At 35.0% G+C, this 67596-nt stretch overlaps 5 protein-coding genes and 1 non-coding gene across 6 annotated transcripts; 5 read left to right on the forward strand and 1 right to left on the reverse strand.

Moving 5' to 3' along the window:
• The first annotated feature begins 25835 nt into the window (after positions 1-25835).
• Positions 25836-26450, forward strand: LOC108995934 (transcriptional regulator SUPERMAN-like). The gene has a single exon (XM_018971610.1). It carries the CDS (start codon positions 25836-25838, stop codon positions 26448-26450), a length of 615 nt encoding a protein of 204 aa, XP_018827155.1.
• Positions 26451-39952: 13502 nt separating this feature from the next.
• Positions 39953-41042, forward strand: LOC108995950 (zinc finger protein JAGGED-like). Its single transcript, XM_018971627.2, has 2 exons — positions 39953-40014; positions 40174-41042. Exon 2 carries the CDS (start codon positions 40194-40196, stop codon positions 40740-40742), a length of 549 nt encoding a protein of 182 aa, XP_018827172.1. The 5' UTR covers positions 39953-40014; positions 40174-40193; the 3' UTR covers positions 40743-41042.
• A 3788-nt stretch (positions 41043-44830) lies between these two features.
• TRNAG-GCC lies at positions 44831-44901 on the forward strand. Its single transcript has one exon. It is a non-coding gene; the product is annotated as a tRNA-Gly (tRNA).
• A 5167-nt stretch (positions 44902-50068) lies between these two features.
• Positions 50069-55330, reverse strand: LOC108996060 (bet1-like SNARE 1-1). The gene is made up of 6 exons (XM_018971811.2): positions 55165-55330; positions 54813-54897; positions 51227-51377; positions 50649-50705; positions 50481-50540; positions 50069-50358 (listed from the first exon to the last, which is right to left on the reverse strand). Exons 2-6 carry the CDS (start codon positions 54824-54826, stop codon positions 50269-50271), a joined length of 372 nt encoding a protein of 123 aa, XP_018827356.1. The 5' UTR covers positions 54827-54897; positions 55165-55330; the 3' UTR covers positions 50069-50268.
• Positions 55331-56736: 1406 nt separating this feature from the next.
• Positions 56737-59784, forward strand: LOC108996054 (deoxyhypusine hydroxylase). Its single transcript, XM_018971805.2, has 7 exons — positions 56737-57062; positions 57458-57591; positions 57688-57911; positions 58001-58139; positions 58724-58850; positions 59155-59273; positions 59347-59784. Exons 1-7 carry the CDS (start codon positions 56879-56881, stop codon positions 59374-59376), a joined length of 957 nt encoding a protein of 318 aa, XP_018827350.1. The 5' UTR covers positions 56737-56878; the 3' UTR covers positions 59377-59784.
• A 2704-nt stretch (positions 59785-62488) lies between these two features.
• On the forward strand, positions 62489-63916 carry LOC108995946 (LOB domain-containing protein 16-like). The gene is made up of 2 exons (XM_018971623.2): positions 62489-62957; positions 63418-63916. Exons 1-2 carry the CDS (start codon positions 62664-62666, stop codon positions 63727-63729), a joined length of 606 nt encoding a protein of 201 aa, XP_018827168.1. The 5' UTR covers positions 62489-62663; the 3' UTR covers positions 63730-63916.
• Positions 63917-67596: the final 3680 nt, after the last annotated feature.

The raw sequence follows: 67596 nt of genomic DNA on the forward strand, positions 1-67596 counted from the left end.
TTGCTTCTCAAGATCCAATCATCACATAGATGGTTACCTGGTTGGGGTTGTAAGGCCCCAATCAAGTTACTCTATGTCACTTTAACTCACATTCTAATAATATATTTATAGACTCAAAATTCTCAATATCATATAAAACTTGTTATTTCAAACCAACAACCTCAATATAATAAACCTCCCAAAATACTAAGTTATTAGAACACGACAAAATTACTTAATAGAATTCGCCAATACTCATAGAAACATTTTATACTTAATCCACTATACTTAAATCATCTCACTCATGCTCCATAATCTTGATGCTCAGTTAAAATATTCAAATTATCTGAAAAATATTGTGGAGATAAGGGTGACTTATAAACAACTCAGTAAGCAGATAACATATACTAGTATGTAAACATGGATATTTATAGAGTTCAGAATGCAGAATAAAACATTTACTTTCAAAATGACGAATCAAAACATGTTACAAAATATCAGAGCGAATCTTTTAGAAAACACTCTTATTCCAAAAACAAAAATTCTTTGGCAGATGAAAATTTGTAACATCATCTTTATATCATATTAGAGCATCACATTGAAACAGATACCAGACTTAACCCTCGTAGTAGGGTTATAAACCACCATTATTCTAATGGTGAGATCGTATACCATGTTTAACCCCCATGGTAGGGTTATGAACCATCATTATACCCATGACGGGGTCGTATGCCACTATTATACCCATGGCGAGGCCGAATACCACTATTATACCCTTGGCAGGGCCGTATACCTTGTTCAACCCCTGTGGTAGGGTTATAAATCACAATTATACTCGTGACAAGGCCGTATACCACTATTATACTTGTGACAGGGCCTTAACGAAAACATAACAGAGGCAACATCAGAACCAGATTATAATCAGATACAAAATCTTAAATTCATGCCAAAATCTTCAGATGCTACATCATATCAAAACAGAGTACTGAATAGATTCAGATTATTTCACATATTCAAAAACAGAGTCAGAACATCTTCACATCACATACACAAATTTTAATAAATTTCATATTTGCTCTTTTTGCATAGTTCAAAAACATAATACTAAAAATTTTACTCATGTCTACAACAGATATGACAAAAATACTTTTATCTTTCATACAGATTTCATGAGTAATGCAAAACAAATAACTGATATTGTTTCAAATTTCTTTTCAAAACATATCATGCACATTTTCATAAAATCAACTTTAGTTCTTTTTATTTTATGCAAAATCTAGTATAGAAATCTCGCTTACCAAGATTTTCAACTTATCTAAATTTTCTCACAACGACGTTAAGGGAATATGAATTATCACCTATAAAATAGTCATCACGTGCCTTCCGTACATTTTTCATTGAACACATACTACATAATTAATATCTGAGACATTAAAAGATCTATATTTCTCTAATGTCTAACATTCTTGAAACCCTAAATATCACCACTTTCCAACTAATAAATTAAACTCTAAATTTTTTCTGTAAAATAAAAATATATGGCTACATGTTTATTCAATAAAAATTAAGCTCGTGTAATATGCGTCTCCACTTAATATTCATTTAACCCAATTCCCACTCAATCACAAGTCTATCTAAGTAAGCCCAAGTTAAGATACATGTCCAATTTTTAAAAATCAAATCCAGCCCGAGTCAGTTGTAAATCATGCTACACCATTAAGAGCAATAATGTAAAAACATTTAAAAGGGATGTCGAGGGATTTGCATATAATCACATGACCAAAGTGTTTGATGGCATTTTTTTGTAAATAACTTTAAAGGCATGGTATGCTTTACATAAAATGTAAAAGTCACTTTTAGATTGTAAAGGGCAAATATTCACTAGAGAGACCCCAAGGGTAATGCTACAAAGACTCACTAAGAGGGAGAGGCAGCGAGCAGTGAAGTGGTGGCTGGTTGGGGTTGACAGTGGAGTACGACGACAGTGCGCTATGAGGGAGAGAGAATCACGTAGAAAGAGAGAGAATGGAGAGAGAGAGAGAGAGAGAGAGAGAGAGCTCATCGAGAGGTAGAGAGGGGGTGTTATCCAGCTTGTTAGTGCACAAACTACAATACGAACGGTGGGTGTCACACGGTGGTCGTGGCGACTAAGTGGCTGGTGGTGGCTGAGATCAAGATAGAGGAGGAGAGAGAGAGAGAAAGAGAGACAGAGAGAGAAAGACAACTACGAGAGAAAGAATGTGGAGAGAGAGAAAGAATTACATATGGTGGAGTATGGTGGCGCGGGGAGTAGCACAATTGATCTATGGGGGTTGGCCATTGTAGAACTAGCAACGGGTAGTTGTTGTTTCCAGTGAGAAATGGTGGCTGAAATTGAGGGACGTGGGGTCTTGTTTTCCCCTTGGCAGTGCTATGTTTTAGTGTGGTGAAATAGGGGTTGTTGTGGTGGTTTATAGAGGGTGGTAGTAAGGGTGCACAATAGTGATTAGGTGGTGCGACTAGGTGGCCCATGGCCGAGCTGTGGCGTTGATTTTATGTGAAGGAAAGGGCTCACATCGTGGAGGTTCTACTTGTGGAGAACGTCGAAGGGCATCATCGCAATGCATAAGCTCGCCTTCTTGACGGCTTTTGTTCCATGCAACAAGTTTGAGGAGAGGAGCTACGGGTGGTTACTCAGATTTTGTTAATGGTGGCAGGGTGGTAATGAGGCCTAGAGGTTGTTGGTGGGCTGTGGTTCAAGTCACTAGTGGTTGTGTGGATTTTTCATGCACTGAGGTGGTGACCGTGAGGAGGTGCAATGGCTCTTCTAGGGCGGTTTAATCGTGAGCTGAGGTGAGATGGTTTCTTTGGGTTTGGCTATGTTGCAGCTGGTGGTTTCTGTGAAGTTAAGGAGGTTTGGCATGGGAGGTTGTTGCGGCTTGTAGTTGGGTTGGCGTGAGTGCGACGTGGGCTTTGATTCTTTTTTATTCTTTAAACATGGAGGAAGGGTGCGGCAGTTCATCTATAAGGTCTACAGAGAGTGGATATGTAACTTTGTGTATTAAGTGTGTGTATAAATATGTAAAACTTGAAACCCTAGAGGAGAAAAGGGAAGGGAGAAACGTGCATGCCATGGAGACATACATGGGCGTGGAGTTTGAAATTAGTTCTCACGGCTTGGGTTTTGGACGTATGTGGTTTGGACCTTCCTATGAGTTATGTCCCTCGACTCAACCTTTAAAAAGAATTTAGCTTGTGCTATAAAATTTTAGGGCTAATTTCCATTGGATCCATTAAAATTTTTATCCTAATTATTAAGCACAAATAAAAATTCATATACCATCAAAATACTTTTTTGGGCCCAAAGATTACTCCAAAATTACTCGTTAAATTTCAAATGAGTTTTTCATACATATTAACCTAAAAGAAAATTTTTATATTACTTGAAATTAGCTTAGCTAGTCTTGATGTTGGGTCTGGGTGTTACAGGGGTAATGATACCCTTATAGGCTTATACCTCATTTACTATTGCTTTACTACTCAATTATTATTTTCCTTTTTGCTCTTTAAATTTCAATTAAAAATGTCAGAATATGACCTTTTTGTATAATCTGAAAAAAAATAAATTCAATCAATTAATGTAATCATGTAATTTAATTAAAAATAATTTAATTATATAAAAATTGACATATTTTTGCTATTTGAGTCGATTTTGATAAAATTAAATTTATTTTTAATTAAAGTATATGATTACGTTAGTTGATTGAATTTATTTTTTTTTTAAATTTATATAAAAAGGTTATATTTTAAAATTTTTAATCTAGATTTAAGTAGTAAAAAGATAAAAAAAAATTAAATAATAAAATAATAGTAAAAAAAGTGTAAGTTATCATTACCATTATGGTGATTGGGCAATCACTAACTGAGCATGCAACCTGATATTACAACATGACAAGAAATTACACACGTGTTTTTCGTCCAACTCAAAAGTGATTTGATACTTCGAATGATTAGCCAAGTAGCGTATGTGAAGCTCAAATAAAAAAAAAAAAATAGCGTATGATCAAGTATCACAATGTCATCATATGGTCCATTTTATTTTCTAGAGCTTTAGCAAGGTGCCTAAATAATTAAGGTGTAATATCACATATAGTTATAGAGTTTATAAATATCGCATAATTATTTTGAAAATAGTATAATTTATTATTAAAAGATTAAAATTTTTCAATATTTACTCAATTTTTTTAAAAAAATAACATAACATTTATGCACACTATAACTAAAAATATCATTTGTCATGATCAAGAGCGTAATCCAAAACTCCAAGCATCGATTTTCCAAAAAATAAAAAAGGTAAAGAGAAATTCAGGCGCATCGGCTAGTGGAAACTGGGAAATGGGAAGCCAAATTTGACCGATGGGCTTTCTTACAAGAAAACCCGCCTTTAGACCAAATTTGCCGATGGGCTTTCTTACAAGAAAACCCGCCTTTAGACCAAATTTGACCGATGGGCTTTCTTACAAGAAGGCCCACTAAAGATTTTGGGCCTCACCTCACATAACCCTTCTACAGAGAATTAAGGCTCGAATGGGTAAGATAAAAGGCTGGTTGAAAATGGGGTTTTCAAACCAATTCTGCGGTTTTTAAAATTCAATCATGTGGTTGCGGCCCTAATCGAGTAAGTCGAAGCTAATAGTAGTTGCTCTACTCAAGCTCCATTTTAGAAACCAATCTCAACCTTGAAACCGAACTCCAGTTGAGGTTTCTAGTATCTACTTCTAGGCTATCCGAGCTCGACTCAAATAGAACATGATCTTTATCTCTAAATTAGACTCAGAGGATTGACCTAAAATTGAGCATATTTCCAATCGATTCGTGTGTCATCTTTCACAATATTCTAATTTTAGCAAATAAAAAACTAAACTGAAATATATATATATATATATATATATATATATATATATATATATATATATATATATGCGCGTGCACGCGCAGTACAACCATCTACTGTTCCCTTGATAACGTTTAGAGTACTAACAGTATATTTGGATATGAAGATATCAAGGATATATTTGAGAATTTTGAAAACGGCCTTTTTTAGATGCACTCTTTATTAGGTTTTGGGGAGGGAAAGAGAAAATCTTGAATAATTTTCTTTTAAATTAAGAAGTTGTTTAAATATAATTTTTGAAGTGTACTTCTCTATTAAAATTTATAAAAGTTGTATTGATGTTTATATATATTTGGGTAGTGATTGGGTTAAAAGTAGAAATAAAAACTTTTTTTAACTTAATTTAAAGATGTTTTGTTTGAGCTCCATAAAATTTTGAGAAATTTTCTCTAACTGAATGAGGACCACTTTTAATTTTGATAAAAAAATTTAATTTTAATTTTTCTGTCAAGATTATTTTTATAATTAATTTTGTCAACTTTTAATTTTGGTTTTATGTTATTTATGAGTTTCATTTTTTTGTATTTTAAATTAATATGGGATTTAAGAACAACAAACTAGTACTGTTTGTTGAATTTTTTTTTTTCAAAAGTATTTTTTAAGTCCGTTAAATTAATTTATAACTTTTGGTTTTACGTTTTTTCTGTTTCCCTATTTTTCATTAGTTTTCCTTCTTAACGTACCCCTTTTTAATTTAATATGGTTATTAATAATTATGTACCTATTCTTGATAATTTTTCAGGTGTATTTATTATTATTATTTTCTTTCTGGGGAAAATAGGGTACATTGTAATTGCTTGGTACGTAGTTTCACTACAAGAAAAATGGATATTTGTAGCCATTTGTTTGCGACGAAATTTATGACCAAAACATACACATTTTAACTGTAAATAATTATATCGTTAGAATTAACTAGCTGCAAATAAGTAGTTTTCTTATAGTGTTTGGGGCCGGGGTACGTTGTGAAAGTTGAAAACTTCGGGAAGGAAATGCAAAATTGCATGACAATTTGAGCGCATAATTTGTGTATTTCTCTCCATATATATATATATATATATATATAATATGCTCAGTATATACTACTGTAGTATTTTTTGTAGAACCTCATGTGAAAAACAAAGAACAAAAACAACTCACGACTTAAACACTATATATCCACATGCATAAGAAATAATAACTAGGATTTTGAATATGTTGAATTGAACTGATCAATGTTGGTGGAGCCGCATGCACGCATGGGGAGTACTACTAGATGAGGTGGCCATGGCTCCTTGAGAACTTTATAATTTAATTTCAATATAGTTATAAAAATGTTTTTCCCCTCAAACAAAAACTCCTGAAATTGATCCTCAAAAATATGAAAACTCTAATTGATCTAGTTTTTAATATTAAAGAAAACTCAACTCTTTATTTTAAATCCAAAAGAATCTAAACAAGAATACACATGATCACACTAATTTAAAGAACTTAAAAATCAATATATCCCTGATTATTTTTAATATTTGAAGACATAAGTTTTAGAAAACCCAAAGTTTTTAATTACCTGAAAATATGAATTTCCATATGTGTGCATATATAGCTTTTTATTATTTTTTAAACTCAGAATTACTCTTCCATTTTTAATGTTAAGACGTATCTTTTTTAGTCCTTAATGCTTATACTCTTATATTATATCTCCTCCTAAATCTCTTCAATTAATAACTACAAAACTAATGGAAGAATCTAGACCTCCTCAACACCAAAATAAAAAGATCGAACACTTTGAAGAGTCCCCAAATTATTAATTAAAAAAAAAAAAAAGACGACTTCCCGAAAGTATGATCAGCAGCAGTACCTCCTACAAAGCCGAAGGCCGAACCAATGAATCGGCAGACATCCCTCGTGGGCTAGGTGGAAGAGATGAGATGAGAGTAAAAGGATTGGCCATAGAAAAAGTAATATTCCAATTCAATAACAAGAAGCATTTTAAAGCAAAGAAGTAAAACCGCCACCAACAATTAAAGGTGATCAAATAGAATTAATAATGCCTTTTTGGCGACGAGAGATTCAAGGATTTAAGAAACAATACAGCCCACCGAAAGTTGATGGTGTGCATGTCCGCCGAAAGTGTAAAAGATTATGGGATTGATGATGAGCATGCGCACCGAAAGTATAAGAGAATATATGGGTTTCATAACAATACGAATTAACTCTTCTATAAGATGGATTGACGATGAGCTAGCATGTCCGCCGAAAGTTAAATAATATTCGATCGCCATGTGAACTTCGAATCAAAAGTAATCCGCGAATGCAATGTTCATGTTGACAAAAGAACCCCTTTGCTCATGCCTCGCCAAGACCAGTGAAGATGCATGGATGCGCGCGCGCGCGCACATATACATGTATTTTTATGTCGTACGATAGGCAATGAAAACCATGTCCTGACCGCGGTCCAAGATAAATAAAGCGAACATATTTACAATCCATGGATTCTTTTATGCACATCTTTCTCTCCTCATAATGCAGCGTGTGGTACATGTAGTACTCGAAATTAGATAATTTCCTTTGTAGAAATGGCCCACGAATGCGAAGGGCTGTCTTCCGTCTTTTGGACCACAAAAGCAGGGGAAAAAACAAAGAGTGCCCATACATAACATGGAGGCTAGCTAGCTAGCTAGCTTTAACCGGGAATCCACGGAACAATGCAAATTTTGTCAATATATAATAACCGACAGCTTTAAATTTGCAAATCATAATCATAAGAAAACCCGGAGCTTTAAAAAAACTGATCAAATACATCTCACATCTCGATTATCTACGTACGTACGTTGAAGGATAAGCATATATAATAAAGAATGAAACTAAAAAGAAATCATATCCAAAACATCAGAATCGTAATAATCAAGATATTTTTCTTTTTTATAGTAAAATATATGAGAAATTAAAAAAATAAAAAGTTGATGCAAAATCTCAACAAATATAAGTAGTACTGATGATCAGTGCGGCTAGTGGTTGTAAGAGTTGACAAATTACTCACTCGAAAGGATTTTTAATTAACTTTATCAATGAGTTTTCCGAACTGGCCAGTCATGTCAATTAACTCTATTAACTTTATCATGGAGGGAGAGATATTCCAAGAAAATTAATATAGCCTGTCATGTCAATGGCCGATTTATTTCTTATATTCAATATATATATATATATATATATTAATTTTGTTACCATTACTCAATTGATTAAATGATTTGAATTATTAATTTTTGGATAAAAATTAAAATAGAAGATGATAAAAGTTTATCGATATATATGTTCATATAACTTATATATAAGATCATTCTACCGATACGTGCGGACTAACATTTATATATATAGTTGTAAAGCACTACATAAATTAAAGAATCACATAGATCGCGCAAACACTATATATAAAATAAAATAAGCTGGAATAAAGCCACAATCGAATAATCGAACAAAATAATGTGAAATCTAATCAGCTTTACGTATGAGCTTCCCCAATGGCAAGGCTCCAGCGACAAAGAAGTGAAAAAATTGTCCAACAAATTAATTTTAATGCCAAAATCAATCCGATTGCCTGCAGCCAGCTGCTGTATTATCTCATGTTTAATTAACATCATACTTTATTAAGAGCGCTAGCACAGCAAAAGGTTTTCCACTTTTTGTTCATTTCTTGCGTAAAGCATGGCTATAAAATGGAAGTTCATCATCTCATCATGAATTCCACAGCTGCACAAGTTGGCCATCGTCTACTACATGCTAATTCACGTGGGCAGACACAAAAATCATGCTTAATCCGCTTATGCCCACTAGCTAGCATGAATGCTTGTCCTTGCGGTCTGCAGAATAAATACCCGTCGTAGGTCCTCACAAGTGGCTGCATGGCTCGTCCGCTACGCTCACTGATCGAATAAGCTGGCATATATGTATATTTGTAATACCTTGCGTTCCTTCTGCCGCCCTTGTCATCAAAATATCATTTCTGATCCATCGATCTGCACCAATTCCGGCCACATGCTCATATATATATATCTACCTCTAGCTTCAACAACCAACCAAAGAACCATACTCGTGCGCATGCGTCCGTAGGAATTAGGGTCCTCCTCTAAACCCAGAACCAGTCATGAACGCTAGCTACCTCCTGCATATTATATATGCTTCCCTCTGTGCACAATCTAGCTAGCTAGTGAATTCAGGGAAAGCAGGGAAACGGAACAGAACAGGGCAGTACCCTTGGGGGGCGATGGCCCCAGGGACGTCAGTCCTCGTTGTCTTCATCTAGTGAGTTCCCCTAGTGTTGCCCCGGCCCAACGGCCATGGCCATGGGTGGCTATATATAGGGTACTGTGGCTCGATCACATAACAGAGATATTAATACATGCACTATTTACACTATCGGTTATCAATATCCTCGATCCTTCAGTCCCAAAGTACTTATCGGGTCATTCCGTTAGGGATGAAACGGTTCCAATCTCACAATTTTTAATTGGGATGGGATGGACTGATGATCTGATATTATTTATAATGTTTTTATGAAAATGTCCGAGCTATACTTGGACAGTACTTCAAAATAATTGGTCAATAATATATTTATATATATATATATATATAATTTGAGTCAGCATTATAAGATTATAAAGAGTAAGAAGTTTTTCCTCTCTAAATTAATCTCAGTAACACCACCATTAACAGTACATGTACCTTTTTTTTTTTTTTTTCAATTTTCCTTTCAAAACAGGAATTAGTAGGCCGTATATACATAATTACACAGCTAGCACGAGAGAACTATCGTTGTCTAATGAATTAGCTATTAACTTTTTAATAAAAAAGTTAGAAATTAATAAATAATGACACTAATTTACCATATTGAAATAAAAATAAAATAGGAATATAGTATATCAAAATATAATATTTTGGTTGAGGCTTGGATTTATCTCTACGTGCGCTTAATTTGCAACTAAATTAATTATACATTCTCCTTTTTCTTTTACGTACCTGAAAGAAATGATCGATATTCCTAAACAATACAAGACTTACGTCCGGCCAAATTAAGTTTGATAAAACACCAAATTATATATACATATATGAATTAAAGCCACTCACCACTTGAACTTATTAGCTAGGAAAATACAAGCTAGGCCAGCTTGCGCGCGCGCGCAGTAAAGACACCTTCACTCATATATCAGCTCCCAGATCAGTACTATATAATATTAATCATTAATAACGTCGTCGCAAATTGATCATTCGATGTAGCAATTAGTAATAAAGTCCTTGATCGATCTAATGTATTTTTTATTATTATTTTTTTTTATAAATTAAGCCTTTGTTGTGTTATTAGGATGTCTTAATTACACATTGTGATGCCTGGGTTTGGCTTTTCTTGATTATAATATTGTAGCTCCCAAGTGTCTTGTTGTAACCACGATTTTCCTGTCATAAGTGAGGATTTAAAAAAAAAAAAAAAAAAGATCTATTGTATGTTCCTCCATTAATGTGGAAACAGGAGCTGTTGCAATATATCGATCTATTTGATATCAAAATTTAGTTGCATTAATTGAGTTCCTCATGAATATCTCATGATCTCGTGCGCAAAAAATGTATTAGTTCAACAAAACAACTATCGTCATGTATTAGTTCAAAAAATGAATTATATTTTCATAGGCAAAACAGATTGATGATCATTATACATATGATGTTCATTTACCCAGTAGACAGTAGTACTGTCAGCTTCGAATATTGAAGATTATGCAATTTTTTTCCCTTTGATCACGTACAGCATATACCAGTTGAACTATCTTGTGTATATATAAAAATGTGACGAATAGATCGGTTTTAAATTGCTCAAAACGGTACTGAAGTTTAAATGTCCGTTTGAAAACATAATTGTTTTTAGATATTCTTACATTATTTTACTATTGTTTACTAATTACTATTTCACTATAATTTATAAACTATTTCATTACTATTCACAAATATTCTGTGATACTTTTAGTATCAAATGTGCTATTCTTTACATATAGTATTGGTTCGACACCAAACAAGAAGATTCTAATTAAGTCAATATTTTTTTAAAATAATAAATAATAATAATAATAATAATGAAGTCAATATATTCTAATAAGAAATAGAGAAACAAACAACTAAAATCAACAAGAAAAGATAGGCAATTCTGATCAACTGGTCAAATATCTACTTTTTCTCCTTCGAAGTAAAAACTAGGTGTGAATTTTCATATATATTAAACAAAAAGCCGATCGAGCTGTTGTTGATTTCATATCGATGAATATATATTTATGCAAGAAACAGGACACATGAGTTGTAGATCAGGACCGATTAACATAACGGTAGCAGGGTTGCGTTCCTGATCTTTTCGATCTATGTCCTTATCCAATTCCATCTCGATTCCAATTTTTTGCGCTTTATTGTGTATCCCAAATTAGCTCCTGTATCAATACCATTATATATATATATATATATATATATATATATATATATATAATGGAATCGAATTATATATATAAATTTGTTACTGGGCATATTTTTACGTTTCCAATTTTTACGTTTATATATATGTAAACGTAAAAATAGGACTTTAATCAATGGGCATATATAAAAAAAAAATTGCAGTTGGATTGGACAGCCATGGTTTTGAGTGTTGATCACCGGCGGTCTAAAAAAGAGGGCAAAACTATATGACAATCTAGCATTTTCTTTTGCAGTTTAACCTTTTAATAAGGAAATAGAATAAGAGTATTAATATAGGATAATGCTACAGCTCTCGCTGTGGGTCCTGTTAGAGCTTTAACATGTATTTTCATATTTTTTTTTTTAAGTTATTTTTTATATAGATTTTTTGAATATTTTTAAATATTTTTAAAAAATAAAATAAATTTAGAACATCATTAAAAACACTTCCTTAATTAGAAAAAAAATTATTAAAAAATATTTTCTTAATCACGAAACAAAATAAAAAATACGTTTTTAATTTTTTTTTAATTTACTTCGTGATTAATAAAGTAATTTTTAATAATATTGTGATTTTTTTTTTATTTTTTCAAAATATTTAAAATTTTTAAAAAAATCTATATTAAAAAAGAACTAAAAAAAACACATAATAAAATACATGTTAGAGCCCAATGAGAGCTTAAGGAGGAGCTCTAACATTATTCATTAATATATGTACTTTCTATATATGTCCTTTTAAGTTATATGGCTCATTTTGTCTAATTGACTGTGATGACACGTGGCTTATTAAAAAAGGAAAAAGGCAAACATAAAAGATAGAGAAAATTTAGGATTTTAGCTTTCATGATCTTTTGTATTTTCAAGTACCATTTTATAAACATCTACAGCTACAAAACCTTATCATGGAAGGGGATGCACTTAGTGTGGTCCAGACATTAACAAAGAGACAAGGGACTGGAGCACAATAGGGCTGATTCTTCAAGACATCAAAGCAGAACTAAGAAACTCTCCAACTTCTTTTCAACATGTCTCTAGATTATCTATTTGTATTGCCCATAGCTTAGCAAAGGATACTGTAAAACTGTCTAAGGAGAGCAGTTCTTTGGAAGGAGTCCCTCGTTCTATCCAACACTTGTTATAGTAAAGAGGAACAAGATTGATTATTCAAAAAAAAAAAGTACCATTTTATAATTTTGAATGTACATTTTATAATTTCTTAACAAATCACGTGGCACCATTAATGTGGTGCCACATCAATAAAGCAAAATGAGCAGTAAATTAGGGAGTATAATAGCATTACTCATCAAATAAATAAGATAAATTTGGAGTACATAAGTTTTATAATTTATATAATCGGGAAAGATACTAATGTAATCCCCAGCATATGACATATCGTAGTGCACTAGTATATACGTCATTTAATATATAGGATTGCAATAAATATGATAAATTAGGAGTTCATTAATGTAAAATGCATGGGAGCAACACCTATAATCAAGTTCTTTTTGTCGTCAATATTTATGTGTACGACAACAAAATTTATTTATAGACACAGGTGATTGTATATTATATGAAAAGGTACTTCATATGCAATGCAAATGAAAATACGTACGGTTTATATATGGAAAAAGACTTGTAACAAAATTCACAATTTGATGATATGAATTCATATGATACATTAAATTATGATAAAAGTAATTAATTTACAATCTAAATATCATATCAAACCATACACATGATCACCTTATCAAGTTACTTTTCTAAAATTTCATAGGCACCTGGCCAAAGAGGGCAACTATGCGTTGGTCTCTCAAAGCCAACTAAAGAGGTGAAACGTAACTCAAGAATATCACTAGCCATGATTATTACCGTCTTACCATATATCAATGGCATAAAGAGTCGTTTGACGAGCATATTTTCGTTTACCGAGATTCTATCATAGCATACTTAGTATTATCCAAACTTGAATGCAAGAATTCCTGAAGTTCATCTTTCAAATACAAATACAAATCTTGGATTTCCTTTTCAGGAGATGGAAGAAGATTCGTTCGCATACCCATTTCAACGTTAAGCAAAAGTGTATATACATCTATATATATATATGCATATATATACATGCACACACATACACACATACATATAAACATAAAAATGACAGCAGACGGAAGAAGATTCGTTCGCATACCCATGTTGATCATGCAATGATGTGAGGGCCAATTTATATATTCATGTTAAAACAAAATTGGAACAAATTAGCACCAGCAGTTTTTCTGATCCTATAAATAGACTTTACTTCGACCGTCTACAGCGTGAAGTTTGCAAAAATGCTTCAAGTAGACGGAGTCACGATAGTCGTTCTTGCACTCCTCATGCCCACCATCATGCACGCATATGACTCCCCATTTCTGCCGGCTAAGCTGGGCTTCCTTATCCCCGCTTCGAGAACCAGTACTAGTATTCACGGCGCCGCTGTGGTTCACAATTACAATAACATTGCTGGCGCTCCTTCGCGACGCTTGCTCAAAAAGGCTCCTGTACCTGATCCCTCTGCTCCAAACCGGGATAAGCTGATCCCTGCCGGCCATCCGCGACGCTTTCTGATGAAGGGTTCCGTAGCTCCCTCGGCTCCCAACCCGAGCATGCCCGGTCGTCCGCGACATTTGCTGATCATGGTGGCTCCCGCAACAACCTCTGCACCCAACCCGGGCGCACAAATCCATGGTGATCATCCTCGACCATGGCTGAAGGAGGCTCCTGCACCTCCTTCGCCTCCCAACCTGCGCACACACGTCGACCCCTGCTTCAACCACCAGTACTACTCAAGGTGCCCCGTGCATGGGTGACAAGGAGCCTCCTCAATGAAGAAGGCTCTTGTTCCTCCATCTGCATGCACTCAATCCGTGCTCCTAGTTATACCCTCTTCTGTACTCGGTGAAATCGTCGAACCTAGAGTACTAATGGTTTGATGTGAATAAAGCATCTGCAGCTACCGGTTATTAGCACTACTGGTTATAACTAGTAGTTGAATGAAGAGATCAAGGACATGCAGGTCCTATTCTCAGGAAAATGTTGAGCTGTGCGTACGTATAAATTATTAGACCACTTGTGGATGCTCAAGGTTATTTACTTATCTAGCTATACTTTCTGTCTTTTTACTTGATTAAGTTGAGGCTTAGGTGCTCAAAGAACTGGGGTTTAATTTGTGGCTTCGTCTTGTTTGATCCAAAAGGCAAAAAGAACCGAAAACTAGAAGATCACAAATTCACAATATTGGATTAGATCTTCTCCATAGACAAGCACGGAAGCATGAAATGTTTCAACTCCGACATGATCTGTTTGTAGTTGGCAAACTACGTTTTTGGAGAAAGCAGTTGCGCAAGAACAAGAATTGCATCTGCTTTATCACATATACATGTTACGCCAGGCTCTCTAATCATTTTAGTTCTTACGCATTTTCCGCTGATTCACAATCTATTCTTATAACTTGACAAACCAAAATCACTTCTCAAACAAATCCTAATCATTAATCTAATATTTAATTCAGATTCAGTACTGCATGTAAAGCACAAAGATCCCAACCTCAAAATCTGAACACATTTATCTATCACGAACGGTATCAATCAAATCTAGTCAGTGATGGTCGGCAACCAATTATGGAAAGGGCAATGATATCCTTACATTTTTTTTATTATTATTTTATTACTAAACATTTTTTTTCTTTAAATTTGGATTGAAAATATCAAAAAATGATATTCTTGTATAATTTTAAAAAAATAAACTCAATCAATGAATACAATCATGTAATTTAACTAAAAATAAATTTAATTTTATAAAAATTGACTCAAAAATTGAATCTAAATTAGTTGGTTAATTAAATTTATTTCTTTTAAATTATGCAAGATTATGTTATGAAATTTTTAATCCAGATTTAAATATAAAAAATAGTAGAAAAATAATAAAAAAATTGTAAGAATAGGATTTTTCCGTTGCATGCATCGGAATATGTCCCTATATATATAATATCGTACTTTGTTAGCCTGCAAGACTAAGGACGAGCGGTGCATGCATCGGAATATGTCCGTATATATATAATATCCGCACTAGTAATCAACTGAACAGTTTGACTTGCATTTTTAGCCAAAACAAACAAAACCCAGTAATCAAACAGGCAACAGATCAAAAAAATATATCCCTTACTCAACAAAACTATATATATATATATAAATATAAATATATATATATAAATACTATACGGCCAACAAGCTAAATAATATTCCTAGGAAGATTATCTGTTACGCAATCTAACAAAGAAGCAGCAATTCATAATGGCCAAAATACATATTCCATGGCATATTATAGACTGATCATATTGAATAGGATATGTAAAATAGATATTAAAACAGCTACAAAAATTAATACCTTTAGGAGAGTCTGGCCGGAGAGATTTGAATCGCGCGGATGTACAATATGAATGACGTTGAACTTCCTTAAAAGTATTGATTTAATTCCCTTTTTTAGATACGATTAAGAAAAGCATGGATTCTTTCTACTTAATTTTTCCGGTTATATTGCAATATTTAAGCCCATTAAAAAACAAATAAAGCTACTAATGCTTTCAGGTTCTTTTGCCTGTTTAATTTGTCTGACTCAAAAGTTCAGACAAAATAATATTGATAGCGGCCTCTCTGAGCATGCGATCGAGAAGCAGTACTACACGTTCTTTTAATAAGGGAATATATATATATATATATGACAATAATTTCTTAATTTAGACTTTAAAAAAATGATATACTTATGATCAGATAATTTACGAACCTTTGCCATTTTTATAAATAAAACTTAATTCTAACCTAATTCATAGAAAAACTGTCTTTTCAAAGAGTGATTGCAAGAATATATATTGATTGTTAAAACTTATTTTGGTTTGTGATTAGTAGAGTTTGCATGTGCATGTATATCCCTTCATGAGCATGCTTTAGAGATCCTGCATGCTTTTCATGATTAGAAATCGGAAAAAATCTTTGTCCACATCAGCTAGCCGATGAAAGTGGTTTCCCTCGCTCAAAATTAAAGGCTCGAAGCCCCACCATTAAGAATGGTTGGAAACTGCACGTCAAAGTATCTTATAAATTGAAGGAGGACCGTACAATTCTTTGTGGTTGGCTCCTCGAACCGGGGGAAGGTTTTGTAGATTAATTAACATATTCTTTTCTTCACACCGGCCAGATCACCACTTTACCTTTTCTTTTTTCCACTTATATATTCTAAGGGTACACGTATGGATCGAAACATGAAGAATATAATTATTAACAAATATTCATATCCTTGGAATGGTAAAAACTACAAGTCTTTCTTATCGATCGACTATATATATATATATAATATATATATATATATATATAATATATATATATATATATATATCATGATGATCCATGCACTTTCAGTGATCTAGATTTAGTACACACCCCAATTAGTACATCGAGCGTACGTAGTACTTGTAGCCATTTCTTGCCCGAAAATTTGGTAAACATGTGATCAATGATATAAGAAAACCTGCATGCATTCTGAATTTAGAAATTTTAATACCATGCATGCACTCTTGGGAGTTTAAGTTGATTTATTTATTCCAGCTTGTACCTAGCTATCTGGACTTAATTATTAACAAATTAATTAGAGTCATGTACACGTATATACGTTGTTGAGATCATGGGGATAACTTTGATGTCGCGCGCGTGTGCTAGCTAGCTATGATCACGGTACGTATTCTTTGTCCGGCCCTTTGTTACACGTACGTTAGAATCAACTAGCTAGCTAGTAGTACTACTACTGCATGTCGTACGGGTGCATGATTTCATGATAAATACAGAAACATTGTAGCATTAACTACTACTCTAAATTCTAATAAAATCTCTTTCTTGTTGGGGTAGTCAAAATTAGATCACTTAGCACTTTAACTTTAAGTATAACGTCATTATAATCACCCCGCAGCCAATATCAATTAACATATATATCAACCATATGAACTGTTTCATTGAATTGCACGTGACAGTTTCCAATAATATATATACCTATATATAGGTATCTAGAGTACCCAGTTTTAAGAACCAATTCTACCATAAAATGATAAGTGCCAACAAACACTATAAGCAAATTGTTTATTTGCGACCAATTATTTTCAACAAATGATTATTTTCAGTTAAAATGAATTTGTTTTCGTCGCAAATAGTCTTTTTCGTCACAACAAAATAGTCACAAATATCCATTTTTCTTGTAGTGAAAGCCAGGCATGCATGATGCATGTGATGTACCTGCGAATAGACCTGCTGCTAAGGATCGAACAAAATTAACATAACGGCCACAGACCAATGTAATTAATTAATGGCCAACTAAATGCATACAAAATTCTCGCCTTTAAATAGTAGTGTATATATTTTGCTTTTGCTCTGGAGGACATATGTAAGTAAAATTAAGATACATCAAAAGTGAGGAGATTAGTAAATTAATTAAGTCGGTGCGGTCTGATTAAGTTCATGACACTTGGTGCAAAATGCTTTCTCTCGTATTGTTTGAAGGGCGGGTATAGTACTCTAAATTAATTCTATAACTTGACATAATGAAATTAAAATATAATAGAAGTTGAGATGCAAAAGAGAAGAAAGACAACGAGGATGGGGAAACTTTAAAGACTATGTATTTATATTATTCTCAATGAATTGAATAAAGCATAGACCCCATGTATCTATAACAAAATTACAAAATCACAAGATAAGATAAATTTCAAGATAATACGAAATTCACACATCTTGATGATCAAGAAGATATCTTGTGTTGGTTGAAAAGAAGATGGAAAAGAGAGAAGGGGGAGATCTAGAGAGACTAATTTGAAGGCTACATCTTTCATGTTATTTTGATCACTTGTTATTGAATATATAACACATGTCCATATTTATAGAAGAATGAGGCTAAAGTGATTTATGTTCTGCTTGGCTATTTGTAGAATGCAAAAACCTGCGACGGGGTAAACATTATTTTGAGTGCAATCACTTTGCATACAAAGTGATTTATGCTCTACCTAACTATGCGCAGAATGCACAACCTATCTACAAGGGTAAACATGGCCTTTGTTTTGAGTGCAATCACTTTGGTGACAAAATGATTCATGTTCTGCTCGGCTATCTACAGAATGCAAAATAAGGAGCAAACATGGCCTCTGCTTTTGTTTTTTATGTTGTTTTAGTTATGCTTGTGCCTAAGGTATAATTTTGTATATATTATTGTTGTATTGAAATGCTTTTCAAAATACCACTCATATTTTTTAGAACTTTTTGTTTCTGCATTTTGTAACTGGCTTATTTTTACATACTAGTATAAGTTTGTTGCTTTCTAAGTCGGTGGACTCATCCTTTATCCACCATTTATTTTTCAAATACTTGAAAGTTGTGATAGTTGGAAGATGACACATGACAAGATTATAGGAGACATGTGAGATAAGTGTCAGGTGGTGTAAGTGGATTAATCTGATTTAAGAGAGATTTTGCCAGTGTCAGTTTATTCTTTTTGGAAGAATTTTTGTTACATTTGATTTTGGAGCATTTTTTTATCTAAGTTCTATATTTTGTGGATTTCAGGTTAAATGGTTTCACTCTTGGTACGGAGCGTAATAAATTATATATGGTTGTGATTGGTGTGAATAAAGAAGTCGTGTAGGGGTGGAAGCAAACCGATGTACAAGATTGATAATGAAAAGGAGGGTAACAATCCATTATGTGCATAGGAATCCTTTGGAGGACATGTAGTGAACGGGAAAAAAAAAACACCAAATAACATATTGAATATGAGACGAATGAAAAAAATATCACACCAAATAATACCAGGAAATCGATTGCTCTGATTATATAAAACATATATGCATACATGGAGCAATAAGCGTGAGGAAGCGGCAACAGTCAAGTGTAATAGAACCAACATAGCAACTGTGGTGGACTGTCAAGAAAACAACAAGGTAAAACAATAGCTACTACAAAAAGGTGTGACATGGACAATAGCAACTAGAGGCACCAGGATGGTGTCCGCTCTAATACCATGTTGAAAATAAAAATATAATTAAAAAGACGGAGAAGAGAGTAGGGAGAGAGAGACTTTGAAGGTTACATCTTTGTTATTGTAAAGTGTTATTGAATATAAAACACATGTCCCTATTTATAAGTGAATGAGGCCAAAGAAGTAACAGAAATACAATAAATCAACGATACTAATTGATTTATACAATAAATTAAATATGGTACGTTGAGAATAAGTGATACTGCCATACATATGCTAGAATGTTATGAATATATTCTATTATAAATATGATGATATTTTAACATTATTTTTTCTTTTGGTTCAAGAGAATTAATCCAATGTACGAACGTAGCCAATCTTCAACTGATTATGAAGATTTTATTTGATGATGAAAATCAGGTTCTTCAGAAACAGAGTTGAAATGTGAGCTCAACTAAACAACGGTGGGTCAACGATGATTGTATTGGCTAGCGAAGAATGTGACTAGCGTACTTTAGAGATGATGACAGCTAGCTGGTGGTTGGATACATAAGAAAAATAATAAAATTCATATTCCTTATAGCATGGCCCATATATTTTAATTTTATATGAGCATCAATAAGATCAGTAATATTAAACAAATTATAAAAAAACGTTATGCACAAAGAATGAGGGGTTGTATATAGCAAGGTAAGGCTAGCTCCCTTGGTGGGAACTGGAAGTTTTAGAAGGTTAGGTTCATGTATAGATCAGGGTTTGGGCACACAGATCCACTACAACATTTACTGGTTTTATCCAAGAATGCTTTTGATAGCAAAATGCTTGGTATTCGTGAGAAATATTTTTTTCCCATCAACTCGTGTCGTGGGAAGTTCATGGAATAAAATTGGTGTGTAAAGTTATATTTTTCCACGATAGCTTCAACTCGTGGGAAAAAACTTGTTTTCCCCACGAGAACATCTGAGGGTAAAAGCTTAAATACTCGAGGCAAATCGTCCGACAATTTTGGTAAATCTTAGGCTGCACTTTTTGCCACGACTAGTAGTCGTAGGTATTGATGACTTCCCATGAATACTGCCTGTATGAAAAACTGATGTTCTTTCCTATAGAAAAACATATTTCCATAAGTCCATCTCGAGGGTAAAAGCCTTTTTTCACAAAATTTTGTTATAAGAAAAAATTTCGATTTGAAACTTTCCCCACAAACTATTTCCATCACTATTTGAGCCATCTCATTTTTTCCTCCATGCTCCAATGAAGCCACTGTACAATACTAAATAACTTCAAATCATGCATATCATACATATACATATAAAAGAATGGACCATTCGAAATATGTTCAGTAATTACTTTGATGAATTTCATAAATAATTTGTGGCAATATGTCTTAAGTTATCCATATACAAGGCAATACATCATGTTCAGAAGTGGGAAGTACGATAGGGAAGCCGACATGCATACTCAAGTATTTTTCATAACATATATTAATATATGTTATGAAAAATACACTGCAACCTACTACGACATATATTGCCTGTAACTAAGTTATATACAAATTCACAGCACTAGACACAATTTTAAAGAATTCTATGCTGCTGAGACAAGTTCCAATTCATCTCCCAAAAGTCTGAAACCACATAGCCTCTTCATCCACACATGTTAGGGGCTGAGGGGTGTCTGGGAAAACAAAATTCATACATTAATTAGCTTGTAAGAACCAGTTTCTATAGTACTAGGACACACACACTTCATTCAATAGTATAGATACCCATAATAAATATGCCCAAATATATTGAATTGCATTCATACACCTTATACTTACTAGCATCCTCATGCAAAGAGGCCCCAACATATACATAAGTATACTAAACTGACCACACAAATTTTTAAGTGATATTGGAGAGTGATTATAAATCTGGAGTACATCGTTGAACTAGATGATGAAAACTAATGCAACATTCTGAATCTGGCTGCAAAATAGGTTTAAATTATATATATATATATATATATATATATTTATATGATGAACTTTTCTAGTAAAGCATCTATATTGTGTAAAATATAGAATATGACACGAACAAAAAAAATATGACACCAAATAATACCAGGAAATCGATGGCTCTGATTGTGTAAAACATGTATGCATACATGGAGCAGTAAGCATGAGGAAATAGCAACTGTCAAGTGTAATTGGACCAACGTAGCAACTGTGGTGGACTTTCAAGAAAACAACAAGGTAATACAATGTCTACTACAAAAAGGTGTGACATGGACAATAGCAACTAGAGGCACCAAGATGGTGTCCGCTCTAGCTAATACCATGTTGAAAATAAAAATATAATAGAAAAGACAGATAAGAGAGCAGAGATAGAGAGACTTTGAAGGTTTCTTTGTTATTGTAAAGTGTTAATGAATATAAAACACATGTCCCTATTTATAGGTGAATGAGGCTAAAGAAGTAACGGAAATACAATAAATCAATGATACTAATTGGTTTATACAATAAATTAAATATGGTATGTAGAGAATAAATGATATTGTCATACATATACTAGAATATTATGAATATATTCTATTATAAATATGATAATATTTTAACATTGTTTTTTTTTTTTTTTTTTTTGGTTCAGGAGAATTAATCCAGTGTACATACATAGCCAATCTTCAACTGATTATGAAGATTTTATTCGAAGATGAAAATCAGGTTCTTCAGAAATAAAGTTGAAATGTGAGCTCGACTAAACAACGATGGGTCGGCGATGATTGTATTGGCTAGCGGATAATGTGACTAGTGTACTCTAGAGACGATGACAGCTAGCTGGTGGTTGGATATATAAGAAAAATAATAAAATTCATATTCCTTGCAGCCATGGCCCATATATTTTATATGAGCATCAATAAGATCAATAATATTAAACAAATTAAAAAACCGTTATGCACAAAGAATAATGGGTCGTATATAGCAAGGTAGGGCTAGCTCCCTTGGTGGGAACTAGAAGTTTTGGAAGGTTAGGTTCATGTATAGATAAGGGTTTAGGCACACAGATCCACTACAACATTTACTAGTTTTACTCAAGAATGGTTTTGGTGGCAAAAGACATCCGTTTCGTGAGAAATATTTTTTTCACACCAACTCGTGTCGTGGGAAGTTCGTGGAATAGAATTGGTGTAAAAAACTATCTTTTTCCACGATAGCTTCAACTCGTGGAAAAAAGCTTGTTTTCCCCACGAGAACATCCGAGGGTAAAAGCTTAAATACTTAAGGCAAATAGTCTGACAATTTTGGTAAATCTTTGTCTGAACTTTTTGCCATGACTGGTACTCGCCGGTATTGATGACTTCCCATGAATGTCCACGGCGTCTCTCGTCGCCGACGTCAAACTCACTGCCTTCTTTTTTTTTTTTACCAGAATACTGCCGCCGTTATAGAGGCGCTGACAAGGAGGTTCTCTGCCTCCTTTTGGCACTAAAACATTGTATTTCATAGTATTTTTTTCCAATAAATCCATCTCAGAGATGGATCGAGCCACCAGACCGAGAATCTATACAGTGGTGGCGGCGATTTCCCATCCCAGGGTGCCAACATAGCACTCCGACCACCTTGCGCCACCCCCTCCAGTCCCCACTAAGTGCCTCCATCTCTCTGATTTTTCTTTTGTTTCAACAGAAACCCACAGAAAATTCTTATCAACCGGTCGAGGCTTCTCAGCCCCTTTACGCCGCCTTTGAAAACTGTCATACGTCCCAAGTCTCTGGTAAGGGACTTCGGCCACCTTACACTGTATACTTTCAACACATACAATGGCTTCTCAACTACAAACATTACCAACACGGTGCAAACAATGAGGGAGAAAATAAAATAAAACACAAGCAAAGATTGAAGCTGATGCATCAATACTTCGTGGAATCGTGAACAATCCTGTGAGAGTTTTTCTTTTATAGAAATATATCAACATAAAATGGGAGAACACGGTACTATGATATTAAATTAATATACAATAATATGAAATCTATATTTTATCGATACCATAAAAAACCTATAACCTAAAGCTCTGATACTACATGTTAAATATTTTAACATGAATATTAATAATTGGATATTTGATTTTCTATAATCCATGACAATAAATAATAACAGTTAGAAAATGTACATTTCTCCATCAGTACAGTTTGATGAAGAATCTGATTTGGCTATGAGAGAAGGATCACCCTAACAACTTTACCTCCGAGTGTCTCCCGATGGCTAGAGGCACAATGATGTTGTAGGTGAGAACCTTTAATCCCTCAGTACTATTTATAGACTTCTGGTCATCAAGAAATTTAGAGACTTTGTGTCCCACTGTGATTAGATATAGAGTTAATCTTATTTTATTGTAACTCATCAATTAAGTATTGATAAGTATTGAACTATTCTAAATATATCAGGATATGGGTGTGTGCATGGGATATAGAGTTTAAATAAAACTCTTACAGCGCCTGCCTCAACCACGTCCAGGATGTAAGTGCATGGATTGGGGGCAGATGGTGGCACTATCCGTTGGAGGGACTCGACTAGTAGAAGTTCCTCTTTATCCATCACTTCCTCTCTCAGTGACCTTGTTTCTCCAAAACTTGGAGAAACCAAGAAAATGGCGGAAGTACTTAATAATAGAGTTGGAAGGAGAAGTACTTCTCTATAAGAAAAATCCATCTGAGAGGAAATGAACAACTTTTCTTTTTAGTCGGTTTCGGGAAGATCGAACTTTGAAAGGAGATGGGGTTTGAGTTTGGCGTGAGAATGGTTAAGGAGAGCTAGTTATATATATAGATATATCAACTTTATCTAAGCTTTCTCGATAGGTGTATTGACTGCTGCTTAATCACAAGGATTTATAATTAGGTTTTCTGATGTTGACCACAAGCATGGGGTTTATTCATGGTTTGAACCGTGTCAAATGTATCAGATATATAACTATAGCTATCTGCTTGATGCCAAAAAGCTGTCAAATAAAGCTGGAACGACGAAGAGTACTTACGTTAGCGCCGCATCGTTTGGTTTATTAATTATCTAGGTCAAAAACATTGAAAATTCAGGAAATGTGCGTGTGTATAAAAAAGTAAAGTCAGTTTACTAAGCCGAATTATATACACGTCGTTGGGTTGAAAGTTTGAATAATATTAAAAGCAAGCGCTCAAGATGTCAAGTTTTTGTAATGTGTTGAATACCTATGATCACGAGGGACGATTAATAATTTGAAACGTCTGATCCGGACTTCGGTCCTCCACCGATTCTAAGCATGCAAATGGATTAACTGAGCCTATTCTTTCAGCCTGATCAATTGAATTTCTACAACTTTTGCCATGTATATTATATATATATATATACACACCGTCGCCCAGGATCGATCTCAGTCGACGTACTACGTAGTACTTGAAGTCCCAGGTACAAGTAAACCTATCCCCACTAGAGAAACTGATCAACGGGAACATGAGGTCATGAGTACGTACGTCATTACATGATGATTGGTCTAACCACGTGCCAGAGTAAAACATGAAGATTTTCAATTGTTATGAAACAGAAGGAAATGACTTCCATTAAAATTAAGAACGGATCAGCTTGAATTACTAAATAATTAGCCACAAGATTACTGTATTTAAATATATATAAACTTTAGATCAACCCGTGATAATAACAAATTCTACAGATTTTATTGACCGGGATCCTGGCCTGCATTAATTACCAGTAGTACTCCGGTTAAATTACCGCGTTAAGGGTGGGCAGGCCCACGAAACTGGTTCAATTGAGCTTATTGGGCTAAAGTAGGGCCGTGCCCAACCATATCAGAGCCCAACCCCATTCTTATAGATATGGAGTGCTTAACCTTTGAATGAATCAACTAGGACTTTAGAGAAATTTGATGCACTAAATTAAACTTTTGACAAGATGGGTTTAATTTTGTGATAAGCTAGCTGATTTTCATGCGACCCAAATCAAAATTGTAGCTGATGCGTACCTTTGTCTTACAAAAAAATATCTATATATGAATAGTAGATCAATGCTTCTCATGAGTTCAATCTGTAAAAAGAATAAACAGTGACACATTAAATTTCTGAGTTATATATATTGCCTAATTAGCAATTTCCAGATTATATATAGTAGCAGATAATACAGATCATATATAATTAATACCTCAAGGTTTTTCTGTTTCTAATTCCGAACAAGGTATTAAGAGCTTAATTAACTTCACCCGTGAAGTTGCTCTCTCTCTCTCTCTCTCTCTCTCACACACACACACACGCACGACACACATGACACGCACACACATGTGAAAGATGGGTTCATTTCGTTTTCTTTATATTACATCTGAACTAAATTATTACATATTTGCTCTTACTATTTCGATCTTTCTAGGTTGGGTTGAACCACCATTGCCAATTTGCCATGGAGAGAACCTATTTGAGCAGTGGCACTGTGAAAGAAAAAAGCTGTGAATCCAATAAGTTTGGCTTTGAAGAAGATCATTCATGTGGAACGTCATGGTCTGCAAAACATGAGTGCTATTCATGTAGCTTTTGCAATAGGAAATTCAGGTCTGCTCAGGCTCTTGGGGGTCACATGAATGTTCATAGGATAGAGAGGGCAAGACTGAGATTGTTAGCTTCATCAGTTTCAGAATCTCACAACCCTAATCCAAAATTTAAACCCTACCCTACTCTGGATTCTTCACCATCATCCTCTTCAGAGAAGTTCCCACCGCACAGACATCATCCCTTGCCTTCTTTATCTTCACCATTATCAGCTCCTACTGATGAAGAGAAGAAACTGGTAATAATACCTGAACTTGATCCTCCTTTGAGTCTACGAGGCAAGGATATTAGGAACAAGAAGCGGATCAGAGGTGTTCTAGGGTTTGGAGAATTGACTGGTTTTGCGCAGATAGATGAGCCCAAGGACGTTTTAAGGGAGAAAGGTACAGTTAGTTTGGACCTGGAGATAGGGTTAGTGAAAGATCGAAAGCAAGATGTGGATTTAGAGCTTCGACTTGGGTGCTTTTAGGTGAGATTTTCAATTTTCTTGGTTTTTTATATGCCTTCTCAGAAACCAGGCAATGGCTAGAGCAGTAGATGAGTGAGCAAGAGAAGATTGAAAAACGGCAAGGAATGCATTAATGCATGCAGCATGCAGGATGACAGGAGTCAGGCCCATACCATTACCTTTAATTTTGTTCTACCGGCTAATCATTCTCCATCCTCGATCCTTTTTATCTTTTGTTTTTCGTTTTGCTTTTGTCTTTAATTTTTATTAGCTGATTAAATTGTTCATGTAATTTACCACAGGCATAGCATAGCTTGTATGATGATCAATTGTGATATTGTGCTTAATTAATATTGGATCTTCGTGTTTTAGTTGTAATAATTGTGATTAGTGGGTGTTTAACTTGTTATCATTATGATTAATGTGGTGGGGTGGTGCTTGTTAGGTTAATTATCAGATGGGAGATAATGAAGTTGGGGAATATGTCTTCATCATCTACCATAATTCCTCCGAAAGATGGGATGTTTTACTTGATGTCTTTTTCCCTTACTAATTTGATTGTTCTCTTGGAAATGAAAACCATGCATCTTGCACATTTATCTATGTAAATGCTTCATTATAAAATATTCTTTTACATTGTATATGAACCTGTGTTTGAATTTCCCAGTCCTGCACAAAGGATATGTAGGGAATTAAGGCAGGAATATTTAATATAGGAGTGCAAAAATAGATTTTCTTTTTAACTTTTACCCTAATTGAAACCTAAGAAAACCATAAATAATCCACACTCACTCAACTGGTTTTGCTAACCCACTTGGCCCAAAATCATTATTGAGCATTTAATAATTCTTCCTAGCTAGGCTAGCATTTTTTTTTTCAGTTTTGCTACAGGTAACCAGGGTAGGAATCCCCGGGGAATCGGCTCAGCCGAGATACATTAAAAACAAAATCACTGAAACGTCTGATCTCAACATTCAAACAGTCCTCACCTTCCCATTCTCCTCGTTCTATATCCCTCTCTCTCTCTTTCTTTCTTTCCTTTTATCTTTCCTTCTTTCTCACTAAATTCAAAACAAATGGCAGCAGTAATGTCTTCTTTCTCCATTCACAATTTGAGAGAGTGATAATTCATTTTCAATTATGGGAGAGTACTAAACTTGCAATGATGAAAAAGAGTCCAAGTTTTGCGTTTGACCGTGACTTAAGTTTCGAAAATGCTTTGTTTGCTTTGCAAGAAAAAGTAGTAAATAAAATAAAAGAAAACTAATAGACTCTGAATCTTAAATCATTTTCACATTTGGATTTCAGAAGACAAACATTTGGAATGCAAGTTCAGAATCGACACGTCTACTCTTCAAAGCAGATGACCATACTTGGATCTGCACAAAATGCAGGTTCTTTAGCCCAAAATAATTCAAGCTTCCTTGTCAATCTAGTTCAGATGAACACTTCCAGACATGCTACAAGAAAAACTGGCTTTTGTGGCTATTTAATTGCGGCGAAAAGACTATTCGTGACCAAAACAGACTCATTTTAGTTGTAAATAGTCATTTCACTAAAATTAACTGGCCACAAATAAGCAATTTTCTTGTAGTGATAGAAAGAGAAATGACGAAAGAGAAGCATGAAGTATGGTTAAAAAAAAATCACAACCAAACTAAAAATAGTGAAGGCTGAGAAAACAGTGAAGACAGGTTACAAATCACAACTAGACTGAAAAACACAAATCGTTAATAAAGGTTTCAAAAGTTTGATATGTGTTTATCGCTGTGGCACCCATTATTTCTTTACCACCAAAGCTCACAAATTTACTCCCAGTGGCAGTTGTTTTGGAGCAAACCGAGTGGGTCTTGCAACTTGTTGCAATGTACAATCGGATGTTTGTAATGTGCAGAGGAGAGAAATGTAGAGGAAGAATGAGAGGAAGAAAAGAGTAGAAAAAAATTGATAGAGAGAGAGAGAGAGAGAGAGAGAGGGAATGAAATGAAAAGGAAAGAAAGGTAGAAAAAATAAAATTCTTCATCAAATGAAGCGCTCGATTACGTTAGGATTCTCCAGCCTGGTTGCAAGTAGAGTTTCTCTGTTTTTTTTTTAAGACAAGTATTCCGGGGGTAACTTCAAGAGCCAGATCATAATTGGACATACTTATCTTGTAAATCCCTGGCAACCAAATCAAAGACCAGTAGTGTTGCGCTGTACGTACGTCTCTTTATATTAATCACGTATTAGTAGTGCTAGATTATTTTTTATTTTTTATATTTACAGTGAAGCCGAACTTATTTAAAAAATCAATAAAAGTCTACAGTTTACTGCATGGCAAGTGTGGTTAGAATCTCAATCGAAAAATATAATATAAATTAATAATTAGATTTATATATTTTCATCGGTTTAAATTTTTTGAACAAGAAATCATTTCACGTGATATATATAAAAAAATATAGATTGTGATATAAAAAATATAGATTGTGAATTCAAATTCTAACTCTATATTTTATCTTATTTAATTATATATTTCATGCAAGTGTGTTGATGTTAGTCTACCACACGGACGAAGAAGGCCGCATGCACGATGACGATCAAAGATTTTGAAAAGAAAATGAGGTTTTGGAAATTTTGCCAGCAAGCTATACATAGTTGCTGCCAAATGTTAGTGATCGGCTTTAAAATAAATTAGAAAAATTTTAAAGTAGCATATTTTAATGTGATATATATAAGAGGTACACTTTATAATAGAAAAGATCAGTTTTCTAATCTAATACGTACGCGACGTCAAATCACATAAATTTGTAAAAACATATAGAATCTTATGTAATTTGTGGGCCTTAATTACTAATTTCTGGCCTGCATTGCAAATCTGCATTGCATAATTTTTTATTCGGCCTGGTCTATCTTTGTACCGCGTGAACCCATTCATTTCTCGGCTTCTTGCTGTAGGATCCGGATCACTTGCTGAAATGTTTGTCACATATAAGATTTTCCAAGCTTTGGTAAGTGTGGTTTTCTTTCTATTTTTATTATGCGTGTCTTCTTTTTTTTTCACTCATAATTGGAATTCAAAGTTTTTATCCTTTTTTAATTATTTTCATATACATTTTGTTAATTAGTACTGGAGAAAACTTGATAAGAAACGTAGAAGAAAGTATTCTCTTGATTGCAAAATATTTTCTATTGATTTGGTTCTACCTTTTTACAGAATAAACACACTATATTTGTAAAAGTAAGCAGTGCTACATATGGAATGTTTTGGTCACTATGAGTTGTACGGTTGTGCTTGTTATGATGCTTGATCTGAGGCTTGATTTTTGCAATTCATCTCACAACTGTCAATACTTGGCCCCCTCAAGTTGGAGAATAAAGGTCTGTAATGTCCAACCTGGATCTGAAGAAAACAAACAATTCACGACCCAAAAGTTTTGTGAAGAGATCAACCTGTTATTGGGAAGTGGCTGAATAAGTGGGAGTAAGAAGACCAACACGAGTATGGTCATCCACCAAGTGGCAATGAATCTCTATGTGTTTGGTGCGTTCATGAAAAATCAGATTCCATGCAATGTGAATGGTAGCTTGATTGTCGCAGTGAAGTAGTACAGGTTGAGGATGAGAGATTGTGAGATCACAAAGAATAGATCGCAGCCATGTAATCTCACAAGAGATGTTGGTCATGGCATGATATTCTATTTCAGTAAAAAAGCGAGAGACATTGGATTGCTTCTTTGTATACCAAGAGATAGGGATTTCTCCAAGTTTGACAACAAATTTATGGTGGACCGTCGAGTTATAGGACAACTGGCCCAATCAGAGTCACAATTGGCAGATAATTGGAAATAGCAGGCTGAAGAGAAAAACAAGTTATAACCAGGAGTGGTCTTCAAATACCAAAGTAAACGGAGGGCGGCTTGCTGATGTGGCTCACGAGGAGTATGCATAAACTGACTCAAAATATTTATTGTGTAAGCAATATCTAGACGTGAAATAGTCAAGTAGATGAGACGACTAACCAAGCGGCGGTAGGAGGCTGGATCAACAAAAAGAGCACCATTAATGGCATTGACCTTAAGATGCTGCTCCATAGGAAACTAAGTAGGGCAAGAACCAAGTTGACCAGCATTAGAGAGAATGCCCAAAAATGTATTTGCATTGGTTGAAAAAGATTCCAACAGGTGACTAGTAAAAAGAATGCAGTAGCTAAGTTGAGTGCAGTGATGGTGGATAGGTCATTGCTAGTAAGAAGAATGTCATCAACATATATCACGACGGCAGTGAACACGATGCCCGTAGTTTTGGTGAAGACACTATGATCAGCATTAGATTGCCAAAAGCCTGCCAAGGTAAGAACATTATACAATTTGTGGTACCACTGACGAGAGGCTTGCTTAAGACCATATAAAGATTTGTACAAGTGACAGAAATGCTTCTTCCCCTTAGGACAATAACCGGGAGGTGGACGCATGTAGATTTTCTTTATCAAGATCACCATAAAGGAAGACATTGTGAACATCCAATTGGTGTAAAAACTAACTTTTAACTATAGCTATAGCAAGAAGACAACATAGTGTAACAAGTTTAGCAACTGGAACAAAAGAATCATGGTAATCCAAACGTGCTACCTGGGTGTAACCCTTAACAACCAACCAACTTATAACCAACGACTTTTTTGTTGGGAGGGAGAAGTTCGAGAGTCCAGGTGTTGTTGACTTCTAGGACTTTGATTTCATTAGTCATAGTAGCCCGCCAATGAGGAACAAGAACAACTTGAGAATAAGAGTAAGGGTCATGAACATTTTTGGAAATAGAAGTGAGAAGAGCAAAGTGGTTAGGACTAAAAAAACGATAAGAGAGCAAATTAGGTAAAGAATGAATTATACCTGAGAAAGTCTGTGGAGTGGGATTGGAATGTGAAGACTCTGAGAGATCTGAGTAGATATAGTCTTGAAGGTAGGAAGAACGAATGATCTGGAGGTGTGGCTGAGAGAAGGCAGTGGGGGGAGGGGGGGAGTTGGGGTCAACAGGTTCAAGAGAGGGACTATCGGTGGGACTATCTGTTGGACTATCTGGGTTTGGGTTAAGGAAATGCTCTTAGGAATGAAATTCAGAGAAAATAGGATTGGGGTTGATAGGGAAACTAGGGACAGTGGGTGGAGTGTTTGTGAGGTTATAAGATGTAGGGTCAGCATAAGGAAAGATAGTCTCAACAAACCGAACATCACGTGAAGAAAAACATTTCTTGATTTCTATGCTATATACACGATAGGCGGAGTGACTAAGAGAATAATCAAGAAAGATGCATAGGGAGGCATGTGGTGAAAATTTATCACAATAAACGTTCAAAGTATGTGCATAGCATAGACAACCAAAAACACGAAGATACTTATAAGTGGGGGCTTTATGAAAAAGAATTTCATATGGAATTTTATGATGTAGAGAGACTAACGAGGTATGATTAATTGAATATGTAGCAGTTAGAATACATTCAGCCCGAAAAGAGATAGTTAAACAAGCTTGAAAACGTAAACAACGAGCAACATTTAAGAGGTGATGATGTTTTCGCTCAGCAACACCATTTTGTTGAGGAGTTTCAACACAAGTACACTCATGAATTACACCATGATCAGAAAATAATTTTTGCAGGTGATGAGCTAAGAATTCCTTACCATTATCGGTGTGAATTCGTTTTATGTCAAAATTGAATGGGATTTTTATCATGGAAAAAAATTAGTGACCTTCTTTTCCACATTTGATATATTTCTTGATGTTTTTGCTCTGTTGTGGATCTGATTGGAAGATCGAGCAACAACCATGGTTGTGATGTTGGGTGTAGGTAGAAGGGGGAGATGAAGATGAAGATGAAGATGGCGTTGTGTCTCCTCTTGATGAACAGTATCATAGGTTTCGGCAATGGAGGGTAGGGGGTCCATAGCTAGAATTTGGCTCTTGATGTTGTTGAAGGAACCGTTGAGGCCCATGATGAATTGGAATAAATGTTCTGTGTTTTCTCTTGCTGAGGCATTTTTTAAAGTACTGCATATGCAAGAGCTAGCTTCCTTTAGAGTGCACAATTCATCTCAGAGCCCCTTGATGGTGTTGTAGTAGGCTGTAATAGTCATGGAATCTTTATGGAGATTGACGAGATCGCAATTGAGGTGATACAACCGTGGGTGATTGCTTTGAGAGAATCGGTGGCCTAAACGTTTTCACACTTCAGAGGGGTTCTGACAATAGATCAAGTTTTGCCTTAGAGATTTGTCAATGGAATTGAGTAACTAGGAAAAAACCATATTGCAGCACCTCTCCCACAGTGTAGTAATGGAATGATCTGTAGGTTTTGTTAGAGGGCCATCAACGAAAACAAGTTTATTTTTGGCATTGAGAGCCATACGCATGGAACGTCGCCATGAGGGGTAATTGTCGCCGGTTAGAAGTTCTGGAACCATGGTTGCTCCATGATTGTAGGCAGCAGTTAGGAAATAGGGTGAAGTGAGATCACTGATTAGTTGGGATGGGGTTTGGGTGGGTGGTGCAGCTATGGTGAGGAAGTTGTTTGCGGAAGCGTTAAGAGATCCTGAAGAAGGAGATGCTCTGATGCCATGATAAGAAACGTAAAAGAAAATATGCTCTTGACTGTATTTTCTGTTGATTTGATTCTACATTTTTACAGAATAATCACACTATATTTGTAAAAGTAAATGGTGCTACATATGGAATATTTTGGTCACTATGAGATGTACGGTTGTGCTTGTTATGATGCTTGATGTGAGGCTTGGTTTTTACAATTCATTTCAAAACTGTCAATAAAACTTTTGATTTCTAAGAATATATCGATTAGAGAAAAAATAATGTACACGTTTGCTTAAATTTCCAAATAGATTTAAAACTTAGAAACAAGTGTTTTTAAGGAAAAATATAGTGATACATGGACTTTACTCTCAGGATATAATAAACTAGGAAAATAATAAATGTACAATATTTTTTTACAACTTTTTATACAACTATGTTTTGAGGGTTAATTACAATTTGTTTCCTCGAACTTTTACTCAATTCATAATGTGCCCCGAAACTAATAATTGCATCAAAGTAGACTCGTTTACTTTCAAAGCTTATTAATCCCCCATTCCGTTTACCAGCAACGTCAAATGTAACGGAAAGTATCTCCACGTGCTGCTCACATGCATAACATTCACTGCAAAGATGTAATTTTAATCTAATTTATTATCATTGACCATATAAAATATAAAATAATATATATTATTAATTAATAATAAATCATACATAAATAACTATATATAAAATTATTTGATATCTAAGTTGCAAGTAAGTATGAATAATTTATGTACACAATGAAGTAATTTGATATTCATTAAACATATATAAAATGTATGATATTAGTAATAATTATGCAAGCAAATAACTATGAGGTCTACAAATATATCTATGACTTCGTGTCAATCAGGGGTGATACCCACACCCCCTGGCGAGGTGCCCCTGTCCTGCGCCCCTTGCCCTCACATGTGTGGGAGGGACAATTTGGGCCCCCTAACCCTAGCACCACCCCCGGTCGGTGAGTGCCCTTTCTGGACGCCGGGGGGTGATTTTCTGCCTATGGCTCGCCCACGATGAAGAGAGAATCAGAAAACACTAAAAAATCTAAAATAATTAAAAATCTACCAAAAATAATATCCACATGAAAATAAAAATCCTCAACAAATTGGGAGACAAAAAGAAAAAATCTAAAACTTAACAAATCTGATCAAACTCTACAAAGAACCACGACCACAAATGGTCGTGGGTCTCTTCGCAAACCTATGGCCATTCGTAGCCGTTGTTTCAACTTCCACAGCCATTTGTCCTTCAAGAAGGAGGAGAAGAAAAAGTGAGGTGAAGAGAAGGAAAAGGAGGAGGAGGAGGAAGACATGGCGACCGCCGCCGGAGACACCATGGGAGGCAGAGAGATTGAGAGATCAGTGAGAAAAGAAAGTGGGGAAAGAAAGAAAGAAACGGTGGGGGAGGGTGGGTTACTTTTAAGCTAAATCTAACTTAAGGTAAAACGATTTGTGGACGTCGTTTAATTTTTTTTTAAAAAAAGTAAAACTTAAGATAAAAAGGTTACATTTTATTAAAAAAATTATTATTTTTAAATATATATATATATATATATATATATATATGTATATATACACTGGCCAGACAGACGGGATAAACCTTAGGTGGGCTTGGGCCCAACCCAGGTCCCGCCCCCTGCTCTTAGTTGTGTGCGGGCATCTGCCCCTGTCTGCAAACGGGGGCCTCGTCTCAAATGGGAGATGCCTCACCGCCCAATCCTACTGCGTAGAGAGTGTTTTGAAAAAATATATATAGAAATTATGATTGTTTTTATATGTTTCCCTTTAGCAGCGGCTAATTGGCAACTAACATACTCATGATTACTTGCAGGATTGCGCGCATTCGACCGACATGTCCCGAATGAAAGCTAAAAAGCAAGAAAATATTGGGAAACCGGCAGGGAGTGAAAAGCAAGATTTTTTGTTTTTTGATAGAAACAAACATCTTCATTCGAGATAAAAGCAAGATGAGATTGTCAAATTTACGAAGCAGCTCGGGAGACTGTAAATAGTTACTTTGTATGTGGGAAAGGGTAGCAGCACTCGCGTAGTACTCCATTGTCATATCCAATGATTCAAAGTGGTAATTTGGTCTCTGGAACTGGGATTTTGTTGTATTTCCCAACATTTGATATCTCGCATGTTCCCCACACAATGTCTGCTGGTGTCAACAACATCAATGCCCTTTCCTTACATAAGCAGCTCTACCAGCTCATGATTTGGTCAGTGAAACCCAAAACAAGGCATATTTCTCACACATGCACTCACTCTCTCTCTCTCTGTAATCTCTTGGATGGACAGTGAAAAAGGCAGTAAGTTGAGATCATTGGAGGAGTTTGGAAGTACTGAAAACTGAGATCATGACTGAAGTGGGAAGCATGCACGGGCAGGCAAATAAAAGAATCTAGCTAATTAAAGGGAAGAAGTATGAGACATATAGGGTAAGAAAAATGGACATTTGGGGCCAGAACATGACCTGCCAAAGTGCATGTTTTCAGTAAAAGGTAAATGGGGTATGGGTAAAAAGAAAGCTAGTCAGCGCACGGCATCATCCTTGCGCATTCATGCTGTTGCTCATTTCCTTTTCCTGTTTTCATTCCTCCAACCTCTCTGCTCTCTTTTCTGCATTGCTTTTTCCACCCTCTCTCTCTCTCGTTGTTTTACAAACGAATATTGCAAGTGACTTGGGCTGGTCCCAGCTCTCTGTTCAGATGGCTTTTATATTGGGCTTGCTAACTTGCATTGTAGCATACAAAGTTTTCATGACCTGGACCTGTCTTGGGTTATATTAGGGCTAGTTTATTATTTATTATTTTATTATTATTATTAATTATTTTTTTTTATTATTACTGTTCATAAAATATCTAACATCACTACGAAACCTTATTCCTTTGAGACTACACAAACCCCCACCACAAAACAAAGAAAAATAATAAAATCATTTATGGGTTCGGATACCAAAGCAAAAAGTATACGGGTCGTTAAAGAAAGAACACAAAAATATGGGTCTTTTGGCCTGAGTAAGAAAAAGTTAGATGTTTTTGCCTTTAAAGATCATGAAGTTCTTCGAAGCACTGACTAGAAAAGGAGATCATCCATCTCAGGTCAACTACGAAATTGAGCAAGGAGAAAACCATTATAGATCTCTCTCTCTCTCTCTCTCTCCAGGTGTGTTGAATCTTGTAGGCCGACACAGCAGGTCAGAGGAGCAGGTCTATTCAAAATGTTTGACTGGATTGCCGTCTTTCTTTAACTTTTGAATATAGATTTCAAACTGAAACATATTTATAATTGTCAGCCTTATCTCCTTTCCCTGTTTATGAAGCCGATCGAAATAAGATACTTTAAGCAACGGCCTCCTGTCATTGCCAAGAAAGATAGAGCAAAAATTAAGAAACTTAATTTAGTCACAAGACTTGAGTACTAATTGGGGTATATATCAAATCGATCTTTGAATTGAAGCATCTCATCAAACTCAAGTTCTTGTTTAATTGGTACAAGAATCCCCCCCATTTAATTAGTTGCCGAGAAACTGACTAGTGAGGAAGAAAAGTCCATTCACAATGATTATTTTAAGCTTTAAAATAGCAGCATTAATCAAGTAGGCAGAGCATGCATTAATTAAGAATATTAATAGACATTATCTTAATTATATATAAAAAAATGATAATTATAATCGTAAGTATGCAATCGTAATGTAATTATTTTAAAAATAATAAATAAATACGAAATCTATGTGATAAGAAATTAATTTTTTAATTATAAATTTTATTTTTTTTAAAATGATTATACGATATTTACGAACTCCATATCTATATATAATATTACTCTTATATATATATATATATATATTATATAAATGCACCCAGCTAGAAGCTAAGACAAACACATTCGTTAACAAAGGAAACAAATTAGGAATTAGCTAGATAGCTAGCTAGGTGCAGCTGGTTCATACATGATCATCAAATATTGACAAAACGTAAAGTAGAAGACAGAATGATTTGGTAGAGATAAAAATGAAGTTGTTGCATGGAGGAGCACACTCGCGTTAATGTTTTCGTCCTGGTCTGATGTTGTAGCCATTGTCCACTTGTTTATATCTTTTTCTTCCTAAAATTTTCTTGCGGACTAAGTCAAACCCAACATCTAATTATACCTCGAACCAACTCCTCATATAATGAAGCAAAGAATTCACTAACTAGTAAAATACTTGAAGACAAAAACTCACCCCACTGGTAATAAAATAGAACTTAAATCAACGATCGAATGAATTATGTCAACTCAGCACGTTGGACCTCTTTGTCGTCCCGCGTGAGATATGGGGATCCATCAATTTCTATCTATCTATCTGAATATTATTCTTATTATATATATATATATATATATATATATATAATATCATGTTACAACGTCATTTTGTTCTTTATTTTTTGGGTATTTTCGATAAAAATTGAAAGTTTGTTATTTTATAAGGTGGGAATGGGTAGGATGTTTTGTCTAATAAGACGTGTACTAATAAGGACCAAATCCACATGTAACTTTAAGAGCATTTGTTCTTCGACCCTAGCTAGTGGCCAGATGGCACGTTATTCACATATATAAGGCCGGATGGTTTTTCTTTTGATTTATTTATTTATTTATTTTCTTTTCTGTTCAGAAAAATGATGAGAAGTGGGAGATAGTACTCATGAGTTGGCTAAAGATGACAACCCCAGCTTATAATAGCTGTAATCAAGCTTGCATGCCAGTACTGATCCATTTTAAAGATTAGATATGAACTTAATTCGATTCTATGCAAAAGAAAGACATTAATTTCATGCCCATATATATATATATATAGCTGTTTAATTAATTATTATGATGTAAATGATCTGCTTGTGTGTTATGTGTGTGACATCGATATTGAGATTAATTAATTAAGAAAAGATTTGCTTTTTTTGGTCTCGAAAGAATACAACAAAGCAATCCAAATAAGTACTAATAATTAACGATCGAATCTTCTCTTTGCCTTTTTGTGTTTTCCTTTTCTTTTCTTTTCTTTTCAGATAAGCTAGCTAGCGATAATAAATTATAATATTAAATAATTCAAATTAATTTATACGTGCGTACGATATATCTAGGTAGCTGGTCAAAACCCACTTAACCCCCCTTTTAATTTTTTCTTTACTCTTACAAATAGGAATTAAATTCAGAGTATTATATAATAAGCCCTTTTAAAAGATTATAAGGACCATCAAGTCTATCTACATATAATATACACAATTAAAAATGAAAATCTAACGCTATATATTATATGTTACGTACGACACATGATCAAACATCAATACTTCGTTGCCGCACATTTATGATCTAGCTAGGATTCATGCATATATATAATATAACATATTAAGAAATTAAATTCATTTGATGATTCACTTGGTGCGAGAAGCTAGCTAGCGCACAACCAATAAATTAATTCAACGTACACATTATACACTACAGAAAAAAAAAAAAAAATTTGTGATTAATTTATTACAACTAAAAAATTATTTATAATCAATTTTAATGATAAATAATCATTTCGTTAGAATTAATTATTCATAAATAAACAGTTTTCTTACAGTGATATATAATATAGGCAATACTGATCAGAGTACGTACTACAATAAATTAAGGACATTTCATGGTCACGGATCGTAGAATTCTAAACATTTCGATCATGCAATAAAAGGCTAGCTAGTACTGCACTACGCAATGTATGAACTGATGAAGAAATGGCAAAACTAGCTAGGGCAAGATCAAGCTGCTACCTAGCTCAAGTGCAATTAATTTCAGATAGTGTTTTTTTTTTTCTTTTTCTATTTTTCGATTTGATTTTTAAGCGGATGATCAGTTGTTAGCTTCCTGCATATTTTCTGATCTCTTAGCATATAATCAGTAAGAAGCAAAATGCAACATCGATGAATATCAGCAACGGACACGATTATGATTTGTGTACGTACGATGTTGACTGTGATGACATAAACATGATGTACATGTTTCCACTAATTAATCATGGTTTTAGAAGGTATACTAAGGACAAGTATAAGCTACAAGATGCAGTACTACTGTTGTTTGCTTTTCCTTTTTGTTGTGTGTATCGTGCAGGAAGGTTCCTACATCTTTCCGATGATGATGAGAATGTGATAGGCATGTAAGCTCTACCTGCAGGCTACAACGTCAATTATAGTGATTATCTGGAACTAATTTTTGTTCCACGCTTGCCATCAGCAGTGCATTTAACAAGACTTCAGGCCTCCTCTAACTCACTGCCTTATGCCATCACCCTTGTCGTGACCCTGTGGGCATCGTCAATGAGTAAAACTTTTACTATTTTGATCTGTAGACATTTTTGTTTTTGTTTTTGGATAGTCGACATAATATATTTCAGTTAATTATGATATTGCTTAACTATTTTGGATTTCTTTTGTTCATGATCTTGATCAAAATTTCCTTTGACTGCTTTGTAATTATGAACACTAACTACTTGTGCGAAGAACTAATTATTGTGAAGGACTTACGGTACGTAAGAGCGAAGGTGGAAGCTAGAAGAATGCTTTAGATTATTTTGATATTATAAAATACATAATTTCCTGAAGTACTCCATACGCCAAGGTCTACTAGCTACTCGACATGCACACTGTATCTAGTGGTAGTAGAACTACTCGATCGACATCATGACCAATATATAGGTAGATAAACATATGTAAGGTTTTGTATAATGTATTATATGCATGTATGTGTCTCAATATACATACATACATATACCTAGAGAGAGAGAGAGAGAGAGAGAGATGACAAAGCGAAGACCGGGCTAAGGATGAAAGCTACCAGAGCTCTATGAGGAGGAAAAAAAAAAACACTCTGATAAAGGAGAATCCACGGCCGGCTAAGCGAATGACTCTCTCAGCAAACTTCTAGGACTTTTCCCCCCAGCTCACCACACCTGCGCGCGTACTCAATTCTCATAGGTAATGCCTATGTCCTTTCTTTGTCTCTTGTCTCACACCCCTCCCTCCTCTTCTCTTGATCTCTATAAGACCCTCTTTCCTTCCCATATTTTTTTCGATAAGTAGTACTACTTTCTTTTTCCCATCTTATTCTCTAGAAACAACTGATTCTTTTGCCAGAATCTTCGAGTTTTTTCACCATGGAAATCAACTACCACCATGAAGTTTCGAAGAGCTCAAGTGAAGAAAGCGATCGATCAGAGCAAAATGACGAGATGGGCACTGGCCGATCCTACGAGTGCGTGTTCTGCAAGAGAGGCTTCACTACTGCGCAAGCCTTGGGTGGACACATGAATATCCATAGGAAGGATAGAGGCAAGACAAGGCCTACTTCAGCACCTTCAGTATCAAGCAGAGCCGATGAGAACTATGTGAATCTTAAATCATACCTACCATTTCAAAGCTACCCATCATATTACCCCAAAGCTCCTGAGATGTCTGTAAATTATCAGATACCTTTTCAAGCATCGACATGGGATCTGAGACCCACACATACATATCGCAGCGATGAGTTGTCTGGACAATATCCACAACGTCTGAATCTATTTGAAGGAGATTGGCAAAGAAGTCTAAACATGCCGGTTCATCCCACGCATGTAGATCATACTGAGCATGGGGAAAAGAGAGAACACGGCAGTACTGAAGAAGATGAATTGGACTTGGAACTTCGACTTGGTCATTATCCATAGTATTTTCTGAGTTTTAAAAGAGCTTTTATCATGGAGTAATAACATGTTTTTTCGTACAGCTCCCGCATATATATCTTTGCATATTTCAAACTATCGTTTTTTCATCCATCCAAAAAAGAGGGAGAAAGTTATAAATGGTATCTCCCCTGTGTTAGTATGTGATTCAATTCGAGGCTTACCTTCTTGGGCAGTGGGCTCCCTTTTCAAGGCATGCGAGAAAAATTGTTTCCAGCTGGATTTCATATGGAAGAGGAAGACGAAAAATCATACAAGTAATAGCTGGATACCCAAGGAAGGTACTATTTTTCCTCTCGATCATGTAAAGCCCTAAATTGATTTAGGGTTCTATGTTCTTATATATATATATATATATACAAGTGTTCATCAGCTACCTAGCTCATCACTTTTCCTATGCTTTGATCTTTTTCCTTCTTTCCTAGTGCAAGTTTTTGTCGGTCAACCTATATAAACCTGTCTTTAGTTTCCTGCATGTCTAAATGAATTGAAACCGATCGATCTCGTGATGCCAGAACATATTACAATTGCTAGATCAGTGCTGCTGTTTCCATTTTCAGCAAGAAATATAGAGCTTGCATCTGGGATCGATGCATGATGCAATTAAAGCAATTTAATTAATGGATGTGAAAATTTGAACCAGTACTGTTCGTTCAAGTTCCGTGCATGAGCATCAACACATAATAACAAACATTCTATTCAAATGAGTTGGAGTAACTCCAAATTTCCAATCCAGTTTGGAGGATTTTTTTTTTTTTTTTCCAAAAAGAGTTCCTTTTTAAATCATTGCATTATGTCGTCGTTTTGAATGTATTACCACAATTGATATCATATCGGATCATGATCGACCCACTAAAGCAATTATATATATATAGAGAGAGAGAGAGAGAGGCAATTGATCGTCATGGTCACAATGCTTTGTTTAGAAGAATCTACATGATCTTATATATGTGTGTGAATGCATATACTTGTGGACATTCTTGGGTGGGACGTTCGCAAATTATAGTTTGATTTTAGTTATAAGTAGTACTTTATTTCCGATATAACTACAAATTAATTATAAATGATCTAGTGACAGGATTATGACTAATAAATTGTCTTTCTATTGACGCCTAATTAAAAACATGATTGTGTGTGCGTGTACATATATCATTAGTTTTCCTTGAAAAGTCTTTTTTAAGGTGTCTAGCATGCATGCAGATCACTAGCATGAGTAGTACTAGCCGCTGTTTCAGTACATAGGATGTTCAAACGGGGAGCAAAAATGTTTGACTATACTCAAAAAAAAAAAAAAACTTTCTGTATTCGGTGTAACCTCTTTCTGAATAAGTAGTACTATATATGCATGCAATACACGAACTTCGTTTGAATGCATTGTTGAAAGATAATTTTTTAGAGAAAGAATGAACCTTTCAGTCAATATTGTACGTAAATTAATGTAGTCAAACCGAGGAAATTGAAAAGACACTCTCACTGGTGTCAAGAGCAGGCAGCATGTCTCATGGGATACACCCGATGGACATGATTAATTACCTTGATGAATCTTGTGACTTAATTGAAAGCTAGCAATCCCATTGAAAGGCATGCATGCAGCTGGAAGTTGTAGTTATAACTTCCCCGGCCTGATCAACAATTAATGGCCGGTACGAAACGACAAATTTATAAGTATTGTTTCTTAATTATTTTGCACAAAATGTGTTAGGGAACCAAAAGTTCAATATTTGAGATTCATGAATATCGTTTGCATGCGTCCATTATACCATATACATATAGTGGATAGGGCAGACAACAATTAAGGACATTGTTATCTATACATGTAGCTAGTTTTTATTTGAAACATAAAATTAAATTGGGTGCTGCATGGACTAGATTCTATTTCTGACTGGGAATTAAGTTTTGATGAAAACTAATTGCAAAGTATCGAGTTTTATGTACTTGAAATGATCTATATAATAACTAGAAATTTCAAGCTATATTGATGTCCGAACTCCTGATGATCTAGTGTCATATATATAAATATATATATATATATAAGGGGTATCTGATTTTGTTGATTTGACTAGTTGATGATCTCTTCCTTGGGAACATTTCCATTATGGACTGACTGGAAATAGAACGATGGTTTAGTTTATTTCCTTTATTTAAACCTACGTGTTCATCCTTTTTTTGTTCTTCTTTTCAACTTCAATTTTCTTTGGACAATGCTACTATGACCCAAAAAATAGACCGAGAGATTAGACCGAATAGTGTAAATCTATTTTATTTTTATTTTTTTTTCAACCTTTTTTTATGCATCTAATTTAAATATTTTTAAAAAATTAAAAAAATATCAATTCACTAATAATTACTTCCTTAATTATTAAATAAAAATAAAAAATACAATCGGTCAAGATAATTCGTCCATTTGGTTCAAGAAGCATTTTCCTTGCTGAAGGCAGGATCATTATTGCAGGTGGCTTGGATCTTTTTTTTTTTTTTTTTTTTCCTGTTGAAGGCAGATCGCTATTAGATAATGCCTATTCCTACTAGCTAGAAGCTCGTGGGTTTGAATTGTTTAGATATATATATATATATATATATATATATATATATATATCTGCTAAAAGGTCTCTCATTTTTCGATGAAATCGTAATATTGGAGCAGAGATAAATTATATAATCATATGCGGGAATGGTATGCATGCATGGGAAGCAGGAATAATTTCTTGTCGAGCTGATCATGAAATTGGCTTCAATGAGAGATTTCTGTCTTGTTTGGATTGAAAGAAACACTACTCGCATTCATAAAGCAACAGCTGCAAAATTGAAAACTGATCATGACAGCATATGATCATGATCAAGGACAATGTTGTAGATATCCGGTTCTGGATTACGTACGGCCTCAATCAGAATAAATACAACTTGCTCTTAAATTCATAATATTCTCGGCCTCAATCAGATGAAGACGCTATATATTTATAATTTTATAGGACCCAATCAATATATATAAGGTGGTTTTAGCTGCATCGTTTTGATTGTGAGAATTCTTAACTCGATCAGTTAATTAAGGGCGGCTACTTAATTTTATCATGTTTTTGCTCTTTGTACTTGAAATTGTATTATTATAATTAAGTAAAATCCAATTTTTTTTTTTTTTTTAGAACATGATGAGTTGGCCTTGATTAATAGGCCAACTGTGCTATATATATTGTCTTTTTAGCTAGCTCTAAGATTCGATCCATATTGATCATGCATGATCTGAAAAAACAGTATCATGGCGGCCAGGCCGGGGGCCGTAAATACATATAAGTTGGCCACTTTTATCGTCAAGGGCGCCCATGTGCATCTAAATAAATCATTGCGCTTGTTGCACACAAATTATAAGCAGTTGCATGTAAAGCCGACCACAGTTAAGTTTGTCGAGTACTACTGTCTCAATCAAAAGTGAGAGTCAATTAATGAAATTTAACAAAGGACGTCGTTGATCATCTAATATTCCGATCGAGTGGATCGATAGATGCATATATATATATATATATAGATATGAGAGGTACGTACCGATCGGGAGCCATATCCACTGATTTAGTCAGTGGAAGGAAGGTGTACGTACTACGTACGCGGCAAATGAATGAACACGTACTGCCCGCCTGGGATTGAGCTAATTAAGTAGTACTACGTACTGAAGCTAATTAATCTCTCTGAATCAATTAATTAGTCAATCCCAGTAGTAATTATGATTTTCCGTTGGTTTTTGTGGACTCTAGGATTTGCTTTCGAACGAAGCACCACATGATTGCAAAACGAGTGATATATAGTTTGAATATGTCAAGCAATAAGAAAAACTCTGCAGGCCGCCATATATATAAGATCAATATCATGTGTTTTGTCTTTGACTTGCTAGCTGCCGAAAACATTTACCATGCCATGTGGACTTGCTCGATCCTCAAGCAATTAGACTAATATATTAATTAATGTCAGCTGGATCAGAACTTAACCTTGGACTCCTTCTCTTATATGCATTTCTTTAATCAACATGAGGAAGATTTTGCATCAGCATCAATTCTAAAAATAATAGTTAAGAACCAACCTCAAAAGCACCAGTGGTCTAGTGGTAGAATAGTACCCTGCCACGGTACAGACCCGGGTTCGATTCCCGGCTGGTGCAGGATTTTTCTAGAACAATAATATCTAAAACTTTTGTGCCCCAAAAGTCCATGGTTTTTAGTTTTACTCCATTATTAATTTATTTATACACATGCCATAAGCACTACTCGAGGCATAAATGGCTCTACCTCTACCAATTGGGGACCCATGTCAGAAGAAAACACCAAAAAGCAAATGAGAATTTCCCGTCATTTCCGCGTACCCATTTTTTTGTCTCTTCTTCCAATATATTTTACATCATTTTGGAGCGTTTACAGATATGGCCTTCCTTCAACTTGTCCCACTTTTGTGACTTTGGCGTCAATTTCTTTCCACTAAAAACTCTCGTCTAAAAGCCAAGTCAATGCCAGGTTTACCACGTCTATGGAAGGTTTTAACAGACTTTAGTGGGTCGCACCAAGAATGTATGGAAACTGTAAAGAATAGAGAAGGAAATGAAAACAGGGATGGGAAAATATAATTTGTATTCTATGTTTAAAAGTATTACAGAATGTGGCCTTATATACACTTTAATAAAGGCATGAAAAGTAGTTATATGGTTAAAAATGTATTTTAACTCTAATACACCCTCCTCAAGCTGGAGCATGAAAACCATCTTGAAGTTTATCACGAATAAAATGACAATCGATTTCGATGTGCTTGGTACGTTCGTGAAATACGGGGTTTGAAGCAATATGCAATGCAGCTTTACTATCACAATAGAGAGAAACAATTGCTGGAGATACTTGGAGATCTGAAAGCAATGAGGATAGCCAAACTAATTCACAAACTGTGGAAGCCATTGCTCGGTACTCGGCTTCTGCAGAGGATCTCGATATAACAGCTTACTTCTTGGATTTCCATGACACAAGAGAATTGCCAAGGAAAATACAAAAACCAGTGAGGGATCGTCTGCTGTCTTGACATCCAGCCCAATCGGAGTCAGTAAAAGCACTCAGTTTGAGTGAAGAATTAGTAGAGAAGAAGAGTCCTTGGCCAAGAGCAGATTTCAAGTATTGTAGGACACGATATGCAGCATTTAAATGAGGCTGCCGAGGTGAATCCATAAACTGGCTAAGCACATGCACATCAAAAGTGATATCGGGTCTAGTGATGGTAAGGTAGAGCAAACGACCAACCAATCTTCTATAAACTTTGGCATCCTCAAGAAGAACACCATCACTTCGAGATAATTTCAAGTTTTGTTCCATGGGAGTCTTCACTGGTTTACATCCCAAATATCCAGTGTCAGATAAGATCTTCAAGGTGTATTTCCTTTGAGAAAGGGATATGCCTTCGGAGCTGCGAGCAACTTCAAATCCCAAAAAAAAATTCAATGGACCAAGATCTTTCAATTTAAACTTGTAATCAAGGAACTTCTTGAGAGTGTCTACTGCAACAACATCATTGCTAGCAATTAATATGTCATCGACATATACTAGTAAGGCAATGAAGGAAGAGCCTTGTGACCGAGTGAATAATCAGCTCTTGATTGGACAAAACTATGTTGAATAATGGTAGAGGAAAACTTTGCAAACCACTACCGAGATGCTTGCTTTAATCCATACAAGGATTTATTGAGCTTGTAAACTCTAGTGTCACCTTCTTCACCAAAACCAGGAGGTATGGACATATACACCGCTTCTTCCAAGTCACCATGCAAAAAGGCATTGTTGACATCTAATTGAATAAGATGCCAACATTTAGTAGATGCAATGGCTAATAATGACTTGACTGTAACCATTTTTGCAACTGGTGAAAAAGTATTGAAAAAATCAACCCCTTCTTGTTGAGTAAAACCTTTGGCTACCAACCTAGCCTTATACCTTTCAAGGCTTCCATCAGGCTTGAGTTTTACCTTATATACCCATTTGCATCCAATTGAATGTTTTCCAGGTGGTAGATTTGTCAATGTCCAGGTCTGATTTTGCTGAAGTGCAGCAATTTCTTCTGCCATAGCAGTTCTCCAATGGGGATATTTTACAGCTTGATGATAGAATTTTGGCTCAAAAAGTGATGAAATGGCTAAAGAATATGCTCGGTGTGATGAAGATAATCGATAATAAGAAATAACAGATGAAATGGCATATTGCTTACCTGATTCAGAACCAATGAAAGAAGGTGAAGATGAGATGGAACAAGCATTCGAAGTTGCCAACTGACAGTGGTAATCCTGCAAGTAGCCAGGTGGTTTGTATGTTCTCAATGATCTTCTACATGGAGGTGATGAATCTGGTATGTTGGGGACTAGAATAGAGTCGGGAGAGGCAGGAAAAGAATGATCATGACTAGAAATATCAGGAATTGGACTAGGAAGAACAACAGATGAGGATGGATTCATAAAAGAGAAGTTATCAATGTTATGTGGGACAGATTTGAAAGGAAAAATCTGCTCATAGAATGTAACATCTCTGGAAACAAAAATGGAATGATCATCAAGATCATACAATTTGTAACCCTTAGAGGCAAGTGGATAACCAAGAAAAATACATCTATGAGCTTGAGGGGCAAATTCAGATCTGTTATGCGCAAGAGTGGAAACATAACACAATGAGCCAAATACTCTTAAATGAGTAATTGATGGTGATTTATGAAAGAGCAATTCACAAGGAGTTTTATTGGAAATAATTGGAGAGGGAGTTCTATTGATGAGATACACGGCAGTGAGGATGCAATCACTCCAAAAAATCAATGGAACATTTGATTGAAAGAGGAGAGCTTGAGCTACATTTAAAATGTGCTGATGTTTCCTTTCAACTACTGAATTTTGTTGGGGAGTAGCTACGCATGACAATTGATGGATAATGTCTTTGCTAGAAAAGAAATTATGCATAGCAAACTCATTTCCATGATCAGATCTAATGATTTTGATAGTAGAGGCAAACTGATTTTCAACCATAGCAGTAAAATATTGTAAATGACTTCGAGCATCAGATTTTGATTTGAGCATATAAAGCCAAGTACTACGAGAATAGTCATCCACTATGGTTAAAAAATAACGAAAACCTTTTATGGATGGAGGAGAAAAAGGTCCCCAAATATCAACATGAACAAGATCAAATAAATTTGAAGAAGTGTGTTCACTATCGGGAAATGGTAATCTCTTGTGTTTGGAAATAGGACAAACACTACAATGCTTGGGATTATTATTAGAAGCGATAGAAGAAAACTGAGGCAGCAGTTTCATTCGAGAGAAGGATGGATGTCCCATCCTTTGATGCCAAATAGAAACAGATGCATTATTACAAGCATTGGAAACAAAACTGACAGTATGTGGTTTAGTACTGAAAGAAGCATCATGAGAAGATACATTTTGAGACACAAAACCATGAACTGGTGGAAGTTGTAGCAGATATAACCCTTCTTTAGCTTGTCCCCTCCCAATCGTCCTCCAATGTATGAGGTCCTGAATAAAGCACTCATTATGAAGGAAAATGAGATAGCAAAATAAACTGGTTAGCTTGCTAACAGAAATGAGATTAAAGGTAAAGGAAGGCACGTATAGAACATCATGTAAGATGAGGTTTGGGGATAAGAAAATAGAACCTATATGACTTACATGAACAGAGGTTCCATTAGGAAGCTTCACAACAGTGTTGTGAACAGGTCGATACGAGGTGAATATAGATATTGAGTGGACCATATGATCAGTCGCACCAGTATCAATTATCCAATCATGATCAGAAAAATGTTTGGAAGTATTATTGATGGAGGAAAAAACTGAATGATTGAAGGAAAATGTACCTGAGAGATGATCAGGAAGGGATGAGGTAATCGTATTTGCTGCCTGATGAGTAGGAGCAGAGGACTCAAGATTGAGAAGTGCCAAAAGTTGTTGACACTGTGTATGAGAAAGAGGCAGAGATAAGTTGGAATCATGGGAGACTGCTTGGTTAGCATAAGGAGTTGAGGATTTGGCTTTAACACGATATCCTGGTGTATATCCATGAAGTTTAAAGCATTTGTCAACAGTGTGACCTTGCAATCCACAATGAGAACATAGAGGTCTGTCCTTTCGAATAGAAGCCTTATGCTAGCAGAGGATTTACTAATACTGCTTGAAGACAAAGCAGCAGAAGGAATGGAAGGGATCATGAAAGATCCGATGTCTCTTTGTCTTTCTTCTTGAAGAATAAGAGAGAACTTTGTTAATTGGAGGAAGATGATCAATTAACAGAATCTGACCTCGAATGTGAGAGTATCGATCATTTAGTCCCATAAGAAAACGCATAATGTAATCTTACTATTGGAGATCAGATAGAGATCGTAGAGCACCACATGAACATGATGGCAATGGTCTGTAATTGAGTAACTCATCCCATAATCCTTCCATTTGTGTAAAATATGCACTAACCGTGAGGTTATCTTGTGTTAGAGAAGCAATAGCCTTCTGTAACTGAAAGATACGAGGTCCGTTAGCTTAAGAAAATCGATCTTTGAGATCGCACCACATTGACATTGCAGAATCTTCATAAATCACACTAGCGGCAATTTCTTTGGATAAAGAATTAAGTAACCATGACAAGACCATATTATTACATCGAATCCAAGAGGAAAACTGAGGAGAAGAAGCAGAAGGCTTCAGGATAGAGCCATCAACAAATCTGATCTTGTTCTTCGCAGTTAACGCCATGGACATTGATCGACGCCAGGTATGATAGTTCTCACCATTGAGAACTTGTGTTACGAGCAATGTTTCTGGACTGTCACCGTGATGAAGGAAGAAAGGACTTGAAGAATCTTCATGAGGAGGAGGAGTAGGAGTTGAAGAAACAGATGAATCAAACATTATTGTATTTTGCGAAAATATTCTTCTGATACCATGTAAAGAATAGAGAAGGAAATGAAAACAGGGATGAGAAAATATAATTTGTATTCTATGTTTAAAAGTATTACAGAATGTGGCCTTATATACACTTTAATAAAGGCGGGAAAAGTAGTTATATGGTTAAAAATGTATTTTAACTCTAATAGAAACTTCCAATTAGCCTTGCAAAGCAGCTCTAAATATCAATATGTTCATTGCTGATGGCAATTCCTTGATTTTTTGGGTCTTTCCACTCAGACCCGAGTGCTTTATATTAATTTTCCCCTCAAAGTTACAGCAGTTCCAGGTTTTGGAGTCTTATTGTTAGCGAGCAAGGGGGTTAGTGAGCAAGCTGCCTTAGGGCCAGACCAATCATATTCCAGCTCAAACGTATTATTGCATAACATGATGCAAAATTCTATAATCGATCAAGACATGTAACCAAAACACGTGGAAAGATCTTTACTATGACATGCAAAATATCTTTTACGGGCAGGACAGCACGTATTACAATATGAAGCAAATTTGTCGTCCCAGTCTAACATAAAGCTAGAAGCTGTATCAAATCATATTGCCAGTTGATTACCTAGTAAGATAGTATATAACTAGGAAAACAACGACGAATGATGCCACAAGTGTAAGCATTCTCCTGCTTGACTTAGTCTCAAATACCTAAAAGGTAAAACAAGCTCATCATAGTATCCAAAAAGCAACCAATGTAGTCTAGAAAAGAAGATAGACTGCAGAAATAATTCTCTATTTATTGTACAGGAAACTTTATTTATTGTACATACCATCTTGAAACGATCCATGGTTCCTGACAAGACTCCCCTTGATGAATCCATATCGTTGCCCTAAAGCAAAAAATGCCACATTGTGTATAAAAGAAAAGAGAGAGCAAGAAAGAGTGACTAGAAATAGAACAAATAAAACAAAGATGGGCCTACTGCAGCTATACATACCATTCTGTCTAACATGCGGTTATGACTATCCACTTCCTCATTTATATCACCTGACAACTGAAAGTAACAGGCATTAATATTTGCTTTGGACACTCAAGCTTAAAACTGCAAGAACTTTATAACATGCATGAAGGCATATTATGAAACATTTTTCTGCTTGCTTAAGCTTCAATTCCAAATAGTTACTGAAGCTTTAACCACTCTTACGGCAGTTTTGATTAGTTATTGCAGTAACAGAATGGAGAAGGCATGCTCCATAAAATTTTGAAGAGAATCATCCAATCTATTTAGAGAATTTTTTCGAAGATGCTCCATTTGGTTTCTTGTGAAGATGGGTGAGCACCACAAAAATTTTGATTTTACACAAACAATTCCCTTCTCTATTCCAGATAGATTTCCAACATTCTATTTTTTTTTTCAACTTCCCATCTCCGCATAAAACCAACTGAAGAGAAACAATGCAAAGCTATAGTCCATTGTTTGACCATATAATAAATGATATTCAGGCCAGTCAGGAACTTCCACAATGACTGAACTATGCTATGACAATTAAGATTACTGGCTCAGATAAAACTCACTCTCTTTAGCAGAATGACTCTGTCTTGCAATCCATCTATTGCTCTTTCATTATCATGCTCATCAATTTCATGGGAAGAGTAAGAAGATGAGGCCCTGATGCCACCCTCCTCAATTCCATCAAAGAGAGCAGATCTATTGTTACGGTAGTCTCTGCACCCAAGATGATCTTATCATAGGGTCAAAAATTACAGATGATATACCAAAACGTACATAGTTTCCTGATAGGGGAAAATTCAGCAGAAATCAACCAGAAGGGAGACACAATATAGAAGATTATTATTCACCCAACATTTTAAGACTATGAAATTATGTTAATATGTAGGTATCATTCTGATCCAAGTAGCGTCAATTTATCTGAAAGAGAACCATCACTATTTATTATCCTTTAATACCTATACTTCCCATTGACTATTAATAATTCTTGAACATGTCACTTATCAAAAAAAGAAAAAAATTCTTGAACATGTTGTTAACATCCTAACAGGTTTTGAGGAAACATGTCCACTGGTCGATTGATAGTCCTAGAGATGTACCGAATAAACCTACAAAATCCTACAAAATATATATATATATATATTATCTTATATCCAAGTGTAAGAGTAACAGAAGTAAATCCAAAACAAGGGTTTACACAAATTTTGAGCCTTTGGTGCCAAGAATACCTTGCTTCTTTATGCAAAACCAGTTTTGACAGAGAGCTTATTAGTAGGGCTGAGCAAAAATCTGAAAATCCGACTCCGACTCCGCACCGGCTCCTCTCCGACTCCATCAAGTTGGAGTCGGAATCGGAGTTTTTTTCACTAAAAAAGTCGGAGTTGGAGTCAGAGGTAGTGATGTACCGACTTTGACTCCAACACCGATATTGTACATATTTTATAAAAATATATCTATTTTTTATATATTAATCATATATATTTTTTATATAACTATAACTTATATAGTTACTTAAATTCAATAATATACTAGTACGAGCAAATTATTATAAAATAATATACTTGTACTATAATATAAACAGACTAAATTGACTAATAAAAGTTTAGTATATGTAAACACTACACTATTAACTATTACTATCATGTAACACTAATGTATAATAACAACTAATGTATAAACACTAATGTATAATAACATGTAATACTAATTATATAATAACTAATGTATAATAACATTTAATACTAATGTATTATGTATAAACACAAATATATAAATTTATAATAATATGCAACATTAATGTATAATAACTAAAGTATAATAACATGTACTAGCACTTATAAAAAAAAATAATAATAACATGTACTAGTAATGTATAATAATCAATGTATAATAACATGTAATACTAATGTACAAACATTAATATATAATAACATATAATACTAATGTATAATAACATTTATTTGTACAATGATTTATTTTTTCAATTTTGGTTATGTTTTAATAAAATTGAAATTTGAAAAAATATTTTTTTTAAACAAAAATTGAAATCTGGAAGCCAAATCCAATTAGTGAGAGCCCAAAATTGTTAAATTGAAATTTCAAATGGGCTAAAAAAAAAGCCCGAGAGAAAAGCCCAAATCCGACTCCACTCCGACAAGTTGGAGTTGGATCGGAGGCTATGCGAATCGGAGTCGGAGGTCGGATTCAACCTCCGACAAAGTCAGAGTAGGAGTTGAAGGTAGGGCACTCCGATTTCGACATTGTTGGTGCTCAACCCTAATTAGGAGTATGAATCGTTAGCATCATATATTGTTGTCATGATCCATTTTGTATTTATATTATTAATTCAGGGTAAAAAATAAGTATCATCCAAAATGATAACTTAAGGAAGCGGCGGATAATCGTTGTTGATTGGTGTTGTATGTGTAAGAAGAATGGTGAATCTATGGACCATTTGTTACTTCATTGTGAGGTGGCCAGGGCTTTATGGGATGAGATTTTCATTAGGACCAGTCTTGCGTAGGTTATGCCTAGGAGTGGTGGATCTCCAAGCCAATGGGAGAGGCCTTCAGGGAATCAAGGTAATCCCCTAATTGCAGCAGTTTGGAGGATGATCCCCTCATGTCTCATGTGGTGCATTTGGTTGGAGATGAATGACTAGAGCTTTGAAGATAGTGAATGCACTCTAGAAGAACTTGATTCTTTTTCGATACTTTATTCTTATGGGCTTCCGTTATTGGTTTCAATGGTGCTAGCTCCCATGATTTTCTTGTTTCTATTACAAGCACCTAGCTTTTTCTAGGTGTTTCCTCTTCTATACTTCCTGTCTACTTGGGCTGCACCTATTTTTATTGACTCAATAAAATTTCTTTTAACTTAATATATATATATATATACAGCCTGGCATGTAAAGTAACCTTTGAGTTAAACTTGAGCTTATACCTAGTTACAATAATGAATGAAACAGAGAGAGGACTAACTGTCTGAAGATTAAGTAACTGGAGTATTTACTGAATAAAATACAGCCAGCCCAGTTATTGGAGCAAATAATATGGTTGATGGATCATCTAACATAAGTGATTCACAATCCAGGATCCTTGTGTATCAGCCATCACCAATGTGTGATACCATCAAAATTAACAGTTGAATGAAATGCAGTACTTCTATTCATTGTTTGAAATCTCACACAGAATATTTATATATATATTTTTTTTTTGAAAAAAAAAAGGCATCAACAACTTGTCCAAGCTCAGCAAGCTGATTTAAAATGGATTTCAGTATCTCAAGGTATATTTTGCTGATGCCTATTTCTATCAATAAAATCTGTTTACTGATAAGGAAAAAAGGTATATTTTGCTGATGATGTTGCAGTCATTAGCATGCTCTAGAGTCTAGACCATTTCACAAAGCATCGCAATAGCAAACATATCATATCAAAGAGCACCTTTAGTTATATACTTGGATAAACTGAGGGTCTGAATCATCAAAGTGCAAACAAATTCACCCATTTCCTGAGCATAAATGTACCATAAAAACAATTTAAGTGCCACCTAGACTTGAACATAAAAACGCATGTCGGTACCACCTATCTGACACCCATAACGTCCACATGCACTAATCCAAACTATAGTTTAACAAGATCATGGAGGGCTAGACGTATACCGATCAACAAATTGTGTTTCATCAAACTTTGCTAATACTAAGTGGAAACGACTAAAGAATTTCATCGAGATTTTGCTAATAATATTGGAACATTCGGGTTGTTGTCTGCAAAAGAAGTAGTGTGTTGGGGGAAAAAAGTAACTACTATCTGAACTGGTTTTAGGTCATAATGCCCCAGAACAAACCTACAGTTTACACCGAAACAAACACATATGCTTCAAGGACTCCTAGAAGGCAGCCCATTCACCCAAATATAGGCACATATCAAAAAGCATTAAGAACGTAAGAAGATCTCCCCACATAGTAAATTTCACATATTGACTTTCGCGTACCAATCTAAACAGATCAGATCTAGCAGAGCCCACTCTAATTAAATCAGATTAACATGATTTTACAATCTCCAAAAAGAGCGTCAATTCAAAAAATAGAAAAGAGACCCAATTCAAAAACAACTGAAACAAGCAACCAGGAGTTGGAAGTATAGCTAACCTTCTGGCATTCATGGTTAAAAGGGTCACAGATTCTATATGCAAGCCTCCGTTTCTTGAACGCGTAATCTCAGCTCTTCGATCTCCTAAATTGTTTTCATTGAAAATTCAAGAAAATCAAATAGAAATAAAAATATATAGAAATAGAAATAAAAATATATAGAAATTTACAAAAAAAAAAAAAACGAAGAGAAGTTCATCAGAGACACACCAAAAGAAAAAAAAAAGGTAGAAAATCATATATACATGAAAACTAAATCGAGAAAATTATTTCAAGAAGGGGGATGAATTCAGATCTGATAAAAGGGATAAGGAATCGGAGATACGGAAGAGGAGATTTGAGAGGATGTTACCTTTCGAAGGAAGCCTGAGGATTTTTTAGTGTTGGACGGAAGAATAAGGTGGCAGAAAGGAGCGGTGATCGCATATATAGGTGCACGCACACAGTGGTTTGTTTAGTCGGGGAGAGAGACGATGATCCTGATCCTGATTGCTTATGTGGTGGGGGTTGGTAGATGTGAGTTGTAAATTTATTTTTCGTGGGTCCTATGCAAATAGGTGACGCGTGTATAATTGTAAATTTGCAAAATATTACTTGAAGTTGAATTTGGATTTTTTTAACTTTTATAGATTAAAATCTAAGTTTAAAGAAATTTGCAATGAGGTATTTTTGTCAATTTCTCGTTTGAAAACTAGCGAGAGACCATGCATTGATCTTTTATTGGCTGACACGTGATACTATGCATTAATCCATTGTTGACACATAATATATTGATGCCACATAGCAATCATTTCTTTATTTTTTATTAACCAGAGTGTTGATATCGTATTTCATACATAGTTTTGATAATTCAGATATTTTAAAATGGGTCTACAAAAGATGGAGATGGGTGTAACTAAAAAAGGACAACTTTGAAACAGATGAGTCTCTAATATCAAAGTTAATAAGTATTATTACAAGTTTATAAATAAATAAAAGAATTTAGAGATTAGAGAGATGTTCTCGTATTTAAGATCTACTATTTATACTATAAATTTGGAGAGATAAATTGTGTTTGCCCCCATAGAATCTGCATCATTCGCATTGTTTCCTGTATCAAAGACTTTTAATGCGGCGTGGTTTTCCGATTTCTTTCTCTCATACAGTATTCTTGTTGGTCTGTTAATGTCTTTTATGTCAAAAGATCAAAGGTTCTCCGTATATTACGTCTATTATGCAGGCAGGTACTCAAAAGCTAAACACTACTCGATGGACTTTCAGATCGATGAGTCTCATCTCCTGTAAGACTCTCTCTCCTACAAGTTGCATCCAGAGGATTGGGTTGGAGACAGTTTGTCTTGAGCTAAACCTTTAATTATCTTTCACTCATAGGCTTGTTAGGTTTAGTAGAAGAAGAAAATCTCTTTACACCTAGAATCAGAGATTGATAAAGGCACCTAATAGTTAATTTTTTAAAGTTCATATATCAATTTGAAAAAATAAAATAAAAATTGAGACTTTGGTTTTAAAAAAGAAAGTAAAAAACTCATGTATTGATTTTGCAATTAACAATTTAATTTATTATTTTTTAACTTATTAAAAATTTTCTTATTATAAACATAAAGATAACACTATAAAATTGATTTAATAAACTAAGAGAGTTTTATTTACGTCTCTAAAACTTGCATTAATACATAGTTAACCCTAATATGAAAGAATAAATCTTTATAATTTCTTCGTATTTTATATTTTATATTTTTATATTTTTTATTTTTTTATTAAATATTTATTATATAAATAATGAATAAAAAATTTGAAATAATTTTAAAAAATAAATTAGAGAAAAAGTTATAAAAAGATTAAAAAATTTAAAAAATTTAAAATATAAATTATGATAGAAGTTGTATAGCAAAAATAAGATCAAAAGGAAAAAATCTGAAAAAACGCCAACAGTATTTATTCTTTCTCCATCACGCAGTCGCAGTGCAGTGAGTGCACCATCCGATTCTGGGAGATTTTTCTTTTAATAGAAAGACCGCCGCAACGATCACGCTATTCTCCGTAGCGACTAGCGACTAGCGATTTTCATGGCCATGGGTTCTTTGAACAACGACAACGACGGCTCCCGCGCTTTCGGATGCTCTCCCGGAATGGAGAAGTTCCTCTGCGACCGTTTGGGCGACCCGGCCCAGCCGATCTCGGAGCGTTTTAGAGCCCTCTTCTCCCTTCGCAACCTCAAAGGTCCCGCCCCTCGCGACGCCCTTATCCTCGGTTCGTTCAATCTCTCCAAAAGCGCTTTCTTTTGGGCAAAATTGTTCGTTTTTTCGTGCATCCTCTTGATCACTAGTATTCTGGAGCAACTTTTATTGATTTCCAGAGTAAAATTACATTGTTTCCTGCTAAGAAGCTCAAATTATCTATTAGTCGATGTGAGGGTGAGACAACCCGAACCTTAATTGTTTAGTTGTTAGATTATGCTTAGTTCTGGGTTTGCTAGAAAGTTTTTCCCCCTTTCTAATGGCTTTCTGGGAATCATCCTGCTGAAATTTCTTTATCCAAATTACTGAACGGCTATGTACAGAGACAGAGAAACTCTTTGATCATACCCAGTATTTTTAGGGGAAGTGCACGAAAAAAATAATTTTTGCGTTTTACTCCTTTTACAGCGACAAGGGATTCATCAAATTTGTTGGCACACGAGGCTGCATTTGCGTTGGGTCAAATGCAAGATGAGGAAGCTATTCCAGCCCTGATTTCTGTACTCAACGATCTTTCTTTGCATCCCATTGTTCGCCACGAAGTAAATATAAGGCTTTAACTATTCCTTTGTTGGAGCTGTTTAGTTCTTCTCTTTGTCCTTGTTTTGAATATGTGTAATCCTATTATGATTGCCTAGGCAGCAGAAGCACTGGGTGCAATTGGGTTGGAGACTAATGTTCCTTTTCTGAAAAATAGTTTGGTCTTGGATCCGGCTCAGGAGGTTCGAGAAACCTGTGAATTGGCTCTAAACCGGATTGAGCAAATGAAGAGTGCTGGAGGGAATGATGAAGAAAGATCGCCTTTTATGTCTGTTGATCCTGCTGCGCCCGCGTCTTCTTGCTCCTCAGTAGATCAGCTAAGGTTTGTTTGGTCGCTGGCTAATGACTTGAACCCATTCCACTTGTGTGTGATTGTGTTAACTTTATGAATTAATTCGAATATAACTTCAGGAAAGTACTTTTGAATGAAGAAAAAGGCATGTACGAGAGGTATGCAGCTCTTTTTGCACTTAGAAATCATGGTGGAGATGAAGCTGTTTCTGCTATAATTGATTCTCTGGGTTCTCATAGCGCTCTACTGAAACACGAGGTTTGTTAAACCTCCATTTTTGTTTTGATATCATTGTTTCTTACTTTACTATGTTTAAATTCCAACACGGTTCCCCTTGTATAGACTATGTCTTGTATTTTTGTGCTAATATCATTGTTTCTTACATCAATAGGGTTAATTTTCAATATGGCTTTAAGAAATGATTAATAACTACTTATAAAAAATGGTTAATAACTAGTAAAAATGGTTTAAAAAGCTTCTTTTTGAAGGTGATACGGGAGGCTGTAATTTAAAGTAGATAATATTTGTGTACACAAAGGCTCCCCTTGATAATTGTAAATATTACCCTAGATTGTTAGTAACCATTTATGATAATATTTTATAGGTCAATATTTCACGCATTACTAGTGAGGTAATAGAACATGAGATAAATTGACTAAAATAGGACATCTTATCAAGGAGAAAAGAGTTCATTTTATGATTTCCCATGATAATTGATTAAGATTGACCTTCAAGGCCTTGTCTTACAGATTTGACTACATCTTGTCTGACATGATTTTGCACTTTTGTGTGTTTCTTCATTGTTTAGTGTTGGTAATTTTGGTATTTGCTGCAATTTTCAGGTTGCCTACGTACTAGGTCAACTGCAAGACAAAGCTGCTTCAGCTGCACTTTCCAAAATACTTAGGGATGTGAAGGAGCATCCCATGGTTAGACATGAAGCTGCTGAAGCTCTTGGTTCCATTGCAGGTATGGCCACTTGATGTAGGCTGTGGGTTTGTTATCTGACAAATAATCGCAATTCATTGATACTGGATATTTTCTGGAATCTGAATAGAGTGTGTTTTCGGTTGAGTGGGATGTGATACCTACATGTGTTCCGTATAAAAAAAGTTCCAAGTCTCACTTAGTTATAACAATATAAATATACAAAAAATACTGTGCTGGTATCGTAGATGAGGTGTCTCACGGGAGTTAAAATGATATGCATTAATGTCAACCATTCTCACTTTTCAGTCCTTTCATTAAGATTTTGTGATCTGTGCACTTTTAGATCTCCAAAGTATAGCACTTCTTGAGGAATTTGTCAAGGATCTTGAGCCTATTGTCTCGCAAAGTTGTGAAGTTGCTCTAAGCATGCTGGAGTTTGAAAGATCTGGAAAATCATTTGAGGTATGCTCTACAAATTTGAATAGCAGGATATTAGCATATTTTCAGATTTGACTGACAACTACTTTATGTGCAGTACCTTTTCCAAAATCCTCTTGTGCATTAAATGGTCCAAGCTTTTCAAGTATCAATCATTTCAGCTGTGCCAATATTTTGAAGAATGATCTGCAAGATAAAAGAGAGTACTGGACCTGTGTTGCATGACTCTGCTAACTTATGACATAGACGTAAACTGAGGTCACAATTCGAAGGTCTATCACTAATCTGGTTAGGATTCTATTTAAGAACATTGTTGTGAAACCTTCAATTAAATTATCTCATTCCCGTGGTTTCTTTGGGAAGTATGAGGCACTGTTGGATGTAACATAATTAATGTATAGACTGCTCATCAGCAAAAGTATTGCAAGGCGGTTCAGCAGATTTCATCAAATGGATGCTGTTGTTGCCCATCACGGTTTCTTTATAATACATAACTGCACCTCTCCGTCAATAAAGTCTCATGTTCATTGGATTTTGCCCAACTCATCAATAAATGATCTTGCTTTTCCAGCTCATCTATGCTTTCTCACCAGCGATAAACTTGTTGCACTTCATACATGATATCTGGGTGAGTGATTGTAAGGTGAACATGGTAGTTGGGGAAAAAAAATGAATTTCTGCCACTTTCAGATTCTAAAATAAATTCTTTGGGTCATCTGAGAGAATTGAATGTAACTGATGCAGCTCCCTTGACATTTTCACATCAAATCTAGCTTTGCTGACGTGCTTGGGTCCATGTAAACATAACAATATGAAAAGAGATTCTATGCTTGTCGTCTACGTTTCATTCTTTTGAGGCTTCTATATGTGTTTAACGCACCCTCATTTCAATTGTGCTGGTTCCGTTCTAAGGATTTGAGAAATTTCTTCAGCAGATAGAACTCTAGTTTGAGCTGGCTTTCTAGAATTTCAGCAATATCATATACAATAGCGTGCTTGTTTGGAAATACCGCTGTTCCTCTGCATCTGTAGGTGAAAATGGAAGTCCCATCTGATGTAAAAATGCATCTTGTTGGTGTGACATTACATTTAACGAGGCCAGACACTCAAATGGACAAGAAGGTATTTGTTTCAGCTCTATTAAGAAACAAATGACAACAGATGAAGAAAATTGTTGATAAGCAAACAAACTTCTGGTATCACCCTTGAGAGAGTAGCAGTGTTGGTTTGTTAAGTATCTTAAGTTAGGATGTCCTGTAGGCAGCTAGCATTTGTGCCATGTGCATGGATGATGCTATACATTAACTGTAAGATAAATGATGATTATGTCACAGTTAGTTTTGTATGTTAATTTCTCTGAACCCTTCACATCTTCGTTTCCGTTGTGGCTTTAAATGACTTGCAAGGAAGATGTGAATGCAGCAGCATATATAACCGAGGTAAGGAGCATGATCTGGATTGTACTATCCTACGGAAACTGCCATTTATTTACCCTTAATTAGGTGACGAATGCTGTTTTGGTACCTTTACAACTTGTTATGACATATGCTCAACCTTCACTTGGTTCAACTTCAAGAGAATGAGGAATGCTAGTCTTCATTCTAGAGCTCATCATCTCCGATCCCACTTGTTAATGCGACAGATTTTAAGTGATTTCATATATCAACCACTTAAAAAACAGTCACTTAAAATCTGTCAGATGGTAAACGTGACTGGGGATGAAAAACTTTAAGATGAAGAAAGAGAATTTCTCAAGGGAACTGGTTCCATTTGTACCATCGCAATCCCAATTCTCTGCAGCTGATTCTGGCTGCTGCTATGAGTTGAGTTCAAGTTGTAAGGTTGGGTTTTCTTAGTGCTGATTATTAAAAAAGACGGCATTGTCACACTGCAGAAAGTTGCAGCCTAAGCTACGTACAACCTACTTGGGTTGAGAAAAAGAGTACGAAATAAATAATAAAGCGGGTAAAATGAAGAAAAATGCAGAAAGAAAGCGAAATATCAATATCCATTAAAAAGGCAGGAAAACAGAGATATAGGTCAAAAACAATGTGGGTGGATGTGGCAATTGCTGTAAGACTACAACTGAGAATAGCACTCTGGTAAAAGTTAAAAGAAAGATTTGTTTTACAGATCTGAAAAAGGACGGATCAGGATCTTCCAAGTCTGAATGAATGAATGAGTAAAACAGTAACCTTTTAAGCAGGAGAATTATAGTCATAAAAAGATTACATAAAAGTAATTACATAAAATTGATATAGTTTCATGTGATTCGTTAGATCTATTTTATAATAAAAATAACTTTACAAACAATATTACTTTGTGAGATTACTTTTAGATAATTTATTTGTGACATACTACTTTATGAAATTACTTTTAGTTAATTTATTTATGATTAAAGTATCTCTCTTGGAAGTGTGATACATCCACAGCATTATTACTGGAAAAAAGGCATGCAACCTTAATGGAAAACACCATCAAATATAGGTACAAGAATTTTAGGACTTGGGAGTTGCTATGGTTCCTGGTGAAATCGGTACAAAAAGGGGGGTGTGATATAACTCTGATAGGTCAGATGCTTTGTGGAAATGATGGCCTATGTGCATAGCAGCTTAGTTTTGTTCCTACTTTAAGTTACTATTTTTGTCTCATGTGATAAATGAAGTATGCTGCTGCACGAGGGGGATTGAACACAGCTTCACTGACTTTCTTAAGATTGAAGACTCTTCGACAAAAAGAGCACTAGTTTCACGAGAGAGATCCTATTTCCGAGCTTTTGCACCCAAAAAAAGAGAGAACCTTCAGCTTCACAGCAAAGGAGTCATCAACTCATGATATTTCTCTTCCCAATTCTTGAAAATTATCTTTCTTAAAGGAGTGTAAATTATCAGTGTGGTTGTCGGTACAGCTTTACCTGCCAGGTGGGAGTATATCACAGAGCCAAAAAATAAAGACAAATAGCAGCAGTTCCCAGGTGCGGCGTTCGGCGGAAAAATAATGGTATTAAAGCCTCAAAAATCAAACTTGCCAAATAAAAAACTTTACAGATCAAACAAAAGAAACTCAAGAAGCCATGGTCTAAATAATACCAAGTTGGTCCAACCCATCTGAAAAAACTAACCTCTTATTGCATTAACCATTAATAAATGTTCCCTCAGAACCCTGCAGTTAGACCCTCCATGTCCCCCGCTCACACCCATTATAAGGACCCTCTCTTTGTACCATTAGACCCCCAATACCCCACTTCCATACCCAACCCCATAACCCCCCTTAAGTTTCTCATTTTGCACCATTTCCCAGTGTGCTCGTGTGCCTAAAATTTTATATTTCTCTGTGCCTAACATAACATACAGACACACACCCTCTCTCTCTCATTCTCTTTCTTTCTTTGATTTTCTCTCTCTGTTTTCTACCATGGCATCTGGGACTGGGGCTGGAACTGGCTCGCCTTGCGGGGCATGCAAGTTTCTTAGGCGAAAGTGCGCTTCAGATTGTATCTTTGCGCCTTATTTTTGCTCGGAGCAAGGCCCTGCAAGATTTGCAGCCATTCACAAGGTGTTTGGTGCTAGCAATGTATCCAAACTTTTGCTACACGTCCCGGTTCATGATCGGTGTGAGGCTGTTGTCACAATTGCCTATGAAGCTCAAGCACGGATTAGAGACCCCGTTTATGGATGTGTAGCCCACATTTTCGCCTTGCAACAGCAGGTTAATAAATATATATCTGTTTCCTACTTCTGTTTACTGCACAATCATATCTCATTGTTCTTTCGGCATAGTATTATATGAATCTAACAGTCTTTCCTTCTTGGTCAATAGCTATGCCTATTTGGGTTGCTAGGGGTATCAGATTTCTTAAGAAAATTTTAGTCAAACTTCTCTTATTTTTTTGGTTTCTCCGTAAGTAAGTTTGAGATGAGTTTATAGAAGACGGGTTAAAAAAGAAGATCAGTTATGTCAATTCTGTTACTAACTTGCAACTTTTCTTAAAGGGCATAGTACTGATTCTAAGTTTTCCACCAAATTAATTTTTCTACTTCTGTTCATAACGATAAGATTTCCAGGAGCCTATGGCAAGCCCTCAAGATTCATATATATAATTACACGATGGCAATGTACAGACGAACTCCATTCTTTTTCCTTTTCTGATTGTCTTTATTTTATATAGGTGGCGTGCTTGCAAGCACAATTGATGCAAGTGAAGGCTCAGCTGGCTCAAAGCGTGATCGATCCGAGGAGAATCGAGAATCAGTGTCCAGGGAATGGGGTGCCAGTGGTTCCAAATTATCCAATTTACATGAATCACATTTCCCCTCAGAGCTCACTGGAGTCAATTAACCACAGCAATGATGGGATGAACATGCAAGAAATACAAAGCAGAGAGGATTGCTCATTCCAACCTTATTCTAAGAAAAGACCATATAACAATCATGACTTGGGTGAGCTTCAGGAACTGGCCCTCAGAATGATGAGGAACTAATTCCATAATTTCTCTTTGAAGCGATATGATCATGTTGATGTTGATAATGAGGATGAGGATGGTCTGTGTCCAAATTCTGTATATACTAAGACTATCTAAGAAACTTGGAATGAGTGGTGGCCTAAAATAGGCATATCCTCTTTCCTCGTTCTTTTTGTCTTCCAATCAACAGAATTGATTTCAACCACTTGGAATTGCTCTCTCTCTCTCTCGCTCTCAGCCAGTAGTTTGAACAGTTGAATTAGTAGGATGGTTAACTTTCTTCACGAAGATTATATAGTTTTTACAGAGCAACAAGTATACATGCATGACAATATCCTTGGACTTTTGTTCCTTTTTAACTATTTACACCCTTCACCAATCAAGCTCAATTACTAATATATATTAAAAAAAAAAAAAAAAACCCTCCACGTTAGATATATGAAAAATATCACTTAACAAGTACTTCTTACAAATTATTTTACAGCTCTATAAAAAAAGAAAGGAGGGTAATTTTGTAAAATTAAAGTTTATTTTTAACAAAGTGGCATGATTTTATTATAAGTTGAGTATAAAATAGATTGTAAAACAGTTGTAAAATATAAAAGTTTATAACTACAAGATTGAAATAATTAATATATACTTGGGTTACAACATATATGCTGATCATGCTAGTAGTAGCACATGATGCATGCACATAAAATATATAGAAAAACAAATAAATTTACAAGTTAGATCAAGTTCTTTTGGCTAGCTCTAATATTGTCTAGAATGAGTGTTGACTTTTACCAACTCCTGGTGGCCAAAACACAGAAAATATATAAAGAATTTTCCCCCCCAACGTAGCTTAACTTCTTGAATACATCCCGAAGTACGTACGACGTTGGGGTGTGAATCGATGAGGTTTGCTTTGAAAACTTTCATTTGGCTAAAATATAGGGATTAGGCCGGATCGAAGATCTCAGGTGAAGATCAAATGTACTTAGCACACCCATCTTGGAGTACTTGGGAGTTCATGATCGAGTTCCTAATGGACCCACTTGCATAGGGTAAGTAGCTAGCTAGCTAGCTAGGTTCACCTAATATTACTACACTAATTAGTTTTTAATAATTATACCTTGTGATTTTGTTTTCATATATGTAGACAAAACGTCCCCTTGATTGAATGCAGAGGCCTACTACATCATGATAATATGATTTTGTTTTTTGGCAAAACATACATGCGCGCAGTTAATTGGTTAATCTTCCAATCGATCGTACGTGTGGATCATGGAGAGCAAATTAATTGAGAGACAAGCTTTTACTAGGTATTTTCTTAATTTGAAGAAGAATTATTACAAGAATTCTAGTACTGTACTACATTCCAAGTTATGACAGATATATTATATATGTTGTGCATCTTATAATAAAACTAATTAGGTACACATGATCGATTAAGATTATATATGCAATAGTTTAATTAATTAGGTGCATATATATATATATATTGCAATTTTTATGATATATTTAGGATGTATATATATTACAACATATATTAGTTTTGGATTAATTTGTAACCTTGAATATTTTCTTCACCGTATTTATCTGTCGAAAATGAGGAAAATTAAAAAAAAAATACTATTTTCCTATCTTAAAAAAAAAAAGAAAAAAAAAAAGATGCACGTTACATATGTGCGTGTAATGGCATGGGTGGCAATATTCCGGGGATCAGGACAAGTTTTGTAACCGGCCTACTACCCAGAAGAAGACAGTCCATTAATTATTGCTTGCTAACACGCTCAAGATCAACCATGAATTTGTTCATTCAAAGGGGCTGTAAAAATTTGCTTCAAGATGTATTATAATATCGATTTTCTTAAGATAATGTTCATCTCTATCAATAATATTATACACATGGGTTATAAGTAAATTTGCCTCTAAGATACAATAAAGTCCAGAACAAATTTGTTTGTCTAACTGCGTTATGCACACACGAAATTAAACACCGAAAAACTTCAGATTTTACTATTCAACCAAGAAATTAAAAATATATTTTCTCAAGAACTAACATATTTTAACAAGTTTTGAAGAAGTGAGAAATTTGGGAGAGAGAGAACTTGAAATTGAATTCTAGGATATTCAAATGGCAAACTAATGAGTCTATTTATAGATAACCAAAGGTTGTGAATGAAAAGTTAATTTTGCATTCTTGTGAAAACTGTTTAGAATATGTACATATATTGTGCCTGTTACCATATGATGCAATAGTTGGACTTAATCCAATGGTTGCCTTGTTTTTCTCCATCTAGTTGGTGAACCACGATTGGCGCAATTTGTAGGTTTTATTTTTCCCAAACATTGCAGCACTCCGTTGCTTGTGGCCTGATGAGTTGCAACGCCTCTCATGCCTAGCGCCCCTTGACGCAATGCCCATGCGTTGTTGTGCTTCACGAAAGCATGCCCCCTTGATCCCCAAGGGTTGCCTCTTGGAGAGACCTCTCTTAAATCAACAAATTAAACTCCTTCCTTTAGAAGAGGTTTGATTCGAACCCAGTCTCATGGATTAAATGGAAAGCTTCAATACCACTAAGCCAATCAAAAGCTTGTGGTTAGAACATAGACCCAAACTGTAATAAACGTTTTACCTTTCCATATCTTCTCTCTCTTTCTAAAGTAATTCACAACTTCCAAAATGAACCCAAAAATATTTTTAATAAATATAATATATAAGTAATTATTTTGAAAATATTTGATCAGAACAAATTTATCTGATTCAAAGACTAATTTAAACTCATACTTATTCAAAAGACTACTAGATACAAGATTTTTCCTAATTTCTGGTACATGATATGCATCCTTGAGAGTAAACACTTTTTCGAATGTGAACTCTAAATTTATTGTGCCTTTGCCTTTAACTGTAGCAGTGGATGAATTTTTCATATAGATAACACATCCATCTTCTTCCGACTCATACTTTTTAAACAAACTCTTGTCTTTGCAAACATGTCTTGTTGCTCTTGAGTCAATCCACCAAGAGTTGTCTCCTTCAAGAATATTGACCTCATAAATCATGGCCACAAAATTCTCTTTGGAGTCAGAGTTTTGTTATTTCTTTTTAAAAAAATAACAATCTCTTTTGTAATGGTCCTGTTTGCCACAATGGAAGTAATTTATACTCAGTTTCTTCTGATTCTTACCTTGGAAGTGACTTTATTTTCTTCCAAAATTATTCTTTCTCTTCCGGTTTTCATATCTGGATTGCTTGGATTGTCCAGTTTTGTGGGTCTTTCCTTCCTCTACCACATGCATATTGGAGGACAAAGAGTCACGCTCTTCCTTACCATCTCTAAGCCTTATTTCCTCTTCTATACGAAGATGTTGGCTTAGATCTTCCAAAGATATTTCCTCATTTCTATGCTTCAGACTTCTTTTATAGTCTTTCAATAATAGAAAAAGCTTATCGATAATGGATGAAACCGATATAGAATCATCCATCCTCATATTGTGTTGAGTGAATTGATAAAAAATATGCATAATTTCATTGAATTGTTCAACAATAGGTCTAGAGTGTACTATTTTATAACTGAAAAATTTGGTAGCCAGAAATTTCTTACTTGTAGCATCTTCTAAGAGATACTTAGCCTCAAGAGCGTCCCACAGATCCTTGATAGTTGCTTTGTTTCAGTAAGCGTCAAACAATGTGTCAGACATTACATTGCAGATGTGACCCTTGCAGATGTAGTTGTCATGTTTCCATTTGATTCTTGCCCGACTTTGAGCAATTGTCTTATCCTCATTTGCAGACGGCTTAAGAGTGGTTAAAACATACACCACTTTAAGACTGACCAGGAGAAAGTGCATCTTCTTTTGCCAGTGCCAAAAATTGGCTTCATCAAAATGTTCAACTTT

Source organism: Juglans regia, chromosome 1, assembly GCF_001411555.2.
Source record: "Juglans regia cultivar Chandler chromosome 1, Walnut 2.0, whole genome shotgun sequence".
NCBI classification, from domain to species: Eukaryota; Viridiplantae; Streptophyta; class Magnoliopsida; order Fagales; family Juglandaceae; genus Juglans; species Juglans regia.

Coding starts and splice junctions, on each gene's coding strand:
- LOC108995950 (XM_018971627.2), top strand. CDS start 40,194: ATGGAAATCAACTACCACCATGAAGTTTCGAAGAGCTCAAGTGAAGAA.
- LOC108995946 (XM_018971623.2), top strand. CDS start 62,664: ATGGCATCTGGGACTGGGGCTGGAACTGGCTCGCCTTGCGGGGCATGC. Junction 62,958..63,417: donor TTTTCGCCTTGCAACAGCAG/GTTAATAAATAT, acceptor TATTTTATATAG/GTGGCGTGCTTGCAAGCACA.
- LOC108996060 (XM_018971811.2), bottom strand. Junction 50,541..50,648: donor ACCGCATGTTAGACAGAATG/GTATGTATAGCT, acceptor TTTTTGCTTTAG/GGCAACGATATGGATTCATC. Junction 50,359..50,480: donor CCATGGATCGTTTCAAGATG/GTATGTACAATA, acceptor TTTACCTTTTAG/GTATTTGAGACTAAGTCAAG.
- LOC108995934 (XM_018971610.1), top strand. CDS start 25,836: ATGGAGAGAACCTATTTGAGCAGTGGCACTGTGAAAGAAAAAAGCTGT.
- LOC108996054 (XM_018971805.2), top strand. CDS start 56,879: ATGGCCATGGGTTCTTTGAACAACGACAACGACGGCTCCCGCGCTTTC. Junction 57,592..57,687: donor ATCCCATTGTTCGCCACGAA/GTAAATATAAGG, acceptor ATGATTGCCTAG/GCAGCAGAAGCACTGGGTGC. Junction 58,140..58,723: donor GCGCTCTACTGAAACACGAG/GTTTGTTAAACC, acceptor TGCAATTTTCAG/GTTGCCTACGTACTAGGTCA.